This window comes from Juglans microcarpa x Juglans regia, chromosome 1S, assembly GCF_004785595.1.
Source record: "Juglans microcarpa x Juglans regia isolate MS1-56 chromosome 1S, Jm3101_v1.0, whole genome shotgun sequence".
Lineage (NCBI taxonomy): Eukaryota > Viridiplantae > Streptophyta > Magnoliopsida > Fagales > Juglandaceae > Juglans > Juglans microcarpa x Juglans regia.
Genome location: NC_054595.1, coordinates 7,072,296 through 7,144,384, shown reverse-complemented (window position 1 = coordinate 7,144,384; position 72,089 = coordinate 7,072,296). Strand labels below are relative to the sequence as shown.

At 37.2% G+C, this 72,089-nt stretch overlaps 4 protein-coding genes across 6 annotated transcripts; all 4 read left to right on the top strand.

Moving 5' to 3' along the window:
- Positions 1–4,684: 4,684 nt before the first annotated feature.
- LOC121246616 (AAA-ATPase At2g46620-like) lies at positions 4,685–6,779 on the top strand. Of its 2 annotated transcripts, XM_041144807.1 has the most exons (2): positions 4,685–5,626; positions 5,840–6,779. In XM_041144807.1, the coding sequence occupies exons 1-2, from the start codon at positions 4,976–4,978 to the stop codon at positions 6,458–6,460; spliced, it is 1,272 nt and encodes a 423-aa protein (XP_041000741.1). In that variant the 5' UTR covers positions 4,685–4,975; the 3' UTR covers positions 6,461–6,779. The 2 variants fall into 2 exon arrangements, with proteins under 2 accessions (XP_041000741.1, XP_041000740.1); XM_041144806.1 differs by having other exon boundaries at positions 4,685–6,779.
- Positions 6,780–29,494: 22,715 nt separating this feature from the next.
- Positions 29,495–36,411, top strand: LOC121246488 (U-box domain-containing protein 24-like). Of its 2 annotated transcripts, none has more exons than XM_041144666.1 (5): positions 29,495–29,865; positions 30,622–32,015; positions 32,631–32,934; positions 33,406–33,893; positions 34,744–36,411. In XM_041144666.1, the coding sequence occupies exons 2-5, from the start codon at positions 30,783–30,785 to the stop codon at positions 35,737–35,739; spliced, it is 3,021 nt and encodes a 1,006-aa protein (XP_041000600.1). In that variant the 5' UTR covers positions 29,495–29,865; positions 30,622–30,782; the 3' UTR covers positions 35,740–36,411. The 2 variants fall into 2 exon arrangements, with proteins under 2 accessions (XP_041000600.1, XP_041000599.1); XM_041144665.1 differs by having other exon boundaries at positions 30,618–32,015.
- Positions 36,412–41,332: 4,921 nt separating this feature from the next.
- Positions 41,333–43,470, top strand: LOC121247843 (pentatricopeptide repeat-containing protein At5g08510). Its single transcript, XM_041146304.1, has 2 exons — positions 41,333–42,563; positions 42,691–43,470. Exons 1-2 carry the CDS (start codon positions 41,637–41,639, stop codon positions 43,288–43,290), a joined length of 1,527 nt encoding a protein of 508 aa, XP_041002238.1. The 5' UTR covers positions 41,333–41,636; the 3' UTR covers positions 43,291–43,470.
- A 22,082-nt stretch (positions 43,471–65,552) lies between these two features.
- On the top strand, positions 65,553–69,241 carry LOC121247865 (DNA-directed RNA polymerase III subunit RPC10-like). Its single transcript, XM_041146330.1, has 4 exons — positions 65,553–65,714; positions 65,814–65,956; positions 66,088–66,178; positions 69,016–69,241. The coding sequence occupies exons 2-4, from the start codon at positions 65,843–65,845 to the stop codon at positions 69,144–69,146; spliced, it is 336 nt and encodes a 111-aa protein (XP_041002264.1). The 5' UTR covers positions 65,553–65,714; positions 65,814–65,842; the 3' UTR covers positions 69,147–69,241.
- Positions 69,242–72,089: the final 2,848 nt, after the last annotated feature.

Below are 72,089 nucleotides of genomic sequence, written 5' to 3'. Positions count from 1 at the left end.
GAGTGGAGCGTAGCCCGCATGCGCGGGACGAAGTTTCGAATATCATTGGCGCGTGGCCTTCACGCGCCACTGAGGAGCCCTCTCCCGACGCCACACTCGGTTTCTGTGAAACCTCTGACTCCGAGACTTCCAAGTCTGACCGCCGGCTTTCCTCCCAGAGTGAACAGTTTTCTGCACGAGCCACTACCTACCCATTGTGCACTGTTCATCCGTTTTTATTTTCTCTGTTTCTTTCATGTTTCTGTTTCAGTGTTTTGTAGTTGTTTTGTTTTTCTGTTTTGTTGTTGTTTTTTGTTGACCCGAGTGAGGTTTGGGCCTTTGGATCGGACGTAATCCGGGGCAAGAGTCTTTCGAGAGTGGTGGGCGATGCTATAGCCGGTGGTCGTACGGCCGGGCTGTTGTGGTCCGTGCATGAGCTGGGTGCTCGTTCCATCAGAGCTCGAGATGAGGATACTTGCGGTAGGCGTGACGTCTGGGATCTCACCAGTGCTTGTGGTCTTGTAGTTGTTAATGTGTTTATTTGTAGTTGTTTATTAGTTTAGTTTTTAATAAAATAGGAATAGGCTATTAGATTTGATGTCCATAGCAGTGTCTCGTACTCATCTTCCCTAAGAGGATAGAGAGGGTCTTTAAGTTCTATTTTACAGAACGCTTTCTCTATTATGAGAGAGTTTGTTTAGAAGTTAAGAAAATGTCCTTCATAAAGGAATTTGTGTGTGAGGAAGCCCTAGAGCTGATGCGTAGTTTGGCTTATAGACTAGATTTTCCATGTATTGGATTTTTTTTGTATTGATAAGTTGTATTTGTAACTTCAGTTCATTAATAAAATGAGTATGTTTCCATAAAAAAAAAACTAACAAAAATGCTTTTGCATTTTATTTATATTTTCTTTAACTGTAATGAACTTTACAATAAATGATTTATTCACACACTGGCTTGGCTCGTAAAAGTAGCGTAACTATTTTCTGAGTAAGTTTATGTTTGGATTTAGAAAATGTTTTAAATTTTTTTGTTATTTTATAATTTTTTTAAATTTTTGTATAAAATATAATAAAAAATTTAATTTTTTCAAATCTCAATTTAATTTTTTTAAATCTTTAATTAATAATAATATTAAAAAATAATATTTTTTTATCTTTTATCTTTCATCTAAAACTATTTCATTCTATTTCTGAATCTAAACCAATCCAAAACATCTCAACAAAATTCCAAATCGGTAATGGAAAGTAAAAATTTAAAAAAAAAAAAAATGAAAAGGACGAGTTTGATGAGGTCTTTGATTTAGAGATAGATGTTCCAAGTATCATAAACGCATCATATCTTCCAAGTACCCATACCATGACTCGGTTTTGTGGACGCGTAGAGATAGATGTTCGTTCGTATCCGGATTTTGATTTCTCACTATACGTCATTATTGACAAGGTCGAAGATATTATATCTAATCATTTTTTATAGATAATTATTTAAAAAATTAATAAAATCAAATATCAATCTTATAGTATAATAAGAATAAGGGCATGTTTGGCAAATATTAAAATTTTTAAAATTCTCAAAATTTCTCATAACTTTATTCACAAATATCATTTAAATATAAAATAATTTTCAATTTCAAAATTTTGAGTTTTTTTATCTAATCATTACATAATCATTACTCAAACACAAAAATAAATACAACTTGGAGAAAGCTAGGGACCGAAGTTCCCGCTCCAATTTTTTTTTTAAGTTTTTTTACTTAGTCATTAAGAAAATGTTCTCTAATAATATTGTGAATTTTTTTAAAATATTTAAAAGTGTTAAAAAAATTTAAAATGAACTAACGAGAGTCCCCAGCGGTGGGTGTACACACCCATACAACTTTTATAAATTTCAAAACATAAATAATATTAAACCATTTTATTCAAATTATTTTAACTTTATCTATTCACTTTCACAAATTCTAATACAATATTTATTTTAAATATATATTTTCTATCTCATTTCTCAAAACCAAATAAAACACTTTCATTTAGATCATTTCATTATTATACACAAAATTTTAAGATATTACAAAAATACAAAGATACCCTTGCTCTTATTCACTTTTTTTTTTTTTTTAATGAGAAATAAACTTCATTTATTCATGAAAGTGAAGTTACAGCTATGACCTGATACATACAGGAAAAATCCCAGATTACAAGACAACTACTCACGGTTGGAGTTCCACCAGTACACAAATTCCTTTGTGACTGGTATGGTCTTAACTTCTATAACTCTCTACAGACAAATCGTCTGAGAGACCACACTCTGCTCAAAGCAGGAATTTCAAACTCCACCCTCTAGAGAAGGAAAGGACTTTCACTCTATCGACAAAATGTCCAAGAGACTATTTCTTTTTTACATTTACCTAAACAAAAGGAAATAACAATAAATATAAAGATAGATGTGAAAATGATGAATTACAACTGTAGATTCGAATTTTCAGATTGAAGGAAAGTAAAATACAAGAAACAAAGAGATTGTGATAGCTCGTGAGGGAGACGCGCCAAGCTAGGAGTGTGGCAACCAGTCGAGTCTAAAGAAACCGAGGTCCCTGGTTCCAGAAACGCCATATGTGGCGGCAGTAGAAGCTTCGTGGCGGCAATAGAAGCTTCCTGGTGCAGTGGCACGTGGATCTCAGTACTGTTTTGACCCGTGCGTGTGATTCACGCACTGCTCCAATCGAGGAAAGCTTTCGGCGATCCGAAGGATTGACAGCCTAAGAATCCTGCAGTGGGGCACGTGGTGGTCACTGGGTTCCATAAAATAGCAAATCGACATTTCACCATACTTTGGACCGAAAAACAAACAAAAATTGAAAAATAAAGAGCTATACAATCTCTAGTCTAACCAGATGGAAGGAGGGAGGAAGGGGCTGAAGCTTCACACCCCCCCCCCCCTTCTTCAGGTTAGGTTTATGCTGGGGGCGAGTCTCTGGAGAGAAAAGGGAGAGAGAGCTCTAACCAAAAGCCCCTATAAAACTTCTCGACCATCGGTCATGTTTGTTTTCACAACTACTCTCAACTCATCTCATCTTATCTAATCTAATCATTTCAAAATTTTCAAATTCTTACATAAAATAAAATAAACAATTCAACTTTTTCAAATTTTAAAACAAAAATAATATTAAAAAAATATATTTTAATAATATTTTATTTAATTTTTAACTTTAATCTCAATTTATTTCAATTTTTCTTATCTTATCTCATCTATAAAAATAATCCAGGCTAGTATTGGGGGCTCTCATCCATAAAAATAAAAAAATTAAAAAAAATATATACTTTTGATTTTAAGTATTGGAGGCTCTCTCGCTCAATGAAAAAATAAAAAATAAAAAAAAATAAAAAAATAAAAAAAAAAAAAAAAAAAAAAACTATTGAGGCTTTCCAATTGGACCATCTAGCTCTCCTTCACTTATTTCACGAGATGGCCGGTAGGCCTGTGCATAAACACAATAAGCCCGACCCACCTAACAAAACCGATTCGATCAACCCACATTAAATCGGATTAAAATTAGATGCGGGTTAGATGATGTCCAACCCACTTTTAAGCCGACGAAACTGATCAAACCGCAGTCCCCCCTCTCTTCTTTCTATCTAGCACAAACCCTAGCCTCTCTCTCTCTCTCTCTCTCTCTCTCTCTCTCTATCCAACACAAACCCTAGTGCCGTTCTCTCTCTCTCTATGAAGCAAAAAGACGCTACGGACGAAACCCCTCTCTGCAAACTGCAGTTCACCTAATAAGAGATGAGAGTCTCGAAGCAATTCAACCCATCCAAGTCCTGTGCGAACCGCGGTGACCTCCTCTGTTGCGTCTGCTTCTCCTTCTTAACATACATTGCTGATGGTGGCTGTTTCTTGTTCACGTCGATGCTGGCGGCGTTGGTATCGCTACTGCCCTTGGCGATGGAAGGGAAGGAAGCCTTCACCTTTTGGCCCAACAACTCCGCACACACGATGTCTAAGGAAGTGAAGATCATGGAATTCATGATTGACCTTTGTCTGATCTCTTTACTAAATATTTCTTGTTTACAAAAAGTGCTAAAATAGTTTTTCCTCTCTCTCTCTGTTTGTTTCCCAAGAAATTTCCTTTTGGTTTCTCTTTTATTTTTCTCCTGTCAGTAAAGTAAGAAGAAGACGTTGAAATGCTGCAAACTGCATTTTTTATTTTTTGTTTTTTGGAATGTTGATCTGATATTGATAATTTGATATTGTGATCAGATTATACAGATGATATAAATATTTTGTGCATCGATGCAGAAGTGAAGAACGTAGATTTTTTTTTTTTTGCCCTATGTGGTGAATGTCAGATCATACGGGTTCGATCCGATCTCTGTTTATTCAAGTTGAGTCAGGTCGGTTTGAAACCTTGAATGGAAACACTCAAGTCGGGTCGAGCACAAATCTGATTGCTTCGGGCCGGATTGCAGCCCAAAAATTGGCCGATAGAGGGTAGCGAGAAAACAACTTTATAAAAAGTCTATTAACAGCAAAATTATTTAACATAAAAAATTAAATTAAATTTTGAAAAACTCAATACTATCCCGACTGGAAAGTTTCTCGAAATGACGGAGAAATAAAAGGGGTTTCCTACCTGTCAATATAGAAGGGCTCTTTCCTCGGTAGCCATGATGCAGCAAAAAGAAAGAGAATATATCTCTAGAGAATTTCTCTCTCTCTCTCTTTCCCTCTCTCAATCAGAAATATTACCTTTGCCGGCAAGTAGCCGTCTCCCGTTATAATTTTAAGGTAATTTATATATTTATAGAATTGAAAACCACTCCCTAATCCCTAGCTTGTCGTCTTCGTTGCACACAATTTTCAGACTTGCGTTTTCTTTAAAAAACAAACACTCCCCCATCCATCTCTCTCTCCGTCACATATTTTTCTCTCTGATCGATCAACCCAAAACCCAAAAGGAAAATTCGAAACACCCATAAAGAGATTTCTTTTTTTTTTTATGGGTGTTCGAACCCTGATTGTTCTCGGTATCGCACTTGTTTGTTTTCTCGTGTTGATTCGGGTGCTTCTATTCAAAACCGGGCTGATTTATGTCGTGAAGAAATGGTGGAGATGGATCGAAGATTGCTTTCATGTTCACCAGTTCCTCAAAGTCCCCGAATTCAATGAAAGTATGCAAGAGAATCAGCTTTATCGAAGAGTCTCCCTCTACCTTAACTCCTTGTCTAGTCTCGAAGACTCCGATTTCACCAACCTTGTCACCGGCAAGAAGCCTAACGACATCGTTCTCTGCCTTGACCCCAACCAGACCGTCGAGGACAACTTTCTCGACGCCGTATTAACATGGACCAACGCTGACAAGACGCTACGAAACAACTGCAGAAGCTTCCTGCTGAAGGTCCGAAAGGCGGACAAGCGCAGAATCCTCCGGCCGTATCTCCAGCACATCCACTCGGTGGCTGATGAAATTGAGCTGAGAAAACAGCGAGACCTGAAGCTGTACATGAATATCAAGCGCGGCGAGGACGACGACGATCATCACCATCATCATCATCGCACCGGGGGTGGTGACGGAAGGTGGAGATCCGCTCCCTTTACGCACCCTTCGACCTTTGATACAATAGCCATGGAAGACGACCTCAAAAACAAGGTGAAGTCCGATCTCGAATCCTTCGTCAAATCCAAACAGTATTATCACCGTCTTGGCCGCGTTTGGAAGCGAAGCTTTCTCTTATACGGTCCGTCCGGAACTGGGAAATCAAGCTTCGTGGCTGCCATGGCGAATTTCATATCCTACGATGTTTACGTTATCGATCTCTCCAAGGTTTTGAATGATTCGGATCTGAATTTGCTTTTGTTACAGACAACGAGCAAGTCCATCATCGTCATGGAGGACCTCGATCGGTTTCTGACGGAGAAATCGACGGGTGTGAGCTTGTCGGGAGTACTGAACTTCATGGATGGGATATTAAACTCGTGCTGCGCCGAAGAGAGAGTGATGGTTTTCACGATGATGAACAGCAAGGATCGCGTCGACCCATCTCTGCTTAGACCCGGTCGTATCGATGTCCATATCCATTTTCCTCTCTGTGATTTCTTGGTTTTCAAAACTTTGGCGAGCAGCTACTTGGGGCTCAAGGACCACAAGCTCTTCCCTCAGGTGGAGGAGATTTTCCAAACCGGGGCGAGTTTAAGCCCGGCCGAGATCGGCGAGTTGATGATTGCAAACCGGAATTCGCCGAGCCGGGCTATAAAATCGGTTATGACGGCATTGCAAACGGACAGTGAACGGAGGATTGCACAACGGTTGGGGAATACCGACGGACCGAGGAAGTCCGTGGAGGAAGCGGGCGCGTCCTTCCGAAGTGAAGGCGGCCATGCCGTTCGGGAGTTTCGGAAACTTTACGGTTTCTTGAGGATGAAAAGCTGCAAAGTCTCTCATTCTCAGTCGTTCGATGAAGGCTCGGTGCACAAGGAAGGGTAACAATCACATCGGCTTCGAAACGTTTCGGGTAAAAAAATATCGGCGCTTCTTGGACGGGCCTAATTTTTCCATTTGGGTGTATAGGTTGGTTGGAATTCAGATAGCTAGAAATGTGATGGGGATATCATCAATTTTCATTTCAAGGTTGAGATTTTTTTTAAAAAATGCAAAGCAAAGCAAAAGTTTACAAGGAAATGATATTCTTCCTCTTGAATTTTATGATCTCCAGCTCTACTTGTAATGTTTCACGTTTTCAGTAACTATTATTTTCTTGATGCTGATATTTCCTAATGATATATGATATTGTGATGTTTTACAATTCTTCAAGGGGGAGGAGTTTGCTTTGGAATGTTTTAGTTTGTTTGTTAGCTAGCTTTGTGGGCATGTTGATGGCAGCATTAGCTCAATTATTAATGGTGGATACAATTGAACAGATGATTATGCAGCTTTTTTCTTTTCATTTCTTTTTTCTAGCAAGAATATTATAGAATAACGAAAAGTAGCTACAGTGGATCTTTTCTACTTTCGAAATAACTAGGTAGATTATATATGGATAAGTTTTCAAAAACATGATTGGTTGCTTACCATTGCATCATTTAAGTGTTCATATCGATTTTGTGATCAATGAATTTTGTAAATTTCAATTATTGGCAATGATGGGAGACTTGTTGAATATCCACGATGATGGGTAAGATTTGCCAAAATGGAGGCATTCAATAACTGTAAATACCGATTGAGCATCTCCTTCCATTATTGCGAGATCTTGATTATTAGTCATCTTGGAAGTTAACAACGCCCCACTAGCTTCTGCTACTAGAGAATTTGAGGTTTGAAGCTTTTTTGTCCTGATTTTCAGAATATCTCTATTTTGGTTCTGGCAAATCGCTGAAATTATTAAAAAATGATCTCTTATTACAGTATCAAAAGAGAAGCTTTGAAAGTTTGGAGGGGGGGTTTCATTTTTCTTCTCTCCTATATTGTTTGCCTTCCCAGGCTTCCTTGTATTATGCAGCTTTCTTGTACAGATTTGTTGAGTTGTTTTTATTCTTTTTATTTTAATAGTTGCTGTTGTTGTTAAAGAATTGTGGGATGAAAGCATATGACCAATTGAATGAAGCAGTTTCATATGAGCTATGAATGTTGCCACAGTTTATATTTAGCAATCATAAAAGGACTTTGGCTAGTTAGAGGCATCTCTTCTCTTTCTTCATTTCTCAATGTTGCATTCAAGGCTTGTGAACAGACAAAGTAGTGCCTTCTCAATATAAGAGTTTATTACTTGCAAAGTTTTATTTGGGTATTGAAAGTACTTTAAGTATTTTCAGAATAACTCACTATTATTTATTATTTTATTATTATTTTTTTCATATTTTTTATTATTATTTAATATTTTATCATTATTTTTTTATTATTTTTTTAATACTACAAACAAAATACTTAAAAATACTTCACATTACCAAATTTAAAGGCTGAGATCTATTATAATTATGAGAAAAGTCCAATACTTTTATATAAAAAATGATTGGGATATAGATTTACAAATTGATGTGAGCTATGTTGGGTTGTAAAGTAGATATTGATGCTGTGAACAAATCTGTCTTCTTTTCTTTCTTGCCGGATTGATTGCAATTTGCAAGTGACCGAAGTCACTGGCCACAGAAAATCAGAGTCTTTTTATGATTAGGGTAGAGGAGGATTTTAGCACTATTTTTGGAGAGCAGAGGTAATTCCATTTCCACATCAGAAAAAAAAAAAAAAAAAAAAAAAAAAAAAAAAAAAAAGAAGGGACTTTGTTTTCTTGCTCTGATCTTCATCATGATGATAAAGGCAATTTGTCATTGCGCACAGACTCAGCCAAAGTTGTTCAATTCATTGCTCTGTTTGGTGATGTTGATCCATCACCTGTCAATAAAAGCAGTTTCTCTCTGAGGGGCTTACTTTCTGTGGTCAATTCTCCACCCCAATTTTATTATATTCTTTAGACAATATATTCTATAAAAATAAATTTATAAATTTATATTATAAAAATTATAATTTTATAATCTAAACAATGACAATGAATTACGTTAATTTATAAATTTTATTTTGTAAAAATCAAATATTTCTCTTGAGAAGGTGTTATTTTCTAGCCATTCTTAGCTATTCAATAAAAGGAAAATTTATGAATTTATATGATTATAATTTATATTTTTGTGTGATTTGTTTGTAAATCATTGTTGTATAAAAAAAAAAAAAAAAAAAAAAGAGAGAGATTTCTAGAAGGGAAACAATAGACCTATAAGTTTTTTACAATCTTTTAATAATTTATAGGAGGAATATTTTAATAAAATAATTTATAAAATATATTTATTTTAAAATATAATTATATAAAAGATTGCTCCAATATTATTACTATTTTAGATCACGTTATTTGTATAATAATATATAGAATAATGTTAGTATGCCTCTTCATTTTATTTCTCATTTTGACCGCTCATATATTTAATTTTTTTATTTTTTTATTAATGATTAATGAAATAATTATTAGTGCTTCGATATTTTTTTATTTTTTAAATATTTAAGTATGTTTAAAAAATATTTAAAAAATAGTACAATTTATACTAAACAATACATAAAATAAGCAGATAGAGGCCGAGAGTAACACCACTCTAATGGATATGGATGCCCAAAACACACAGCTGGATTTAGTTGTAGATGCATTTGACAGAGCGATCCTGAGTCTATCGAGGAACTTATTGAAAAATATTGACACATGGTCAATGATCATGTGCATTTTTCCACCAATATATATATATATATATATATATATATATATATATATTAGTCTAATCCATCCCTATGTATTAGAATATATATCTCTCGAGTTGGAACAGGTAGATATGAGGAGAGTTTTATAGTATTTATTAAATATATAGTAATATTTAAACAATAACAGATATTATAAATCTATTATATATATATATATATATATATCTTTTAAGATAATTATAAATGTATTTTATATAGTTTCTAAAAAAAGAATTAAAAAAACTGAGGCTCTTCTCCCAATAATATAATTATAACCCACATATTTTAAAAAAAAAAAAAAAAAAAGAAAAACGAATTCAGATGCCTGCTTTGATCATGACATGCCTTTGCTTTCTTCATCAGCAACCAAAGTAAGACATTAATTTCATGAAAAGAGCAATCATGGGGGGTGGCTGTATTCCTTGTCTGCCCAACTGCTTCTCTTATCATCATTAATCGAAAAGCTTAATGCCAAGACTGGATTCTTGAAAGGGACCCAACAGTGGAGACTAGAATGTTCAATCCATTATTTACTTGCTTTTTTAAGTAAATTAATAAGCATCTAATTATACAACACCACGCCATAATTTTATTAATTTCACATTCCATTAAACCATATCAAATTAAATTTTTTAGATAGGAAATTCAAAGAATCCTAAACGACCGAAGACCGGAGCGTAAGCCTAGACGAAACAAGAGTCTAGGAAGAAGAGAATTACCTAAAAGGACGAAGAGGTCACAGGAACTAAGAAATCACCAATCTAGACAAGATACGGATCGAAGAAACCCACCTTTAGGGGGAGATCCATACCATAGCTAGGGGTATGCAGAAGGAAGGCTAACCTCGTCGGGAATGAAGGCTTATGCAAGATGGGCAAGAAATGAGGAGATATACAGCGTGGATAGGCCTACCAAGCAGGCGCGGGTACAAACCTCTCTCCCAATCTCTTTTGATAATGATGACTCTCGAGTAGTGTACCCACACAATGATGCGTTAGTGGTAACAATGCTGATAGCAAATTACACGACGCGAAGGATATTATTAAATCATGGAAATTAGCAGATATCTTGTTTTGGGACGTTTTCACGAGAATGGGGTTAAAAATGGGCTAGTTTTGTGCACCAACCATGTTGAAGGGGTTCACAGAAGATGCAATTCACTCCATAGGGTCCATTACGCTACCTGTGTAGGTGGGAATTGGCCCCCACCTCACCGCCACCTAACCGAGTTCTGAGTGGTTAGGATGCAGTCGGCGTATAATGCCATTATAGGCCAACCAACATTGAACGCCTTAAGAGCGATCAATCCACTTATCATCTGAAGATGAGGTTTTCCACGAAAGTGGGAATTAGCGAGGTACGCGATGAGCAGGTGCTTGTCCGGGAGTGTTACGTGCAGGAATTAAAGGAAAGCAAGACATGAAAGTAGTAGAGTTGCGGGCATGCGACGATGAGACTCTCCCGCCACCACCCCCTAAAGTCTTCATAACGGAGGCGGAAATGAGGGATGAGGAAACGCTGAGACAGAGAGAAGTCGATGAGCCATTGGAACTTATCCCCTTTGATCTGACCCAGCCAGGTAACCATGTGAGGATCGAAACTACAATGGTGAAGGAAGAAAGGGTCCAGCTAATCCAACTCTTCCTTGAGCACAAAGACATCTTTGAATGGAATCATTAGGATATGCCAGGGAAAAGTAAAGAGGTTATAGAGCACCGACTAAACGTTAACCCAGACGTAAGGCCTGTTAAGCAGAAGAAGAGGAATTTCAGCACTAAGAAGTATAAGGAAAAGGTAGAGGAGGTGGATCGATTGTTGGCGGCAAGATTTATCAAGGAAACTCAGTACCCTAACTGGTTGTCGAAAGGTGTTGAGTTTCATGGATGCCTACTCCAGGTATAACCAAATCAAGATGGGTCGTGCTGACCAGGATAACGGCCTTCATAACCAATAAGGGCCTGTACTATTAACTGTCATGCCCTTCGGACTGAAGAACGCAGGAGCAACTTACCAAAGACTGACAAACAAAAGGTTAAAAAATCAGATAGGCCAGAATATGGAAGTATATATGGATGACCTTTTGGTAAAGAGCATGGAGTTTAGGCAGCACATGGAAGATCTGAGAGAAGCTTTCAGTGTGCTACGTCAGTACATTAAACTCAATCCAACCAAATGCGCATTCGGGATGCAATCAGGTAAGATTATGGGCTTCATGATGTTCAAAAGGGGCATCGAGGTGAATCCCTAGAAGCTTAGGGCTATCATCGAGATGAAGTCACCCACGACTCTTAATGAGGTCCAAAAATTGGAAGGGAAAATAACGGCCCTCAACAAATTCATGTCTCATTCAACGGACAAGTGCATGCCATTTTTTCAAGTACTAAAGAAGGCCCAAGAATGGGATGCATGGTGTGAGGAAGCATTCACATAACTAAAAGAATACCTGTCGCTGCTTAGTCAGACCAAGCAGGGGGAACCCTTATCACTGTATCTGGCTACCACCCCAGACGTTGTTTCAGTCGCTCTAGTTAGAGATGAGATTAAGGAGTAAAGACTGGTGTATTATGTCAACAAAGCTTTAAGAGGGCTGAGAGGAGATACCCGAAGATAGAGTTGCCGAAGATAGAGGTGATCACTTTCGCAGTTGTGATGTCGACACAACGATTGCGTCGCGCCCTTATTTCCAAGCCCACCTTAAGAGTCATCACCTCCACACCCTTGCAGAAAGTACTCTAAAGCCCTGACACTTCGGGGCGACTGGTGAAATGGTCCAACGAGCTAAGTGAGTATGAAATTAGTTATATCCTCAAAATTGCTTCAAGGGACAAATCCTGGCCAACTTTGTCGCGAAACTGACGACATTTCTCGATGAGACACTTGAGGCACCTGAAGAGGAACTGTGGCTAGTACAGGTCGACGGTTCATCTTGTTGAATAGAAGGTGGCGTGGGCATCCACATGATAGTGGACGGCGGCATGGAGTCATTTCATGCTGTCCGACTGAAATTCAACGTGATGAACAATAAAGCAGAGTACGAGGTGGTGCTCACAAGGTTGGTCGTAGCTGAAATGTCAGGTGGAATGGCAATCGTAATGAGAGCAGACTCCCAAGTCGTGGTGGGCCAAATCACTGGAGAATATTCGGTGAAGGAGCCAAAGCTAATAAGGTACCTTCGTCATGTCCAGGAGAGATCCCGTCAGTTCCAGTATTTTCAGATCAAATGGATTTCCAGAGGGGACAACTGGAAGGTGGATCGGTTAGCATGAGCAACATCGACTAGGCAGGAGGAAATATTGCCATGGGAAGTAACTCTCAGGATAGTAGACACAACAGCCATAGGAGAGAAAGTTTTTGAGATCGAAGGGAAGTCACCAAGATGGGCAGATAATATCATCAAGTACTTGATAGCTAGGGAGCTACCCACTTCCCTAAAGGAGGCGAGAAAAACCAGGATCAGAGCAGCTTGGTTCACCTTGATAAACAGAACATTGTACAAGCGGGATTTTTCTAGCCCATTACTAAGATGCATATCAAAGGAAGAGGCCGAGTATATGATAAGGGAGATACACGAAGGCGTTTGTGGGAATCATTTAAAAGGAAGGTCATTGGCGGTGAAAGTCATGAGAGCATAATACTATTGGCCCAACGCTGTACAAGACTCAAATGAGTTCGTAAAAAAGTGTCCAGTGCCAGCTACATGCGCCAGTCCCGAGCATGCCCCCTGAAGAACTGAAGTCGATAACTTTCTCATTGCCGTTTGCTCAGCCATATGCCCCCGAGCAAAGGAAAAACCAAATTAATTATTGTCACCGTCGACTACTTCATCCAGTGGGCAGAAGCTGAGGCAATGGCAACGGTGACTGCTTAAAGTGTGACGAAGTTTATATGAAAAGCAATCGTATGTAGATTTGGGATACTGCAAAACATCATCTCCAACAATAGCAAGCAATTTGATTTAGAGCATTATCGTAGGTGGTGTTCAAAACTTGGGATCAAAGACAAGTATTCATCTCCCGGACACCCACAGGCAAACGAACAAGTCAAAGCAACCAACAAGACCATTGTGAGGATATTGAAGAAGAAGGTAGGCGAAAAAAATGGGACATGGGCAGATGAGCTCCCCGAGATCTTATGGGTGTACAGGACAACACCAAGGACGTCAACAGGCAAGACTCATTTAGTCCTGGCATACAGAATTGAAGCCATAATACCAAGGGAAGTGGGGATTCCAAGCCACAAGAGGTAGAGCTTCGACGCCAATGAAAATGGAAGGAAGTTGGAAGAGCATCTGGACTTACTAGAAGAAAGAAGAGTGAGCACTGAGACTAGGGTGGTCGCCTGCAAGAGGAAGACAGAGCAGTACTTCAACAAGAGAGTAAGGCCGAGGTCATTCAAGGTTGGCGACCTATTGTCAACAGAAATTGGAGTGACCACCGCAAAAGAAAGAAAGTTGGGCCCAAGATGGGAGAGGTCATACGTAGTCACAGGCAGTAGTTGCCAGGGAGCCTATCGCCTAAAAGAAGCAGCAGAACATGAACTGCCTCACCCTTGGAACGCTGAACATTTGAGCAAATTTTATGCTTAAGTTATTTATGATGAAAATTTCAGAAAATTTTTATTAAGACATTTTCGATGAAATATTCTTATCGAAGGAACGTCCTTAAGCTCAGTTATTCATGTCATATTCTTTCTTTATATGTTATCTTGCCACTTTATGATCATATTCAGAACACTCTACTCGCCAAGGTTATGCGGTCAAGGGACTCTCCCGCTACACCTTCTCGCCAAGGCTACACTGTTGAGAAACCCTCCTGTTACTCCACCTGCCAGAGTTACGCGGTCGGGCCACTCTCACGCTACACTCCACTTTCCCGCTACACCGTCTAGCCAAGGCTACGCGATCGAGAGACTCTCTCGCTACACCATCTCACCAAGGCTACACGGTTAAGGAACTCTCCCATTAAGCCCCTCACTAGAGTTACGCGGTCGAGCATCTTTTTTGCTACATTCCACTCGCTAAAGGTATATGGTCGAGCAACTCTCCAGCTATACTCCACTCGCCATGGTTATGCGGTCGAGGGACTCACCCACTACAACTTCTTGCCAAGGCTACAAGGTCGAGGAACCCTACCGTTATGCCACACGGCAGAGTTACGCGATCGAGCAACTCTCCCGCTACACTTTCTCGCCAAGGCTACATGGTCCAGGAACCCTTCCGTTACGCCACTCGCCAAAGTTACCTAGTCGAGCCCCTCCTGCTGCACTCCATTCACCAAGGTCACGCGGTCGAGGGACTCTCTCGCTACACCTTCTCGCCAAGGCTATACGGTTGAAGAACCTCCCGTTACACCACTCGTAAGAGTTACGCAGTCGAGCACCTCTCCCACTACACTCTACTCACCAGAGTTAAGCGATCGAACAACTATCCTGCTATACTCCACTCGCCATGATTACGCGGTCGAGAGACTCTCCTGTTACAACTTCTCGCCAAGGCTACATGGTCGAAGAACTCTCCCATTACACCACTCGCCAGAGTTACGCAGTCAAGCAACGCTCCCGCTACACTTTCTCGCCAAGGCTACATGGTTGAGGAACCCTCCTTTTACGCCACTCGCCAGATTTACGTGATCAAGTCACTCTCCCACTACACTTCACTCGCCAAGGTTACGTGGTCGAGGGACTCTCCTGCTTCATCGTCTCACCAAGGCTACACAGTCGAGGAACCCTCCTGTCATGCCACTCGCAAGAGTTACGCAGTCAAGCACCTCTCCTGCTACACTCCACTCACCAGAGTTACGCTGTTGAACAACTCTCCCGCTATACTCCAGTCACCACAGTTACGCAGTCGAGAAACTCTCCTGCTACAACTTCTTGCCAAGGCTACATGATCGAGGAACCCTCTCGTTACACCACTTGCTAGAGTTACGCAGTTGAGCAGCGCTCCTGCTACACTTTCTCGCCAAGGCAACATGGTGGAGGAACCCTTTCGTTATGCCACTCGCCAAAGTTATCCAGTCGAGCAACCTTCCTGCTGCACTCCATTTGCCAAGGTTACGGGGTCGAGGGACTCTCTCACTACACCTTCTGGCCAAGGCTACACGGTCGAGGAACCCTCCCGATACGCCACTCGCAAGAGTTACGTAGTCGAGCACCTCTCCCACTACACTCCACTCACCAGAGTTACGCGGTCGAACAACTCTCCTGCTATACTCCACTCGCCATGGTTACGCGGTCGAGAGACTCTCCTGCTACAACTTCTCGCCAAGGCTACATGGTCGAGGAACCCTCTCATTACACCACTCGCTAGAGTTACGCAGTAGAGCAACGCTCCCGCTACACTTTCACTCCAAGGCTACATGGTCGACGAACCCTCCTTTTACGCCACTAGCCAAAGTTACGTGATCGAGCCACTCTCCCGCTACACTCCACTCGCCAAGATTACGTGGTCGAGGGACTCTCCTGCTTCACTGTCTCGCCAAGGTTACACGGTCGAGGAACCTTCTCGTTACGCCACTCGCTTACGTGGTCAAGCATCTTTCCCGCTACCTTCCACTCGTCAGAGTTATTCGGTTGAGCAACTCTCTTGCTACACTCCACTCGCCACTGTAACGCAGTCAAATGACTCTCCTGCTACACCCTCTTGCCAAGGTTACACGATCGATGAATCCTTCTGTTACGCCACTCACCAGAGTATGCGGTCAAGTAACTCTCTCGCCACACTCCACTCACCACAGTTACGCGGTCGAGGGACTCTCTCGCTACACCTTCTTGCCAAGGCTACATGACCGAGGAACTTTCCCATTACGCCACTCGCCATAGTTACGCGGTCGAGCCACTTTCCTACTACTCTCCACTCGTTAAGGCTATGCGGTCGAGGGACTTTCAGGCTCCACTTTCTTGCCAAAGGCCACACAACTGAATTTTGGTTAAGTTAATTATGTCCTTAGTTTTCCTTAAACTTAATTATACATAACTGAGACCAAAACTAACTACAGTCATACTTCGTTAATCAACAAAAATCCTTCTTTTCACTTAACATAAAAACCACACTTCAAAATATACAACTACCAAGGATCAATTGTCCAAAGTTCAACAAAACAAAAGTACAAGAAGAAAACATCAAGGGCAAAGAGAAAGAGGGAAGGCATCTGGCATGATGCCTCACCTGATAAAGTCAAAGTAATGGTAGGCGGCAGGACTGGCTCTTATCTCCCTCCACTTCAAGTTACGAAGATCTGTCTCAAGATGTGCAAGCAAAAGCTCCAGTAGATGCTTAATCCTGAGCTTGAAGCCAAGGCCAAAACCACAGTCTCGGACTGCGCATGTGGAATTAACCTGGGGAAGGAGGCGACTTATCTGTTCTTGTGAGTGGCTCAGCTCTCCATTCAGCTCGGATATCCTCGATTCTGAAGCAGCCAAGTTCTTCTTACAGGTCTCCAAGCTCTGATTTAAAGCCAAATAATGGCGATCGTGCTCCCTAAGAGCACTCTTAGCCTTGCCCAAATCCTGCTTTGCCTTAGTTTTCTCGCCCTGAGTTATGCTTAGTTGGACAATGGATTCCTGACATTCATCCTCTAAGGCAGTCAGGCATCTAATGTTGTCAGCCTTCGCTTTCTACAATCCCTCCACCTTTTTTTCACTTGACTCAAGCGGGCGACCAAATTATCTAGTTCAATCTCCCTATCAACCGTTTTAGCCTTGTACAGCGCAGTTTCTTCCAACAAGCTCGCCAGTTCAGATTGGAGAGAGGCAAGCAAAAGGTGGATCCAACTCAGGAGAGCTCCCCAACCAGTTATTCTTTCTCCGCTCGGGCAGAGACAGCAACCCCGTGAGCTTTGCCAATGAATGCGCGCATTGAGTCATTTTTCTCCTCGAGCCTTGTACGATCTTCCACCAGTGCAACAACCAATTTGTCAATTCCCTGCAAAATTCAAGACAAAAAGGTAACAGCCTAACAGAAAGTTAAACTAAGGAAAAATGAAGCTCACTGGTGAATGGATACTATGAAGGTGGAGGACAGTGGAACGGAAAGCCTCATTGTGACGTGACTTGGAAGGCTAAGAGGAGTCACCAAGGCTAGAAGAGGAAGCACCATGGCGAGCACTCGAAATTCGGAAGGAGACCCCAGCAGCACCCTCTGGGGTGAACAGCTCCCGAATAGTTTGAGGCGACGTGCCACCAGTCGCCTAAGTTGATGTCCTGGCTGTTTGATCGAATTAAGGCACCACGACTTCCTCCCAGAATGGAGATCCTTTGGGAGAGCCAGTTTGAAGATCACATGTAGGAAAGGTTGGAGAAGGTTCCTCACCAGCCCCTCCAACTGGGAAAAGTACTGAAGGGCGAGGAAAGGATTGACACCCTGCTCCTACTGGCAAAAGATAGGTTTGGGAATATAAAGGGCAACTCAAGAGTATCCCCACCTGAGGCCGTCGAGGTAGCAGGAGATGGCTCGCTAACATCTTCATGATGAAATGAGTCACCAAAGCCGTTCAATGAGGAAGGAAGGCCGCTCATGGGAGGTGCATTAAAGAAGTTTGGGTTCATAACGGAGTCAAAATCATCCCCCTCTAAATGAAGGTCACCTACGGGGTTGACTACCTGCCCAAAAGTCTGGGCAACCTTAGCCTCCGACCTCATGCCTGCCTCAACCTCCAATATGAAATCCAATTCGGCATCTGCCTGGTCCATGATGTCATCTAACAAACTGGTCCTGGGCACTGGAGGGTTGCTCGGGCCCTCTCCACCACTTGTCTTGTGGGGAGGGGGGGCAAAGGAACACCCCTGGAAGAGCTAGACGCGTCTGAGGACTTGGCCCCAAGGCGAGCTTTCTTCTTTTTACCCATGCCTTCGAGAGTGATCCCTTTTTTAAGTTTCCCGTCGGCGATGGGGCGCCCAGAATCTCACGACCAAGTACATTGGCCCGGCTAGGTACCATCAGGAACCTACCGATGTTGGTGGGTGTCAAAAGGGCATCAGACCAAGTGGATTTAATGTTAGCTATCGCCTAAGATTGAACCACCCAAATACGAGCTTCCTCTCGGGAAGACAACAAATTTTTAAGGGCACGCTCATCGGGAATGGGTGACCAAGAAGGTTTGACAAGGACTTCCCGATATGAGGCCTCATCTACCGAAAATTCCCACCCCCTACCCGAAACAAAGAAAAAAAATTTTCGATCAGTCCTTGGCATGGGAATATTTACGCTCTAGCTCAACCAATTTGCTGTGGGACCTAAAGCTACAAAGGTTCCCATCTAAACACCTAAACCCATGAATAGAAAGGAACTCCCGAGCTGTAAGGTCAGGATAGTCATCACCAGTGGGCTCCAAGACCCGCCACCACAAAACACATTAGGCCATTAAAATACGCCAAGCATTCTGCACCAATCGAGTCGACACAAGACTTAAGGCGTCTAAGACGTCACAAATGGGCTGCACGAAGAGCAAACGAAACCCAATTGAAAACATGGCTAAATAGAGGACAACAAAAACTGCAATACCTTTGACATCAACGGCCCCACGTCATTGGCCAGGCAGTGACAGCCCCACTAAATCGGGAATGTTGAAGTGGTCTCTTGCAGTATCTAGTTCTTAACATGAGAGGGTGGAAACCCAACGATGACCTTCAAAGATTGAACGGGGAGCATCTCCTTCAACACTAGGGTTAGCCGCAGCGTCTTTGCCATTAACAAGAGAATTGCGGGGTCGCGAAGAACCACCGCCACGAGAGGGGCTCGAACCTTTGTTTCTTCTAACGGCCATGGGTACGCAGAAAATAGAGGAAAGCAATGCAAGAAGAAGGATGAGAGGGTCTGCAGTGCAGAAGGCACGAAGGGTTTCGAACGCGAAGCAAGAGAAGGAAGTGAAAATAAAACTTGCACAAGAAGATAAGAAGTGAGGGGGAGAAAAAAAAAATCAGGGACTAATAAAAATACCTGCGACGGTTGATAAAGGGGCATGCATATCAACGTGAGTATGAAACGACTCTGACAAACGTAGGAGAAATAACGAGTAGAATCCCAAACGTTACTCCAAGTACGAGTCTCATTGCATTGCACGGGACGAGGACTCGCGGGGTTACTGGGACTGCTTCTGTTGTATTCCTTGTCTCAGAACTGCTTCTCTCATCATCATTAATCCAAAAGCTTAATGCCCAGACTTATTGAAACCCAACAGTGGAGACTAGAATGGTCATTCCATTATTTACTTGGTTTTTTAAGTAAATTAATAAGCATCCAATTATACAACACCACGCCATAATTTTATTAATTTCACAATCAATTAAACCATATCAAATTAATTTTTTTGGAAGGGAAATTCTAAGAATCCTAAACTCTTAAAAAATCTAATACTGATTATTTTTTTGACTTTCTTTTCTCGCCACTCTAAAAGGTTGTCAGAGTTGGCCGTAATCTGGTGGCCAATTACCGGATCGTCGGAGTCCACCATTATTTTTTTTATTATAATTATAATAAAAAAATTGATGTGCCATCGTTTGATTGAAATAGATAAAAGTTTAAGAAAATGATATTTAAATCGAGATTTTCTACCGATAAAATCGATTGATTATTTTTTTTAATAGTTAAATAATTGACTATTATTAAATATATATTTTTTAAAAAAATATTTTAAGTTTTATAAAAAATGGCTGAAAAAAAATAAAAAATAAAAAGTGCATTTGTACTTGTTTGTATAATGAGGGGTACTTGCACATTCTCCGTCCCCTAGCATTTTCCAAAAGTTTATTTTATAATGTATGGTGATTTTATATTTTTTAGTTTAATACATGTGGAAGGATTTTGATCAATGTTTTGAATACTATATCGAATGCCGTGTCAGTCAAGATACTGGAATGAAATATTTTGGTATCGATACCGGTACCGTTTCGTGTACCGTTTTGAAATAGTCGATATATGAATAAATTATATATAAATACATATATATATATAAATTATAAATAGTTTAGTCTGAATTAGAGGTAAAAAAATAAGTTTGTAGTTTGAAAAAATGAAAAAAAAAATTGAAGGCCGAAATATCGATCGGTACAGGCTGAAATACAGGCCGGTACAGGCCGAATTATAGGCCAGTACCATCCGGTACGAAATACATATGATACTTGTACCGGCCACTGGTCGATACGAAAAATTTCGACCATACCGACCAGTACAGTACGAAATTAAAAACACTAGTTTTGATACCACCATAAGGGCTCATGGGGTGCTACCATGGGCCTAGATCATGGTAGCCCGATGAATTACTCCACTCAAGGTTCAAACTCCTCTATCCCGATAAGGCTTATGCCAGTTTATTAAGGACATGAACGCTCGTCCGCTTATCTTAGGACAGTTGGGATATTCACTCATTCAAAGTGAGTAAATAGTCTGAATGTTACGAGACTTGAATTTCAAATAGTGGGTGAAATAGTTAGTCCGAGTGATCCTAAGAAGTCAAAAACTCTATTTCAAGAATCCAGGTACGCTAATGAAAGCTCTCGAATAATTTGGCTCTAAAAAGATTCATATTATTACTGACTTAGATATCGGAGGCGTCCCATCAAAACCTCCAAGCCAGTTTACTCTTTGATTGTAGGAGATCAAAAATGTGTAGTTGTGAAACACATCCTTAACATGTGTCGAAGTATTTTAAGATATTATTGTTGGATATAATTTAAAAAAAAAAAAAGGTTTAAAGAATTTGGCGCACAATAATTAATAAGAAATAAATAAAATTGCGTGGCAATGTGATGCACACCCATGATCAAATAATCAACATTTGTGAAATGTTTCACGAGTGCGTGGGCTGCACGGCACCCCAAAGAAAAAAAAAAACAACGATGGTATGGCTGTTTGCCCTCAAATATTGGAACGTGGAGAACAAAGAACAAGTTGTGACATCGCTGAAAGCCTGAAAAGTAGGATGACATCATTATTCCTCAAAAGAAGAAACCATTCATTGTGATATGCCCAATATGCTGCTAGCTTTTAATATTATATTAATTAAATATTATAAAAAAGTAATACTCAATTAAAAGGATGTAGATTGGTTTACTTAAATTAATATGTATTGTAAAAGAAAAATTTTATTGATAGGTGGTGTGGAGTATATGCATAATACTGTTGATGTGATAGAATTTAATTTATAAATTTAAATTTTGTAAATCAAATTGTATTTTATCAATAAATCATTCTATTAATAAATCTGATTAGATATAGAGATAGTTTTATCTCATTTCATATAATCTCGTATCATCATTATAATTTTCTTCAATTTTTATATAAAATATAATAAATAATTCAACTTTTTTAAATTTTAAAACAATAATAATATTAAAAAATAATATATTCTAACAATAATTTATTCAACTTATCTAAAACTATTTCATCTCATCTTACTATCCAAACGAGCCATAATCTACATCATTTTTTAATGGAAATAGATTTCATTTTATTCAATGAAACCGAAATTATAATTGTGACTTATTAATACAGAAAAAAAAAATCAAGATTACAAGCCAAACTACGCATATGGTCTTAGGCACCTCCGCACACAAATTTCTTTATGACGGGCATTATCTTAACTTCTATAAGTTCTTTCCTAACAAACCTTCTGGTTTGTTTGAGAGAATAACGCTCTGTAAAAACAGAACTAACATGACCTCACTCCAAAAGAAGAGAAATAATATCACCCTCCGTTCTCCCAAATGAGGAGAAGTACTATCACTCCACTTTCTCTCAAAAGAGGAACGAGATTCTGCTACTATGGACACCAAATCCAATAGTTTTTTTTTTTTTTTAAACAAACCAACAAAAAACTTCAAATACATAAAAACTAAAAAAGTAAACTTGAAGATCCGAAGTAGCTAGCCCCAGCCCCTCCACCTAAAAGCTGCATCGTTTTGGCAAGAAGTCCTAGGGCCTCATCACTTTCCTTCTTGCGCCACACCCCCTTTTTTCCTCCTCTTTTTTCTTATTTCTTCTTCTTCCTTCTTTGCCTGTGACCCGTTCCCTTTTTTATTTTTTTTTTCCCACTGTCCGCCGCCCACCTCCTCCATCAAAACCACCTCCGCACGAGCACCTACCAAAGCTTGCCCTCCACTGACCATCGCTAGCTTCCCTCTAGCCCAACCCTTGTTTAAAGGCTTCGTAATGGAAGGGAGGTTATGTGGTGGCTGCGAGGTGGTCGGCAACTGGGTGGCTGGGGGCTCGGTGCTGAGCATGCGGCCCATGATCTATTGTTGTCGGTGCTGGGTGGCTGCGCATGCGACTCACGGTAGTGGAAACAAAGTGCTATGTTATGAGCAAAAACAGGGGCTCACGGTGGTGGAAACGATTGTTTTGGATAGGATACCAGTTGGGGAGGGAGATGCTGGTTCACAGCCTGGTCGACCTATAGTGCAGCGGTGGAGCAAAACACTCGGCGAGCATGCTTCTTGAGCTGCTCTGCGATGCCGCCGTTCGGGCCAACTCCTCTTTCCTCTTTTATTATATCTGAAAAAACACAAAAATAAAAACAAAAACCAAAAACACAAACTTAGAAAGAGACACAAGACCAATATTCTAGATAGGAGGGAAGCCATCCCGCTCTAGCTAGTTTCGGTTTGAGAGGATTTTAGAGAGAAGTTGGAGGTTCTCTCTCTAAAACAATAGTTGCCATAATCTACATCATAGATGTGAGAACAATTAGCTCTTGATTTTCTTGTTTGGCATTGACACATGGAGAGATTCACTTCTCATTCTCTATACCCTTTAATTGGGAAAAGCAGAAATATAAGCATTGGCAAATATATAATCCATATTGTTTAGGACAAGTTGAAAAATTATTTTATTTCCTACAAAAAAATAAATAAATTATTTTATTTCATTTTCAAGTTGTGTAGTAAAGTATATCATTCATAAAATCTATATATTAAAATTTAATTTACAATATTCAAATTTAAAAAAAAAAATTCTTTTAAATTAAATTATATCAAAATCTTAAAATAAGAGTAATTATTAAGACAAGTAGGTTACATTTTGTTATTCTGCCCTGATTTATTGAGAGATTCACTTCTAATTTCTTTATAGCCATTAATTGCGAAAAGTTGTACTATAATTCTTTACATCTTTTAACTTTTTAGTTGTCACCACTAATCTCACCTAACTCATTATCGCGTTCGACTTTGAAGCATGGAAATTAGGTGCTTGTCTGACAAACTATTCATAACTAATGATAGTGACGTTTCGATTGTTCGATTTGTGAAAACATCACATAAAAAAATATTTATAAACTAATTTTAAAATAAATTAAATGCATCGAATATTATATCAATTTATAAATTTATTTTTATAAATTTAATAAGATTTTTCTTCGTTTACTTCTTTCTCTAAGATTGTATAAGACCGTTTGTTTGGATCTAAAACTAATGTTCAATAAATTATTTTATATAAAACAAATATTTTTTTTAAAAAACTTAATTTAAAACTTACAAAAACCATATGTTAAAAAATTAAAAACAAAGAAAACCAACAAATATTATAACTTAAAAATTAAAATATATAAAAGATAAAACATTTAGAAATACAAACTTCAAAAAAAAAAAAAAAAAAAAAAAAGCAGCAAGGGAGGAAGGAGGAAGATTACAAAGATGAAGGGAACACGAGAGATAGAAAATAGAGGAGCTGGAAAAACGAAGTAATATTCGAGACTCGAGAGCTATCGGGCAAGACTAGAGACTTTTGACCATATATTTATTTTGGTCAATTAAGATAATTTCATATATAATATAACAATAAATAAATCATTCACAATTAAATAGATTTAAGATCAAATATTTTATGATCAAGATCTAAATTAATCATATATAACAAAATTAATATTTAAAAAAAATTACATATTAACAAAAAAATGAATAGTTTGAGATATTAAGTTATCAAATATTAACATTAATATTACATTTCACAACAATAAAGATATATAAAACTAAACTCTTGTAGAATTTAAAAATGGAATTCATTTGGATTATGCAAATTGATTGTGGATTATACAAATTGTTTTTAGCTTCTTTAAATGTTTGATTCACTGTAAGGATGGTAATATGTGACACGACTCATGAATCCAACACGAACACAATACGAAATTAGTGGGTTTGCATTTGATGTTAATGGGTTCGGATCAAAACGTGTTGACCCGTTAAGACACAATTTATTAATGGATCAATAATAGGTCAACCCGCTTAACATGAAATCAACTCGTTTTGACCCATTTAGATTTTATTTCAAAATTAAAATTTTATTATTGTTAAGCTATAGTATTGATATTTCTCTATACGCTTATACTTTGATTGTTGTTATTGTAATTTTAGACCTATACTCATATTTGTTATTGTATGATTTGTAATATTGGTTTTATAATATACTAAAATTTGAAAAATATTTATATATATTTTTTAAGATATTGTGGCTATTAATAAATATAAATTTTAATTTTTATGTGAAATTATGGTAATCAAGTAAAATGAGTCATGTGTGTTAGTTCAATCCATTTACATAAAACGGATTTAAATGGATCGTGTTGTATTAATTTATTTTTAATTAATTATTATCAGGTCAAAACGGGTAACACGACACGATTCATTATCTAAATGAGTTGGATTAGTGTTTGATACGTTTAACTTAACGGATCAAATTGGAGTTAATCTATATACTCGAATATTCATAACTTGACATTAGATAAGTACGACCTGAAAACATGATTTCTACTCCTATGTTTGAGGTAGTAGAAAATTAAAATTTAAAGGATAATGCTTCACCCATCAATGTTGGACATGTTACTAGGCTATAATTATATATATAAACACAAAATTTATTGGCGTAAATGAGGTTCCACGTTAAAGAATTTACAAAGCGATGTAGTTAATTTGATAAGTCAATTTGCAATAATGATAATTTAATTAGGATTTTATAGAAAATATATATATATTAGACGTCGTGTAGTGGGAAGAGACGGGTTGGCTGATTTCAACTTGCTCTTTGCACTGGCCACTGGGCTATTCTATCCGGAAATAGAATGAGACAAGAAAATAATCAATTATAGGAAAATGATTTGTATGTAATAATAAAAATATTTGAGTTATGATATTTTATAGAGTTTAAAAAAATAAAGAATTAAATAAAAATATTATAAAGTTATAATATCGTTAGAATATATTTTTTTAATATTATTTTTATTTTAAGATTTGAAAAAAATAAATTATTTTTTATATTTTGTTTGAAATTTTAGAAAAGTTATAATAATTAATTATGATTAAATGAAAAAAAATAAAGATTTGAAATTGAAAAGTATTTGTATTTAAATGATAATTAGAAATAAAAAATTTACATAACCTCATACTATTCAAACAACCTCCGCACACCACATTTTTTTAATTTTTATTATTTTTTCTTTTATCAAATATTTAATATATGAATAATAAATAGAAGAATTAAATTAGTTTAAAAAGAATAAATTTAAAAAAAATATTAAAAAATTAAAAAATTTTAAAAAAATATGGTATGTGGAGATTAGGAAGTTGTGCAATATTGTTCGAAAATAAGAAAAATAAGATGAGATTTGATGAAACGAAACGAAACTATCCCACTTCCAAACAACCCTAAGTGCTCAACGCTGACCAACAGTGCTACTTTAACTTTGGGCTCTCAAATTCCCTTGGACATATCTAAAACACAAAAGGATAAATAAAATAAAATAAAAAAAGGTTCAATACAACACTTTCCAATTTGTATTTTAAATAAATCTAAATGGTTTACAGCACCATGATAAGATAGCCACAAAAGATAAGAGACTTAGTTCAAACTTTTTTTTTTTAAAATAACCCCTTGTAATATGAGTTAATTATAAATGATCATCCTTTTAAAAAAAATCTCACCTATTAATGTTAACGAAAAACCACACGGTAATCTTACAAATAACTACACGTCAATTTAAAATAAAATAAATAAATAAATTCTTATAATAAAAAGTATTTTATTATTAACTGTAAAATTAGTGGCTGGGGTTTCACAAAAAAAAGAAAAAAAAAACATTAGTTTTAAGAAATACCCAAAGAATGTTCAAAAAACAAACAAATAGTTGAAAATTCATGTACTAATAATTTTGTAATTAATCCTTTATTATCTGCAAACAAAAGGATTATTAATTCTTGAATGTTTTTAGCTGTATATGGTTTCATTCGGTTGTCTTTTTAGGGTATTGGCAACTGTAGATGAAAATAACATGGGACTCTATTTTGTTGCCAATTGGATACTCAATTCCCTATTATTGTCTCTGACTCTAGGAATTAATATGAGAGGGATGTTACTCATCATCTCAGATCATACATTTTACATATTTTAAAATTATTTTTTATTATTTTATTCTTATTAAATTAATTGAGTTATTCTACTTATTATCCATACACCACATACTTATTGTAAAAAAAAAAAAAATTAAAATAAGTAAAATGTGTGGTGTATGAGGATGATAAGTAGAATTATTCTTAATGTGATAGAACCGGCCCTCTTCTTCTTGTTTATAAATAGTATCATAAAGTAGTATCCATGTCGTGTCAAATTATGAATATTAAACTATATAAATTAATTAAATATAATTTATTTAATTAAATAAATTAAATCTTAAAATTCTAACACAACTTATATAAATAATACCACATAATTCGCATAACTCAAATTTATTTATATCATATCCAAATCTATTAATTTTATATTTTATTTATATTAAATTTAAAAATTGTACCATATATTACCACCTTGGAGTTGAGTTCCACCAAACTCTTTCACACTTCACCCGTTGAAAATATAAAAATTAATTTATCTTTTTGTACAGAAAGTTCCAGTCATGTCTCAACTTCCCCTCTTCATGCACCTTGGAGTTGGGACCTCCTCGTGTTTTTTTTTTTTCCCTAAAGTCTCTATCTGTCTTTTTTGTGTTTTCTTTTTCTCTTTCTTTATCTTTTTGTCCTTTCCTAAGATATTTTCCCGTACTTTTGGAATTATGTTAATTTAATTTAATTTAATTTTAATTTTAATTTTAATCTAGCTTGGAATAGGTTAAATCATTGGATTTGACTTGGGTCAGTTTTGGCGGGCCAATTTTTCTAACATATTGATATAACTAGTTTATATAAAATAAAAATATACATATCTTAACCTTAATTTCACAAAAAGATACGTTGTATAAAAATAAAATCTTGAGAATTTATTATATACATGTAGAGATAAAATTATAAAAATTTAACTTAATGTTGTTTTAGATTTTTTACGACAATATTTCATGGATATATATATTCATCCATTATTACTTTTGTAATGAAATATTTAGAATTTATTTTTTTTATAAAAACAATCAAATAATATTTTAGAAACTTATATTTCATTCTAGTATGTAAGCTAGTTTATCAAATTTAAAGTAAAATATAGATATTAATTTGGTTTCACATTAAGCATATAATATTACAACTGAGATTTGAAATAAATATTTTTTTGCTCGATAAAGTCTAAGAGATAAAACTTCTCAATTATTTTTTTTAGAGTAATTCTACATACAATTGTAAAATGCGTAAATGCTATGTAATGATTTTGAAAAAAGTGAGATCCACTATTAAAAAAATAATTTTTTTCATGTGGGTCATATGTTTTATTCACTTTTTTTGAAGCGATTACACGACGATTGCACAATTCACGATTGCAAATATCTTCTCTCTTTTTTCTATAGATCATCAAGCTTAACTAATTCTCTTGAATTTATTTCACCATATTAAAAAGCCTAATATTGCATATAATAAAAGACTTTGAGATACAAATTAATAAATTTATTATTCCTCATTAACCTAACTTTAATCTAATTTTGGAAGGACCATTTCATAGAAAATATATAATATATAAAAGGAAATTACAAATTTTGGAAAGACATTTATATGTATATACAAATTTTGAAAATCTTGGGGAGTATATAGGAATTATAAATATTTTGGGGGGTCATTTCTTATATATATAGAATTATGAAAAAAATTTAGGAGGAATTTTGAATTTTTTTGGGTGACCGTGGTTCTGCCACTGAGGATACATATATAATATTTGCATAATAATAATAATAATAATAATAATAAAACTATTTATAAATCCATTTATTAATATGTCAAACACAACTATTGTAGTTAAATTCCCTTGGAAATGGCTTCATAGCATTTTCTCATTAAGAAGCATGCTACACTTAACCAAAAAAGTATTTATTTTCTTATAAACTTTTTAATCATATTATTTATTATTTCCTATTCTCCCATCAAATGAATAGCAAAAAAAGTGAAGCATAATAAATAATTTTTTAATAATTAAATATTATATTAATAGATGATAAAATAATGATAAATAATAATTTTTCTTCTAATTTTTTTTACAATTATAATAGATTCGGTAATAAGTAACATATTTATTTATACACAAACTTATAAATTGCAAGATTAATAGTTATAAAACATGTATAAATAATTTTTAGGCTTTGTTTGCATTCAAAACTCACATCAACTCATTTCATCTCATCATTACAACTTTTTCAAATTTTTACATAAAATATAGTAAATAATTCGACTTTTTCAAATCTCAAAATAACTTTATCAAATTTTCACACAAAATATAATAAATAATTCAAATTTTATTATACTATTCACAAACCATCTCAACTCATCTCAACTCATCTCTGAATCCAAATCACTTATCAAAGTTAACCATGAGATTAGCTATGTACATCACCAACCACTCAAAATGGAAAAAAACGGACTCAATTTCTTATTTAAATTTGAGGGCACAAGTACGAAGTGAAATATACACAATTTTATAATATGATTTGGATGGTGAGATGAAATGAAATAATTTTAGATGAATTGAATAAAATATTATTAGAATATTATTTTTTAATATTATTATTATTTTGAGATTTGAAAAAGTTAAATTGTTTATTATATTTTGTATAAAAATTTGAAAAAATTGTAATGATGAGATGAGATAAGATGAAGTTTTACTATTTATTAAAATAAACTTGTCTATTATCCAAACGGAGCTTTACTATTTATTAAAATAATATCTAAAATATTTACCTAAATTCTAATAAATGTTATAAAATCTAGTTAATGTATCTTTATTTTTTCTAATTTTATATTCTTATGGACAGTGACGCAATTATTTGTTGGTGCATTTATTTATTTGCAGAGGTCCGCTGGCCAGAGATCAGTGACTTCGACCTTGAAATTGTCAGCGAAGGGCTGGGAGAGAACTCAAAAAGTCCTGGAACGCAAACCGGGCGAGGACTTGAGAGATAACAAGATTCTTTTTTATGGAAAGGGAAAGATCCAAAGGAAGAGAAAGGCCTGAAGAAGAGAGAGTTTTGCTACTTCTCTAATAATTTTATTTATTTTTTCTAGTTTTCTTCAGAGGTCCCTCCCTCTGTCTTTCTGTCTTCGTTGTCCCGCTGCTAGTATCTCCAGAGGCACGATCGTTATTTTCCCAGAAATTTCTCGGCTCATTTTCTTGAAAAATCGGGTGAAACAATCTTTGCTTTCGTGAATTTATATGGGATTTAACTCATTCTCAGGTCTGACTCTTTCTCTCTGTTTATCTATCTTCTAGTATCAGAGAAGACTTTGTTGACTATAGAAGTCTTACGTTTGGTTCCTGAAAGTCTTTCCTTTCTGAATTTTACTTTTAGCTTCAAACTGAAACTCGGTTGGTCTTACCATATACTAACACTATCTATCTTTATTTTACGTCATTGCTGCTCTACTGAATGAGTTTGTCGGGCTTAATTGGCACTTGATATTTGGAATGGTTCTGTCAAGTCTCTTTGGTTGCCAAGAACATGTAGGAGATAAGAGTAATTATAATTGGTTCATGGATTTTTCTTTGCTGGTCATATGGGAAAATCAGACAGTTTTGCTCTATTGTGCTTCGTACAAACAATTTGGCTTCTAAGGTTTTCCATTTCGTGGAAATGAAGATAACATGGCCCTCCTCTGGGTATTAGAACTGAAGAATAGAGAAGAAAACAGTAGCATGAATATACTATGTTTTGGGGCTTTCCTAAGAATTATACGTTAAGTGAAAGATTTCATACTTCAAAATAATGTACAATCCAGGACTTAAGTTTTGATTTGTTTATCTCAGCAATCAAATGGAGAGATAACATGTGATCTAAATTGTTGTGCTCTTGCTTCCTACTTTAAATGCGTAGTAACTTAGTGGAGGCCTGGGTGTATCTTTAAATAAGTTACCTATCAAATTTATTGTCAATCTAGCATAGAAAATGATAAGCTAATTACTGATTTGCTAATTCCATTGATATCGAAGGTAGGCTTATAAGAAAATGTCCAAAGGGTGATCTGGGTATTGAAGCTCTTCTTGATCAAAAGTTCCAGTTTGTTTCCCAACAATCTGGGTTTGGCCATCTTTAGTTGGTGTTTTGTTGCATGGGATAAGAGGATTACTCCCTAGTTGGTTTCCGGTTGCAATATAATGGCAGTAAATGTGATCACTAGTGCTTCTTCTGTTCCGGCTTCGGAGGTCCTTTCTCAGGCAGTAGAAGGCATTCTTGAGATTGTAATTGCTGCCAATGACGTCCTTGTTAAGAAGGATAGTTTTAAGGAACTTGCGACTTACTTGGAAAGGGTTGTTCCTATCTTAAAAGAGTTGAATAGGAAAAATGTTAGTGATTCTGAGAGCTTAAACAATGCTGTGGAGATTCTCAACCGAAAAATAAGAGCCGCAAAGCAACTTACTCTGGAGTGCAGCAAGAGAAATAAGGTATATCTGTTAATGAATTGCCGGACAATAGTTAAGCGCTTAGAGGACACTGTGCAAGAGATCAGCCGGGCACTGAGTCTCCTTCCTTTGGCCTCTCTGGATCTTTCATCTGGGATTAATGAAGAGATCGGGGTACTCTGTGATAATATGCAGAGAGCTGAGTTCAAAGCGGCTATAGCAGAAGAAGAGATTTTGGAGAAAATTGAGTCAGGAATACAGGAGAGGAATGTTGATCGTTCTTATGCAAACAAATTATTAGTTCTCATAGCAAATGTTGTTGGCATCTCGACTGATAGGTCAGCATTGAAGAAGGAATTTGAAGAATTCAAGAATGAGATAGAAAATGCTCGGCTGAGGAAGAATGAGGCTGAAGCCATACAAATGGATCAGATAATTGCTTTATTAGAAAGGGCTGATGCTACTTCGTCCCCGGAGGAAAAAGAAATTAAATATTACACCAAGCGGAAAAGTCTGGGTAGTCAACGACTGGAAGCTCTTCAATCATTTTATTGTCCGATCACACGCGATGTTATGATGGACCCTGTGGAAACTTCTTCAGGTCAGACATTTGAGAGATGTGCAATCGAAAAGTGGTTTGCAGATGGGAACAGATTGTGTCCTCTGACCATGACCCCTTTGGACACATCAGTTCTACGGCCAAACAAAACTCTGCGGCAATCAATAGAAGAATGGAAGGATAGAAACACTATGATTACAATTGCTTCCATCAAGCCAAAACTCAAGTCTGAAGAAGAGGAGGAAGTACTTAATAGCCTGGAACAGTTACAGGATCTCTGTGAACAAAGAGACCTGCACAGGGAATGGGTAGTATTGGAGAACTATATACCTGTTCTCATTCAATGTGTTGGTGCCAAAAATCGTGACATCAGGAATCATGCTCTCGTCATCCTCTGCATTCTGGCAAAAGATAGTGATGATGCTAAGGTGTGTCTGATGATATAAACATTATTACTTCGTATCCCTCATCTTTTACTAATATACGATAGTTTGCTTTGTTCTCACTGGGACTAAGTTCTGTACACTGTAGAATTTTTTCATTGAAATTCAGCCGTTTGTTTAGGCCTGTTAGAGAATTGGATTGATGTTGGACATGGGCAAGAGTACATGTGTGCTAATAATATATTATATTAGCATATGGGGTTCTCAGATAACAAAACTATTGCCTCTTATCTCCATATAATCCTGGAATTAATTTTATCATATTAGTTGGTTGAAAGAGTGAAAAATTTAGTCTAGAGGAGTTAAGGATGGAACTAACCGTTTGAATTTATACACGTGCAAATTGGGCCCAACAGTTATTCATCGTAGTAAATATTGGTACATGATAAGTAGCTATCGATAAATTATTGCCGACATTTCTGTTTCTGAATTGGTACCCCTCAAAGTGCCAAATCTAATTCACTCCAATACTCTCTAGATATCCCCTTGTGCTGTATGGTTCCTTTGGTAAAAAACTGCAATATGATTCATTTAATGACAAATGCTGATTATTTTCATAGATTTCAATTTTCTCAACCACAAAAAAAAAAAAATATGCAGGAAAGAATTGCAGGAGTTGATAATGCTATTGAATTTATTGTTCGATCACTTGGGCGTCGTGTTGCTGAGAGAAAGTTAGCAGTGGCATTACTGTTGGAATTATCAAAATGTAATTTGGTAAGAGATTGTATAGGAAAGGTTCAAGGTTGCATATTGCTCTTGGTGACCATGTCAAGCAGCGATGACAGTCAAGCTGCCCGAGATGCCCAGGTGCTGTTGGATAATCTCTCATTCTCCGATCAGAATGTTATACAGATGGCAAAGGCAAATCATTTTAAGCATTTACTGCAGCGTCTCTCCACAGGTTATTATTTTAATGAACTGTCACTCGGTTTGTCATGAATGTTCTTGTGAAAGAACATTTATTTATACCTCTTTTTGTATAATAGGAAATCCCTCATATTGTATTTTGAAGTTTTCACAATATGAATTTATGAATACAACAGTTCTATTCTGGATACTCGAATAAGTCGACTACGAATCACGGGCCCTTTTCATGTTAATCTAAAGTTTTCAGTTATTTAAAGCGCATTCTGTTGTAGTCATTCCCTTCCAGCAGAGTGTCTTGATCAGAAGAGCATAAAAGATAGTTATCCTGGATGAATAGGTAATCAAGCAAAAGAATTATCAAGTGGATCTTTCATCTGGATGGTTTCCATGACATAATGAAAGGAATAGCTGGAAAGTTATTTGGCCTCCTCTTGTTTGTCGAAGGGTTATGCTTATGCATAAAGATATGCAGTTGCGCTGTAACTTGTTTCCTTCTATTATGCAGGACCAGAAGATGTAAAAATGATTATGGCAACAGCTTTGGCAGAAATGGAGTTGACAGACCACAATAAAGAATCTTTGCTCGAAGCAGATGCTCTAGGTCCACTTCTTCACTCTGCCTTGCATGGCAACACTCAGCTGCGAGAAGTAGCTTTTAAAGCTCTTCGGAACCTCTCAAGTTTATCAAAAAATGGTCTGCAGATGATTAGAGAAGGTGTAGTGCACCCATTACTCGATGTTCTCTTCCATCATGGTTCATCACCTAGTCTGCGTGAACATGCAGCTGGCACAATTATGCATCTAGCTGTATCAACCATGTCTCAAGAATCTAGCCAGATTCCAGTTTCATTGTTGGATTCTGATGACGATATTTTCAGACTATTCTCTTTAATCAACTTGACAGGACCTGATATACAACAAAGCATTATGCAAACCTTCCAGGCCTTGTGCCAATCCCCTTCTGCCACAAACATCAAGACTAAATTAACACAGGTATACATATATGTTGCAAATTTGCTTTTATTTTCCAATGAGAAATGGTTTCCTGCCAGAACAACTTGCCAAACAAAAGGTAGATGTGTTCTAGAAAAATCAATAGTGAGATACTGCCGAAGGTTGGCTAGTGTAAGGAAAGCTTGGCAGTGTGGTCCTAAGGTTCAAAAAGGCCTTGAAGGAAATGACCTACCTTAAAGCTTTCCTGTGATGAGAGAAAAGATGGTTCTAGAATGCCTTAAATCAATAAAATGAATCAACATAAATGATGAGACCAAGTATATGAACACCAGATCTGTTTAATATTCTGGGTCAAGTCAATTCCCAATTGTAAGTGCATGCAGTCAACTGTCAGCAATGGCTTTGATGCTTAATAAGGTGATATTACATAAATTGAATCTTTTGCTCATTTTTATTCTCTGCCCCCACCTTCTGTGTGTGCGTGTGCACAACGATATGCACAATTTGTTTTTGTTTGTACAAATGACAATTGCTGTTGAAAACCATTCTTCCCCTGGCTTCCAAAAAGTTCGAACTACTTGCTTTAGGGCATTGTACTTTTTAGGATTACGAAATGAATCTTCCAAAAGAATAGCTAGAAGATATTTTTCCTAGTGATATAAGCACCAATTTTAACCCTTTTGTTGACTTGTCACCGGGGTTTCTTTCTTATTATTGATTTTCCTTTTTCTGACAGCACATAGGCCACATTACTTCCTCTCCCCATATGAAGATGGGGAATGTGGTGCGTCTTCCAGTTGTATATCATATCAAGTGCTAACTTATTCTTGGTGTAATCTTTCTGTGCGATACATTATATTAGCATTAACTGGTTCAATTACATTTACAGTGCTCAGCTGTGCAAGTTTTGGTTCACTTGTGTGAGCTTGATAACCCAAGTGTACGGGCAGATGCTGTAAAGCTATTCAATTTTTTGGCAGAGGGTGAAGATGAAGCCACTATCCTAGAGCATGTCAATCAGAAATGCATTGAGACTTTACTCAGGATCATCAAATCTTCTAAAGATGAAGAAGAGATTGCTTCTGCAATGGGCATTATCTCCAACCTGCCAGAAATCCCCCAGATCACTCAGTGGCTTCTAGATGCCGGGGCACTTCCAGTAATTTTCTATCATATTCACAATTCTAAGCAGAAAAATTCCCATAAAAATAAGTTGATGGAAAATGCTGTTGGAGCGATATGTCGTTTCACAGTCCCAACAAATTTAGAATGGCAAAAGAGTTTAGCTCAAACTGGCATTATACCCTTGTTGGTACAAATGCTAGAGTTGGGAACCACCTTGACCAAGAAACGTGCTGCGATCTGTCTTTATCAATTTTCGGAGAGTTCTCTTCAGCTGAGCAGGTCAATTCCAAAGCGAAGGGGGTTCTGGTGCTTATCTGCTCCTCTAGAAACTGTCTGCCTGGTTCATGGAGGAATCTGTAGCATTGAATCATCATTTTGTCTCATAGAGGCTGATGCTGTGAGACCTCTAGTGAGAATTCTTTCAGAACCAGATCCTGGAGCTTGTGAGGCTTCTTTAAATGCACTATTAACTTTAATTGAAGGTGAGAGGCTGCAGAGTGGCAGTAAGGTGCTTGCAGAAGCAAATGCTATACCACCAATGATAAAATTCCTTGGTTCGCCTTCCTCCAGTTTGCAGGAGAAGGCTCTACATGCTTTAGAAAGGATTTTTCGGCTGGTGGAGTTGAAATTGAAATATGGAGCCTCAGCTCAGATGCCCTTAGTTGACTTAACACAGAGAGGAAGTGGCAGCATAAAGTCTCTGGCAGCAAGAATACTTGCTCACTTAAATGTACTTCATGATCAATCTTCATATTTCTAGAGGATCAAGGAGTTGAAGATCAGACGCAAAACTTGATTTAATGCGTTTTTAATTTTGCAAGAATCATCACAAAGATGCAGGCAGGAAGACGAGCACGGCTAAGCATGGGAACCTTCGCATAGAGGGCAAAGCAAACCTCTTTTCCCTGCTGTTGTTACTAGGCACGCTATACTGCAGCTAAGACAAACCAGATTGACCATATGATCTAAAGTACAGAGTTTGATTCGTCCATAAGGAGTTAGAGCTTGATGCGCCCAAGGTAGTCTAAATCTGATATGTGCTTTTATTTCCCAGAAACCGGGCCTTTGGAGAGGTAGCAAAGCAACAGTGGCTTATGTCAAACAGCGCAGGATGTCTTCTATCTGCATATCAATACTTGCTTGGTTCAGCACATGAAGAAGAAAAGCCAATCTATGCCACCAACAACTGATGATTTGAGTCGAAGTGAGACTATTTTTATTAGAATTGAATTCTTTCTTTGCCGTTAGTGGATTCTTTGATTCTTGTGTACAAGGAAAACAGGTGTAAGATAGTAAAGAATAAGGTCTTATCTTGAATCTGTCTTTCATTTTCTTCTTACCTAAATTAAGACCCTATTTATTTGGACTTTGGGCGTCCAAATCAATAGCGCTTTGAGAATGAAACTCGACCTAAATTGGGTTATGGTTTTTTTGTGTGTGGCAAGCCAATATGCACATTCAGTTCCCCTCTGATTTGAGCCAATACTACATGGCCAACTTAGACGTGTTACTTCTCTCCACCCCTCAATAAAATAGCTTCTTGCATCCATAGCTCAGACAGAGGCTTTCTGATTTGCTTATTTACAGCTTGTGTTATTGACAAGCCAAATGTATTGCATTTTTTTTTGTTTTTTTTGTTAGTTCCAAAACCTTTGGTTGAGAGGTTTGCAATCACAGTAATCAGATAGCAGAGACACATAAATCTGTTTAGATGATATACATGTACCTCAAAGTAGGGGTGCGGAGATACCTCTTCCTGCACCCTGCCCTCGCCTTGGTGGGGATGAGGTTCCTCCTGGGAACCGGCCTAGCACCCAAGGAGCGGGGCCCCCCATTTGGGTGATGGGGGGAAGATTTAGATTTGGACCCCTGGTCCGTCAGCTCCTTTTCCAGCCCAAATGGGCGCTGGGCTAGAACCTCTTTTTGGACCATTTTGGGCACATATTTTAAAACTATATTTTACAATTTACATATAACATAGAATTAAACAAAAGGTTGTTAAAGCATAAAAAATAAAAATAAAGTATTCTAAACTATTACAATAATACAAATTGTCAAAAAATTGAAATGAATAATATTACAATATTACAAACTGTATCTAGAGGCTAGCAAGATGACTTTGAGTCTTGAAATCAGAATTTGGGAGTAGTGGGCAAGTGAGACTGAGATTATAAAACCTGAAACATTAATATGAAAACAAATTAAAATTATAAACAATATAATAATGATATATACATATATAAAAAATTTAACAACATAAAACTACAAGTACAAACCAAGTGAGACTATCAATGATTGCAGATTACGGGATTGGGGATTTGGGATTAGGGTTGGAACTTGAGCAAGTGAGGGTGTGAGACTATAAAACCTGGAAAAAAAAAAAAAAAAAAATCATAAATACAAATATTATATAAATATGTGACAAAAGTAAAAAAAAAAAAAAAATTATAAATCAAGATGAGATTGAGATCACTGGGATTGGGCATGTAACAATGAGACTATAAAAGTTGAAAAAAATATAAGAAAACTAATTAGAATTACAAACAATAAATATTATAAACATACTACGAATAAATAAGATAATCATTATACAAACCAATGGGTAATGGTGGATCGAACTACGAATTCATATTGCAGTTGATGTAGATGTAGGTGCATTTGTAGAAGTTGTCCCTACAACAATTAAATTTGAATATATGTAATAACATAATATATTATAAGTAAAAGCAATATTATAGTAATATCAAATGTAAGAGCGATTATTGGATGCAAGCTGATTACCACTCGTCTCCTCCTCAATCTCCACATAGTCTATCACATCCAAAATATGAATTGGCTTCCCTTTGATCAAATTTTGAGTGTAAATCAATGCCTTCACAGTGATAAGAGACAATAAACTCTAAAATGGATTCAATATGCGTCCTTTGGTGCTAAAGGCTGACTTTGAGGCTACGATAGTAATAGGGATGACCAAAATACTGCGGGTTATGTCTCCAAGGATGAGATACTTGATGACATTGACCTTCCACCAAGACAATATATCAAACCCTATGTAAATGGGTTCATCTCCACTGCCAAGTACCTATCCAACTTCAATTTTGTGTCTGAAGGCCGACGAAACTTGGCAACCTACCCCTCTCACCCCACCCTAATCTTTGCTTTTTCCTCATCCCGACTTGGGAGGAGGCGATGTTGTAGGTGTAGGTGTAGGTGTCGGAATATTACCACATCTGAGTGTGACAAACTCAGCAAAAAATCTCTTACGGGTTTCCCTAACCCTTACCATAATATAATCCGCCCATGCCTTCTCGTTCACCAATGCCAATGCCAATCCATACACCATACCATCAATTTTGTACTAGGGGTCAAGAGCAATAGCCATTATAGTAAAATATTTAACCTACTCAAATCTCCCAATATTTGTCATACTTAACCTGCATGCTTATTGTCATTTCTCGTAACCGTGTTTGGTCACTACCACACATTTAATCTAATTATTCTTTCACCTGACATACTTGTTGAGAAAAGTCATTGGATATAATGAACAAAGAACCGGAAATGGTAGTTGTGACCTCGTAGAAAAGTTTAAAAAATTGTACAAAAACCCCAATAACTACCCAATCATCATCATTAGGCTTGCCCAATTCTCCCTCATCACTAAAATAGTTGACATATTGTACGTCCTCCTCACCTAATAATTTAAAGGCCTTTTTAAGCTCCTGAGCAGTTTCCAATATCAAGAAGATTGAGTCTCATCTTGTAGGAACATCAATACACAACCCTTTCTTGCATTTAATACTCGGAGCCCTTATAACAACCTTGAATTTATCAAGTCGTGCCGATGAGGATCTCACAAACCTCACCGTAGTTCTAACCCTTGGAACCGAATCATGCACATCTTTCAAACCGTTGATCATAATAAGATTCAGAATATGTGCAACACATCTCACATGTAAACAATTACCACCTATCATTGCCTTATTGTCCTCTTTAAACTTATTCTTAAGATATCTCAAAACGGTTTCGTTAGAAGAGGCATTGTCAATCGTTACTATCACAACCCTCTCCAACCCCCACTCATCTATCGTGGCCTCTAAGGTCTTCCCAATGGTCTCACTCTTGTGATTGACAAGTTGACAAAACTAGAGACTTTTTTTGTTTAATTGCCGATCAGAATCTATAAAATGTGCCGTAAAAAACATATAATTAAAATTTTAGACTGATGTCCATGTATCGGTCGTGAAGCAAACTCTTTGACCCCTCAATTGGTTTCTTAATAGTTTTCTATGTACACCGTATAGTTTCATAATATCTTTCGCTATCGTGTGGCGAGGAGGAATGTTAAACCTAGGTTCCAAGCATACTCTAAACCTAGGTTCCAAGTATTTAGAGAATGCTTGGAACCCTTCACCCTCCACAAATCAAAATGGCAGCTCATCTACTACCACCATATTAGTTAGGTATCTCCTACACTCCTCCAGATTATATTTAGCATACCCCTTCAATGTTATCTTCCCACTACTCCCATCCACCAATTTTTTAAATCCAATATTGAAACGCCAAATTTAATTTAAAGGTTTCAATATTGTAAAACAAATTGAACACGTAAATTCGTTTAGGGTTTCAATCCAAAATCCTAATTTATGTTAAGGGTTCCAAAATTGAAACCCCAAACTGTTAGGAGTTTTAATTTTGAAACCCCTAAACTAATTTAGAGTTTCAATCTGAAATCCTAAATTAAATTAGAGATTTCAAAATTGAAGCCCCAAAACATCTAGACATAAATTAGGAATTTGGTTTGAAACCCTAAATTAATTTGCTGCATTTGGTTGCAAGACTCAGCTGAGCTCAGTCTAATTTTAAGCTGAGTTTAACATCTAAACATCTAACTTTCAAATTACTAAACTCATTTCAACTCAAAACCTTCTTACATGTGAGACTCATAACCTTTTTCAACTTCCCATAAAAAGTACTAAACTCATCTTAACATCCAAACACACTTTAAATTCAGTTTAGATAGGCTCCACATAATTCCCTCAACTACTTAACTCGCTACTATTTATAAAGAATTAAGTTCAGTTCAACATCCAAACACAGCGTAGGGGTACAATCTGAAATCCTAAATTAATTTTGGGGTTCAGACTGAACTTCTAGATAGTCATAGTCAAGAAAAAAAGACACAAATCTCCACAGCATACAAATCATAATCTCATCCTCCAAATCCATTCATCAATCACATTCTCCAAATCCAAACATCAAGACGCAATCCGTAGAAGGGATCAGGGATAGTTACAAAATGTACTACGTATGAGAGAGAGTGTGCAACGACAACGGTGCTCTGCGAGAGAGAGGATGTGACGATTGAGAGTATTTCGGTCGAGAGAGAGGACGAGCAAGAGAAAAAATTTAGAGTGGAAGAGGTTTGTGAGAGTGAGAGTTGGGAGGAATTTTAGTCTTATAGTAAAACAACACCGTTTTAGAAATACCCAAAACGGTGGTGTTCTGCTATAAGTTTAAGTTTTGTTTTCTATATATATATATATATATATATATATATAAATGGAGTGGACAAGGCCCAACCCCGTCCCGCCCCTGCAAGTCTGCCCATACGTGGGCAGGGCAAGGTGGTAGGGGCAAGGCCCCACTGTTTGCGCCATTGCCCTCCCCTATCTCAAAGTCCTTCAGATTTCATTACATGTAAGCAATTTGGGATATTCCACGGCAAAACATATTGGATTGGACAATGCTATGGTATCATGGTCTGGAAAAAATTTTCTGGATAATTTTCTGTTTGGATCTTAACAATTGTTTCCAACTTCAATAGCAAGAGCCTCTTTTTTTTTTTTGGTCATATTAGCACTTTCGTCACTTTTAATTCAATCTGCTACATATGGTAAACGCTAAAAGGACAGATAATTAAATTTGAAAATGATAAATAGCCCTTCTTATTGTGTTCATGCCTCATGGATTCAAAATTTTGCAAAATACCATATAATAAATTAAGCTTTACTTTGTATATGGACAAGAAATTCTATTTATAAATTAGCTGAAAATTTAAATTTTATAGATCAAATTTCACTAACATGTGAAGTTTGCAAATTCAATCTTGTCATGTCAAATCGTAATGGGTACTGTTAGGGCTATGAGAGGTGGTCTCAAGATTTTTTATTGACAAGTGCAAAATATATTTTTTTATTTTGTGTTTTTTAAGTATTTTTTTAAATCATTTTTAACATTTAAAAAAAATAAAAAAATCCACAAACTCATTTAAAAATAATTTCTTAACAATTAAATAAAAAAAATAAAGGAATCGATAACTTTTATGGGATACATCAACTCTTTTCCAATCGTAATAAATTGTATAGACCGGCTTCACGTAGGACCATACACCTAACACAAACTGCTATACTACATTCTCTCTCTGTAAGCAGCATACATGATAGTGAGTCAGTGACAAACGGAGAGGACGATATTGGCTCCAGATCTCAACGCTTTTATAGACTTCAACATTTTGTTCAAACGAGAGAGAGAGAGAGAGAGAGAGAGTGGGATGAAACAACATGTCAACTCGTAAATGTCAAATCCCTGATTCTCCAACCCTGGTTGTCGAAAATCCCACCATTCCATTATTGGAACATCACATAGAACAGGGTTGTTATGAACCAACTGAAGCAAATCCACGCCTATACTCTAAGAAATGGCATAGACCACGCCAAAACACTCATCGTTGGGCTCCTTAACATCCCAAACCTTTCCTATGCCCGAAAGCTGTTCGACCTTATTCCAAAGCCAACTGTCTTTCTCTATAACAAGCTCATTCAAACCTATTCGAGTCACGGGCAATACTACCGGTGCGTGTCCCTCTACTCCCAAATGTGCCTTCAAGGCTGTCCGCCAAACCAACACACCTTCACTTTTGTTTTTGCCACTTGTGCTGCCCTCTCGTCCCCCTGCCATGGCCAAATGCTCCACACACATTTTGTCAAGTCGGGTTTCGAGTCTGATGTGTTTGCTCTGACTGCTTTGGTTGACATGTATGCTAAATTAGGCATGTTGGCCTCAGCACGCCAAAAATTTGATGAAATAAAAGTAAGAGATATACCCACTTGGAATTCAATCATTGCAGGCTATGCCAGGGCTGGGGATATGGAGGGTGCATTAGAATTGTTTGGTTCGATGCCTTGTAGAAATGTGATTTCATGGACGGCTATGATATCTGGGTACTCACAAAATGGACAGTATGTGAAGGCCTTGAGGATGTTTTTGATGATGGAGAAGGAGAAAGATATGAGACCAAATGAAGTGACGATAGCAAGTGTTCTTCCGGCTTGTGCAAATCTCGGGGCATTGGAGGTTGGGGAGAGGATTGAAGCTTATGCAAGAAAAAATGGTTTCTTCAAGAATTTGTATGTAAGCAATGCTGTATTGGAGATGTACGTGAGGTGTGGTAAAATTGATATAGCTAGGCGGGTGTTTGATGAGATTGGTGGCCGCAGAAGTTTGTGCTCTTGGAACTCAATGATCGTGGGTTTGGCTGTCCATGGACGATGCAACGAGGCCCTTGAGCTTTATGATCAAATGCTGGTATGTAGTCTCTTTGCTTGTGGCTCTTGCCTTGATGAATGACGAGTATTGGCAATTAATATAGTTGCAAAAATAAGCTTTTTTCAGGTTCTCACTATCACATTTGTGTATTGTGGCCTTATACCAGAGAGAAGGAATTGCACCTGATGATGTTACATTCGTGGGACTTCTCTTAGCATGTACTCATGGAGGCTTGGTCATTAAAGGTCGAGAACTCTTTCAATTGATGGAAACAAACTTTCATATCTCTCCCAAGTTAGAACACTATGGATGCATGGTTGATCTCTTAGGTCGTTCCGGAGATCTGCAAGAAGCTTATGACCTTATAAAAGGTATGCCAATGAAACCAGATTCTGTAGTATGGGGTGCACTTCTGGGGGCTTGCAGTTTCCATGGTAATACTGAACTGGCTGAAATAGCAGCCGAGTCCCTCTTTCAGCTTGAACCCTGGAATCCGGGGAACTATGTAATTCTGTCCAATATTTATGCATCAGCTGGTCAGTGGGCTGGAGTTGCAAAGTTAAGGAAGTTGATGAAGGGTGGCCTGATTACAAAGGCAGCAGGGTACAGTTTCATTGAAGAGGGAGGTCAAATTCATAAGTTCATTGTGGAGGATAGGTCACATCCGAGGTGTGATGAAATATATGTGTTACTGGATGGAGTTTTTGCGGAGATGAGGCTTCAAAGAGATGAAGCAGATTGTGAACCGGAATTTGAAGAACAATGAGATCGATGTATATATTCTTATATGGTAATGAAGCAACCGTGTGCACTATTGTAGTGGATAGTTCAATTGATTAAAACGGGGATATTTTAAGACCCATTTTCCATAGCATTGGATCCAATGGCTGGTGTCCAGTTTCAAAGAGGAGTTGTTTTGACGAGAACAAATACTTTCTTTTCTTTTCTTCTCTCTCTCTCTCTCTCTCTCTCTCTTTTGTTTTTTTTTTTTTTAATACCTGACGATGTGACGTATTTGAAGTGGCTGTCCATTAAAATTCATGTAAACAATGAAATTACATAAAGTATTGCACCACATTAGCATGCTTGATTAGGGATAAAAATATATATATATATATATATTCAAGGAAGAATAGCATTGCTTGAAGGAAAGACCTAGCACAAATACTTCACATGCATTTCTTATTTTAGCATGATGAAATAATCTTCCTCATCATCGAACGACCTCTATTCTAACATAAAGTGGATTCCAGTCACTGAAGTCATGAAGTCCATTTTACAAAGAGTTATGCCATATGATGTTATAGATAGTAGTACATCAACACAGCAACTTGAGGAAGATCAGTCGCCTGCTTGCATATATTTCTTTCTTTCTTCTCAACTTGAACTGAGAAATCTTGAGGAGAGGAGGCAGGCAGCCGTAGATGTTAGATTTTATTTTTTAATTATTTGTTAACTGTTCGGGATTAGTCAGGACGTTGTTCTTGGACACCCGGTGCCAATAATAAAAAAATTATTTGTTAACTGTTTGCCCAAACTACTATTTCCTTTCCAAGCAAGCAGCCTGAGTCCTTCCAAATAAAGCCGTTTGAAAGAAAAAGTGTGAGTAATTTACATGTGGTCCTCCAAACTAATATTAATATGCTAAAGTATTTATTACCCTTCAAATCTTTTGGGTGAATATAGAACTGAGAAAGTACTTTGAGAACCCATATAAACGGGCGGTGGTGAGAATTGAAAGCATTTCGTGGCACATGATAATTGGATGATCTCAATGTATGATGTTTTAGCATGAAGAGTTTAAATCCAAATCCTTCAATATTAATGTTTTAATCAATAAAAAATTATATTTTCGAGTTGGTGTATAGGAAACACCATTAACACTACTAATTTTAGATTTCTTTTACAAATTGAATTATATCATATTAACAATGTGAAAGATCAGTGTTCTATTAAGTTTATGAGCTTTATTGTTATAAGAATTTTTTTGTAAATCAAACATTTTTCTTGGTGTAGAACAACTCTTATTCAATGAGTTTTGCTACTTGCAAACCTAGTCTGTCTGTCTGTCTGTCTGTCTCTACATATATATGTATGTATATATGTATGTACAGTAAATACCTCACTTTACAAACACATAGAAAACACTCGGTTTCCTTAGTAGGTCGTGTCTCCCTAATGCATGTTCCCCTCATCATCACTTGCCTATCGTGTTCTTTGTTGTTTTGCACTTGGTGCCTTTTTAACCATTCTCGTCTCTATGTTTCTCTGCTAGTGTCGATTCTTTTTGGACTGAGCTTAGTTGCTGATATTTTATTTTAAAGGTTACTATCCAAGCATATGAGTACATACATATGTTTCTCTTCATTCATCATGGGTCCACGTCATAACTGTTCATGACTAGCACGCACATTCACAAGCATTTTGAGCCTTTGTCAAGTGGGTGTCCAGCTTCATTCTATATATATATTTTTTTTTTGTGAAGAAATACCCTTATGCCATTCCATTATAAAAGTGAAGAGATACAATGAGGAGCTTCCTCCAATGTTACAATTAAATCCGAAATGGTAAAATCATCTTTTGCAAGTAAGTGAGCTATATGGTTGTCATTTCTCCCAACATGAGTACCTCCCACTTTGCAAAACAATTAAGACATGACCTTGTTTCACTCATAAACATGCTTGAGCTGCTCCAAACCTCCTTGTCTTCTTGTAAGGCCTTTGTTACTTGTAGTGAATCACCCTCAATGATAATCTGATGCAATCCAAGGTCCAATACCAGTTTAACTGCCTGTAGAGCTCCATATGCTTCAGCTAAAAAGAGGTCAGGAAAAACTTGTTTCCTCTGCCTCATTGTGGCAATGATTTGACCAGCACAGTTCCTAATGACAACTCCTATACCAATCACTCCATTGGCCTTATCTACTGCACCATCCCAGTTAATTTTAAACCAAGTCGATGGGGGGCCTTCCACACAGCTTTTGAGGAGCAGACCTGGATGGCTCTGTTGTTGTTTCAAGGATCAATGTCCACCTCAGCCATCAAGTCTAACAGAATTCTAGTCTCTCTGACAATGGAATTAGGATGAGTAAACTCCTTGATAAAAATGAAAGCATTCCTTCTCCACCACAATTTTCTTGCCACCATCACAAACTCTAGCAATTCTTCTACATTTAACGTCATAGCTAAAGACTCAAAAAATAGCAGCATAGGGGCCTGAGGTAGAGCACATTTTTGAAGTCTTTTAAAGCATTGACTCCATACATCCATTGTTGCCTCACAGCTCCACAAGGCATGAAAGACACTCTCTTCTTCCCTGCAACAAATGGGACATAGTGGATCATCCACCACTTTCTTTTTGAATAGGTTGGATTGAGTGGGGAGAGCCTCTGTCAGACTCTCCAAAGGAAGACTTTATCCCCAAGTGTTACATGAAGTTGCCATATTTTGTTCCAAACATCTTTAAACTTTTTACTTGTAGAAGCTTGGCCTTGAGTTGCCACCTCCCTTGATTTCTCCATGTGGTATGCACTTCTTACTAAGAAGAGCCATCTTTGGCTCCATGCCATATAATTCTGTCCACAGTGTTCATAGTGCTAATAGGTGTTTTCAGGATCAAGTTAGCTTCCCCTTCCTCAAAAGTATCTTTTACCAGGTCTGTCTTCCACTGCCTAGTCTCAGGGTCAATCAGTTATGCAACAGTTGCATTACCATCTAGAGTCTTGATTGGGCTTGTGACTTTGCTGGGATTAGACTGGACTAGCCATTTGTCTTTCCAAATAAGAATGTTAGAACCAGTTCTCACCCTCCAGAAAGAATCAGCCTCTACAACATGTTTGGCTACAAGAAGACTTCTCCATACATATGAGGGTTTAGAACCCACTTTAGCTGTCTAAAATGTCGCGTTAGGGAAATACTTGGCCTTTAAAATTCTAGCAGCAAGAGAGTTAGGGTCTTGAATCAATCTCTAGCACTGCTTGGACAACATTGCCTTGTTGAAACATTCAAGATCCCTAAAGCCCAAGCCTCTAGCTGACTTGGCTTGCCTTATTCTTTTCCAGGATATCCAGTGGATCTTGTGCTCCTTCTCTTGTTGCCCCCACCAAAAATTCTGGATGGCTTTGTTTATGGACTGTAGTAAAATGGTAGGCAGCTTAAAGGCACTCATTGTATAGGTTGGTAGGGCTTGGATCATTGCTTTAAGGTAGATTTCTTTCCCTGCTTGAGATAGAGTTTTAACTCTATGATTACTGAGCCTCACTTTGATGTTATCCAAGATACATTTGAAGGATTTGAGCCTATCTCGACCCACCACAGATAGCAATCCTAAGTACTTTTCATAGGGAATGGTTGTCCTCATACCAACAATAGATAGGATGTATTCTTGAGTAGGTCTAGTTGTGTTCTTGCTAAAAATAATTGAGGTCTTCTTGAGGTTAAGTCTTTGGCCTGATGCCATCTCATAGGTTCTTAATAGGCTTATCAACCTACTCCACTCCACTGTTGTTGCCTTACAAAACATGAGGCTATCATCTGCAAAAAAGAGATGAGAGACCCTTAATTGACCTTTTGAAACTGGAATCCCATGTAATAATTTGCCTTCCTCAGCTTTGCATAGCAGATTGCTTAGAGATTTAACATGCAATATGAAGAGGTATGGTGACAATGGGTCACCTTATCTTATGCCTCGAGTAGGGAGAAATTCTGTTTGAGGTTCACCATTTACAAGGAGGGCATATGAAATAGTTTCGAATTTTCAATACACTTCATCACTAATTCCACCCATTGACTGCAAAACCCCAATTTGTAAAGGACAGCTCTTAGAAAAATTCACTCCACTCTGTCATAAGCCTTGCTCATGTCTAACTTTAAAGCCATGTAACCTTCTATTCTTGCCAATTTACATTTCATTGTATGCAAAGCCTCAAAAGCCACAATTATATTATCAGATATTAGCCTATTGGGGACAAAAGCAGATTGAGAGGGTGAGATAATACAAGAAAGCACATTCTTTAATCTATTAGCTATTACTTTATATATGAGTTTATAAAGTACATTACAGAGGGAGATAGACCTGAATTCTGTCACTTTTGTAAGGGCTTTCTTCTTTGGGATGAGTGCAATGAATGTGTTGTTAATGTCTCCCAGGCTGCCATTTGAGTTAAGAACATTCAACATAGCTTCACACACCTGGGGTCCCACGATTGGCCAATGCTTTTGATAAAAGATTGCAGGGAAATCATTTGGTCCGAGTGAGCTTAGGCCATTCATGTGAAAGAGAGCTTCTTCAACCTCCTGTTGTCAATAAGGTTTAGTCAGCATTTCATTCTGTGTGACAGTCACTCGAGCCTCCAAGGATGCAATGCATTCTGTAGGATTGTGTGGATTTGAGGAGGTGAACAATTCTGCAAAGTGATCTTGGAATAAATTTCTAATTTCCTCTCTTGAGCTTATTTCTTGGCCAAGACTATCAACCAGTTTTTTAATGATGTTTGTTCTTCTCCTGTGTGATGCACACTAGTGAAAATATTTCGTGTTTCTATTTCCCTCACTCAACCATCTTTGCTTGACCCTTTGCTTCCACGAGGTATTCTCAGCCTTAAGGATTCTGTCCAACCCTATTTGCCCCTGCTTTATCTCCTCAGTTAATTGGCCTGTATTCCTTTCCTGTAGTTTGGAGAGATGAGCCATTTGGTTACTAATATCTTGCTTAGAATTGCCAAAAATTGTGACAGCTTCTGTTTACAGATTTTAAGGCCCTCAGAAGTGAGTTACATTTTGTTTCCAGCCAACTTGGGTATCTTCCAAGCTTTCTCCACTGTTTTAACACAATCTAGCTAGCCTCAAATCTGAAAGGCTTTAGATGTCTATTTGCATGAGGTTGCTGTTGTTCCATAGTAATCCATATAGGATTGTGGTCTCTGAGTTAAGGGCAGGGAGAGTGAAACTCTTGAGTCAGTGTACAGGTCTGACCAGACAGTATTACAAAAGCCCTATCTAGCCTTTCTTTAGTGAAGGCTCTCCCTTGCCTTCCATTGGACCAGATGAATTTATTTCCAGAGTAACCCACGTCACTGAGTCCACATCAAAAGACCTCCATTTGATTATAACATCTCAAAGGCCCTCCACATTTCTCCCCATAGCTCAATATCTCATTAAAATCACCTATACACAACCATCCTGTTGAGGTTGTAGGTATCAAAGCTTGAGGTAGTTGCCAACTTTCATATCTCTTTGTTGTGTTTGGATTGCCATAGAACCCATTTAGGTGCTAGGGAACACCCTCCTTCATATCCTTTACTAACAGTGAGATATGTCATTGAGTATAGGACAACACTTCTGCCTCCACTCCTTCTTTCCATAGGAATGCAAGACCTCCACTAGAGCCCTTCGAATTAACCATAAAACTGTGCTCAAAGTTCAATCTCCTTTTAACAGATTCCACCTTTAATCTTTTGCACTTTGTTTCCATTAAGAAAACAAAAGTTGGGGTCTTATTTTGCACCATGAGATGCAAATTATTCACTGTCAAAGGGCTTGGGAATCCTTTGACAAAACATCAATCACCTTCTCATTTTTTGTTCTCTTAGTGACCTGTGTTGCAGCTTCAGCAGTTGACTGAGCAACAGTCCTTTTAGTGCCACATAGATAGCTTACATTACTCTCTCCTAGGCTTGCTAACAGACTTTCAAAACTTCTATCCCTTGCTTTCCTCTTCCAACTAGCTTTCTTTTTAATTTTCTCCAGGGCTTGGACTTGGTTTAAGACAAAATAGGCCAAGGATGAAGCTTGGGCCCTCATGTCATGGCTGCCCTCGAGGCCCAAGGTTGACTTTTGGACTTTACCTTTACAGGCTATGACTGGTGCATTACTAGGACAGTCTGAGACAAGCCTCTACTGCTTTAAAGGTCTCCTCAGACTTCTCTAAAAGTGGCTCACTAACACTTTCCTTAAAAAGCCTATGGGTTTCCTCTGCAAGATTCCTAGGAGAAAACATGTTTTCAGTTGCCATCTTAGATCCTGCAATGTCAACATCAGACATGTTTGTTTCCTGACATTCCATCTTTGACTTAGAGTTTTTGTTTGGAGCTTCATCCTTGTCCTCCCCTCCCTTCCTCCATGACTGCCCCTCTTCATGGTGATGACAGACTCCTTCCCTATATTTCTTTCTTGTATTATCACTCTCCTTGACTACTAGTGCTCACATCCACACCCCATATTGCAGCTTGCTACTGCCAAGAGAGCCAACAAAGCATCCTTGCTGAGCATGCTCTTTGGAGAGCTTCTGAGATGTCCACTTCCACCCTTATCCTCAAGAATTTCCCCCATCCAATGTCCCTGTCATTTGTCTGGACTGTTATTACTCTCCCGATGCTTTCACCAATCTGGACTCCCACATCATGTGTCATGCTTGCAAAATGCATGTTATAAGCCTGCACCCAGAACTCTTCCTTATGGAAAGAAACTTCATTGATGGATCTGTTACCTTCAAACACTTGAAGACATAGCAACCATCTATGAAAAGACCATGGTCTGCCACGTATAACATGTTGGAGGTCCTTCTCTTGGTTAAACTCGATGAGATATTTGTTTGTTCCAACTTCTGAGAATTGAATCCAACTCTCACATTTCCAAACTTTGTACATAGTAGTCTTGAAGGCTTCTCAATTAACTGGTCTTTCTGTTATGATCATGGCCAATAAACAAAACTTACCATGATGCATGGCTTTGGCAATGGAGTTGGTTGGCAAGATCACTACCCCTTTTTCCTTCTTAGTGAGACTAAGACCTTCCCACTGTTTTGCTAAATCCTCCTCCATTGTAACCTCTTCAAACCAGCCAAGTTAGTCTAAGGGACTCAACTCTTCCTAGAGAGAAAAAACCTCACCAGCAGGAGAGGACTCCAGAAGGTTTTCACTTCATTGGCTTCATTCTATAATTGATTATGCATGTTTGACATAAATACGCGCTAATGGCAATGATAGGGGCATAGGGCTACTTGGATTCATTTTCTCCATTATCGGTTTCATTTGTCAATTGTGCCAAAAATAGAGAGAAGATTATTAAAGGAAAGTTCAATGTTTGATGAGGAGAGTTTCAAGAAATTGTTTTTAAAGGAAGTTAACCTCTATTTAATTGACATGACAAGACTTGATTTGTTAGAGATTTTAGTTTTAAATTTCTTTATCAAATCAAGTCTTGTCATGTCAATTAAATAAAGGGTGTGTTTTACATATCAAGTTTCAAATATAATTTTTCATTATGTTGATAAGTCCATTTTGATTTTTTTTACTTTTGTGTGTTGGCCAAATTCGATGTTCAAAACAATCGATAAGAGTATCTCTAAATTGTTGGGATCAAGTTTTAGAGAGAGGTAATACAATAGATGAGATTATCTCTAAATTATTATCTCTAAATTGTTGGGATCAAGTTTTAGAGAGAGGTAATACAATAGATGAGATTATCTCTAATTTGTTGGGATTATGTTTTGAAAAATGATAGTATGACTACCAAATATGTCCACCAAATGTATCCACTCATATATTTTTATTTATTTCTATTTTTTTACTTTTATTAATGTTTGAGTAAGTGACTATTAGTGAATTTATATAATTTTTTTTATTTTTTTTCTTAATGGTTAAGGATGTTTAAAAAATTATTAAAATAAAGAAAAAAAAACACATTTGTACAAGTGTGCACATTTGGTGGGCACATTTGTTAGTCACCCTAGCATTGTCCTTATGTTTTAGAGAGTGAGTAAAATCTTATCTATAGTTTGTTATATTCTTAATTGGGTTTGGCATTTGAATAGTGGGTAAGATAATATGTAATTATTTATGGAAAATGATAGTATGACTCTCAAATATGCTCACTAAATGTGCCCACTCATATATGCTAATTTTTTTAAATTTTTTCTTAATAATTAAGAAAATGACTATTAGTGAATTTTTATTTTTTTAATGATTAAGGATATTTAAAAAATGCTTAAAAGAAAAAAAAAACCATATGCATTGGTGTGCATATTTGGGAGACGCATTTAGTATGCACCCTAGCATTATCTATTATTTATTTTTATGTGAAATTTCAAGTTGGTATATTTGAAAAGGTTTTTTTTTTTTTTTTTTTTTTCATGTATTGAAAAAGTTATTAGAAGACTTGAATGAGAGACTGGGCTAGTTTGGATAGTGAAATGAGACGGGATGACTTTTTGTGTGAATGAATCCAATGACTTTTTTACCCTTTTTTTCTCTCTACGTGAGAATTAGGGTTGCCATTGGTTTTGCTTTGGCCGAGGGTTTCTGCATGGTGAATCCAGGGGAGTCGTCGTCTAAGGCGGCAGCTCAACCGTTTGCTGTGGCTGGGAAGGAATATGGAGGCACTCGAGAACCTATAAAGATTGTGGGTGGAGGTATTTTACATAGAGGCTATGTTGATATAGTGGTTGATAGACCACAACCTTTACCAGCATTGAGTATCCCTGTTCGTGAACCTAGATTTGTCGAGGGGGAGATGTTCTTTACATTTTCTCAGGCAGAAATCTCAAAATCGACGGAACCATTTCATTTTGCGATTGTTCTAAAGTTTCAACGTCGTCGGCCATCTCTTGATCTTATTAGAGGATTTATCAAAGATAGATGGGGTTTACAGTCCATGCCAGTGGTTGGGAAATTACGGAATCCACGTAATATCCTGGTTAGATTGATAAATGAGGATGATTTTGTATCTATTACGGCCAGAAGAAATTCGGATGTTGATGGAGTCCCTTATAAAATTTTCCACAGGCCCCAGGATTTAATGAAGATGAAGAATCTTCTATGGTTCCTGTATGGATCACATTACCAAGGCTTCCACCAATTTATTTTCAGTATTCTATGCTAAAAAGTTTTGGGGATGGATTCGGCTAGTTCTTGAAATGTGACAATGCAACGTTGTGCGTTACGAGACCGGAGGCAGCGAGAATATGTGTGGAGATGGATGTCTCGGTGGCACTCAAATCCCATTTCTGGACTGGCCAGCCTAGGATCCAGAGCAGTCATTATCATGAAGTTATTTTTGAGCATGTTCCAGCATATTGCATTTGGTGTCGAAAACAGGGCCATGTGGAAAACCAGTGTAAAGCTAAGGATAAGAATACCAGGAAGGGGAAACAAAAGGTGGTAGCGGAACATGATAGAACGAGGGCTGAGAAAAAGGTTTGGAAAATGGTGGGTGAGAAAAAAATGGAAGAGAATGTTCAGCCTACCGTATTCGAACGCGAGAAAAAAGTAGAGGCAAAGAAAGACAAATCGAACGCGAGAAGGAAGGCTATTTCGGAATGGATTCGAAAAAAAAAATAATGCCGAATATGAACATCAGATTGAGGTTTTGTATGTTGATCCGAATGGTGTGTCACTTTCAAAGAATCAATTTATTCTACATGATAATCCTGTGGATGTTCCATTGGGTCAGTTGATTACAGATAGTAAGAAGGAAAAATATGCTGAAGATGTTCGGGCTGGTGGAGTAGCACTGGCTCCCGATTTGTCTTGGTTTGAGGAAACGAAGATGATGGGTGATAATGCCATTGCAGATGAGCTGTTAGGAGAGTGTGGGTCACCCAGAAGTTCATTAAAACTGATTGATGAAACTCTTGAATGTGAATTATGTCAAAGTGATAACAGGAAGGTTATTGTGGGTAATGGATGTTCGGATCATCTGTTGCTGGCTCATTCATTGACGGATAATGAAAATGAAGAAGAGATCGAAGAATTAGCAGCTAAATGTTATGATTCGAATAGTGAGATTGAAGCCCCGAAAAAGAAATTTCGAGGAGGAAAAATGAAAAAGCCAATTGTTGTTCTTGAATGGACAACACGCTCCAATAAATGTTATTAATTGATGAATATTTTGGTTTGGAACATTAGAGGGATTTGCTTGTCGAAGGTAAGGTTGCGGTGTGTTCTTAATAAACATCGCCCTTAGGTTGTTGCAATGTTAGAACCATTTCTTTCAGTAAATAAGTGTGCTTGTTGGGCTTGGTGGTTATATCTTCCCAATTATTGTAATAATATGGAAGTGGGTGGTAAGGTTTGGTTGTTCTGGGCCGATGGCATTGATTTTCAGATGCATTTGGTGATGGATCAAGCTGTATCTAGGTGGTTTTCTCATGGTAGTTCTCGGGTGTTTGTGTCTTTTATCTATGCCAGTTGCTTTCAAGAACAGAGGCGTCTTCTTTGGAATTATCTGATGAATATGGATGCTGGTGGTTTGCCGTGGTTCCATGGAGTGGACTTTAATATTATTCAATCTGCAGGAGAGAAAATTGGTGGCATTGGTCACTCATCCAGAGGGTGTGTAGATTTTAATAATTGTATTCAAGCTTGTGGTTTGGTTGATATTTCCTATTTCGGTAATTGGTTTTCCTGGTGCAATGGAAGATTAGGGGGTGGGAGAATTTGGGCTAGACTTGATAGACTGCTAGTGAATACAGAGTTCTTAGTGAATTTTCCATATGGCCGTAAGGAGTATCTCCCTCGAACGTCATCTGATCATTGCCCAATGGTTACATCGTTGTTGCAGGAAAGGCGTGTTGGTCCGAAGATTTTTCGCTTTCAAAGAATGTGGTGCCATCATGTTGATTTTCTGGATGTGGTGCTGGAATGCTGGAACCAGGAAATTCAAAGGTGTGCAATGGTGATATTCAGTGGTAAACTAAAGCTGTTGAAACAAGTATTGAAGAAGTGGAATAGGGAGCTCCTGGAACTTGAGACGTCGGTTCAGCAAAATTATTCTTTGGATGTGGAGGCAGAGCTTTTGAGATGTAAGCAAAAGCATATTCAGTATTTGCATAGAGAGGAGATTATGAGGTGTCAAAAATCAAGAATTAAATGGATGAGTGAAGGGGATGAGAACATGGCTTTCTTTCATGCTTCCTTGAGTTGTAAAAAGAAGTTTAAAGCAGTGGAAAAAATGACTCTTGAAGATGGTATCATTCTGGAATCAAGTGAAGTGGTTCTTGAGGGGATGTGGACTTCTTCCAGAAGCTGCTTTCGACGTCAGCTGTGTCCTTTGCGGAAACTGGTTTGAATCTTTTAACCTCTAGTATTTTTTATGCTAATAATCGGTTGCTTTGTAGAGTCCCTCATATGCTTGAAATTAAGGAGGTCTTATGGTCGATTCCGCAAGATAGTAGTCCGGGGCCTGATGGTTTTTCTGCAAGTTTTTTTCACTATGCTTGGGATATTATCAAAGATGACTTATTGAAGTTGGCTATTGAATTTTTTGAGGAAAAGCCGTTAACTACGTTTTTTGGGGCTACCAATATTGTCTTGATTCCGAAAGTGGAAGATCCATGGAATTTCTCGCACTTCAGGCCAATCAGTTTATGTTCTGTTGTTTATAAAATCCTTTCAAAGGTTTTGGTGAATCGGTTGGAGCCTATCATGCAAAAATTAATTTCTGAGGAACAATCGGCATTTCTAAAGGGGCGGAGCATTTTTTATAACATTTCTATTGCCCAAGAAATGATTCATAGTATGAACAAGAAAGTGAAAGGCGGTAACACCATGATTAAAATTGATATGGCAAAGGCGTATGATAGGGTGAATTAGAGGTTTTTGTTGGAAGTGATGAAGCGTTTGGGATTCTCGGATCATTGGAGGAGTTTAATCTTTAATTGTATTTCTTCCCCCAATGTGTTCCATGATGCTTAATGGTTCGATGAAGGGTTTTTTTAAACCCTCTCGTGGCATTAGACAAGGTGACCCTCTTTCGCCATATATTTTCATTTTATCACAAGAGCTTCTTTCTCGGATGATTAATGATGATTTTCAAAAGGAGAGAGTCAAGCCTTTTTATGCTAATGGAGGTACTTTGATTTCTCATTTGTTTTATGCGGATGATGTTTTGATTTTTGCAAATGGAGGTAAAAGATCTTTAGTGCAGATTATGAAGACCTTACATGATTATCAATCTATGTTGGGCCAATTGGTCAGTCAGGATTAAATCCTCTATTTTTTTCTCTTCGAAATTTTCGCTTGCTTTGAAATTAGAGGTATTGAGGGTAACGGGGTTTATGGAGGGTAAATGGCCGTGTAATTATCTTGGTGTTCCATTGCATGTGGGGCGGCTTACTATCAAATTATTTGACCCTTTGTTGTTGAAGATTCAGAAGAAACTAGCTGCTTGGAAGAGCCATATTTTATCTTTTGGAGGTAAAATTACGCTTCTCAAACATGTTTTATCTAGCATGTCAATTCATGTTTTATCTGTTATGAATTTACCTAAGGGTGTGTTCAAAGCTCTCAAGAGTATTTTTTCTAATTTCTTTTGGAGCTTGAATGAGGATAAAAAGAAAAGGAAGTGGGTGTCTTGGAAAAATATCTTACCGGTTGAGGAAGGGGGATTGCGCATTCGGAATCTTGCCGATGTACAAATGTCATTATTCATGAAATTTGCTTGGAAGTTACTAGATGGTAAATCGTGTTGGGCAAAACTTTTCTGGCTAAATATGTGGGTGAGAAGCATCCATTGCTCCTTTCTAATTCTATAGGTTCAAGGTTTTGGAAGGGTATTATGTCAGTGATGCCAACTGTGACCAATAATTCAAGAATCTTGCTTAGAAGTGGTGAATGTAATTTTTAGTTTGACAATTGGTTAGGGGATGCAGCCATTGTGAATTTGGAAGAGGTTAGTGGAGATGAAAATTTATTGGTGGCTGAAATCCTAACTAATACAGGGTGGGATGTCATCAAATTGCGTACGTTGGTGTAGAAAGAAATGGTTGAAAAAATTATTGTTTCATCAATTCAAATTGCTAGGGGTACTAATGTGCATATTTGGCAGCCTAGTTCATATGGAAATTTCACTACTAAATCTGCTTAGCATCTCATTAGGGTTCAAGGACCGGTTTCTTTGTGGAGAAAATGGCTTTGGCATAAATCTATCCCCAAGAAAATGTCTTTTCTTTGTTGGCGTGCTTAAAAAGAGGCGCTACCAGTTGAGGATATCCTCATTAAGCTCGGAATATCTCTAGTCTCTTAGTGTCATTGTTGTGTTTTACCAAAGCAAGAATCTATTGATCATATTCTTTGTAGTGGTGATTTGGCTGTTACGGTGTGGAATTTTTTTGCAGCTATTGCGGGGGTTCATTTGCCTCAAGTCCGAAGATGGCATGTAGTCATGAATGTCTGGTGGCTTCGGGCTTCTTCTTCTTCTCAAGCAGGGTGTTGCTGTGATATTTTGCCTATCACTATCACTTGGGCATTATGAAGAGTGCGTTGTGATGATAGAATGAAAGGGAAAAAAAATGATTGGAGAGGGGTGGTGCAATGGGTTAAGCTAATGTTAATTGATATTTTTTCTGTGCACAGGAAGTTTGATAGATGGCGGCAAAATGATCTTAAAATTTTACAAGATTTAAATTGCCCCATTGCTCAGGTTGTTAATAAAAATATGAGAGCTGTGGCGTGGAAGAAATCGTGTAGAGGTAAGTATAAACTTAATGTCGATGGTAGCTCGCTCGGAAATCCTAGTTTTGGGGGTGGAGGAGGTATGATTAGAGATCATGGAGGTCATTTAATTGCGGGTTTTGCAAATCATTATGGGCCGGTTTCCAACAATGTGGCTGAAGGAAGAGCTTTAATGGATGGGTTGAAATTGGCTCAACAATTGGGTATTCGAGATATAGAGGTGGAGTCAGATTCTGAAGTTATTGTGAGGTGGGTTGAGGACGACAATTGTAACTTATGGTATTTATGGGATTATTTGGATGATATAAAGAGGTTGTTTTCTGAATTAAATTGTTCCATTCATCATATTTATAGAGAAGCTAATATGGTTGCGGATTATCTTGCTAAAGAATGTGCTTATATTCGGTGTAAGTATTTTATAGCTTCTGACATTGGGCAGGGGATTCTTAGAGGCATATTACGGACGAATTATTGGGGACTTCCATATTTATGAATGTAATTTTTATTTTGATCTATGATTTATTTTTTTGAGCTTGGTTTTTTTTTATTCACCACCTATGTTATCGCTCAAGTGATTGTTTTGTAATCACGGTTTTCCTCCGCCGTATGTGAGGGCTCATTAATAAATTTGGGACGGGACTGCTATGTGGGTGGCTATTGGCTCTTCTAAAAAAAAAGATAATATATTTTAGATGAGTTGACTAAAATATTGTTAGAATATTATTTTTTAATATTTTTATTATTTTAGAATTGGAAAAAATTGAATTGTTTATTATATTTTACTTGAGAACTTGAACTCAAAATTCAAAATGAGTTATTTCAACACAACAACTTTTTAAGGAGTACAAAATTCATCTCTAAACAACCCAATTAGATATTGATCAATAGGGATGTAACCGGTCCGGTTCTGTCCGGTTTTGGACAAAATCTATAACCGAACCGGTATGTATCGACTTTGTATTTTCCAAAACCGATTATGCACTGGTTACACTCCTAAACCGGTACTTCTGGTTTTACTGATTTCCGATTAGGTCCGGTCCGATTTTTCAGTTTTTTTAAAATGAAATTTAGATAGTTTATCATTAAAAATTTGTTTATAAGAAAACAAAAAAAAAAAAAGAATTGGTTTAATTCTTGAGTCTTCACAGTTTATTCAAATCCTCAACCAATTGATAAACATTAAATAGGACAGATGTTATTCAAGTAGAAAAATTACAAAACCCTATCAATGTAATTTCACAAACCCAATCACAAAACCCAATTAAAGTAAATTTCGGATTCAAAAAATCCTAATATCACAAATATCGTCTATCATAATTTCAAAGTAATTTCACAATCCCAATCACAAAACCCTAATATCACAAATAGAATAATAAACACAATCTCAAAAAATCCTAAATTTCAGATTCAAAAACCCTAATATCACAAAACAATCACAAAAATCTCAATATCACAAAACTCAATCACAAAAACTATAATATCACAAAACCCAATCACAAAAAGCCTAGTATGTAATTTCAAAAAAAAAAAAAACCTTTGAGGGGGCACTGGGCAGACTCGACAGAGAGACAAAATGAGGCCGAGAGAGTTGAGACTTGAGAGAAGAGAGAGTGAGGGACGAGAGACTCGAGAGTAAGAAGGGGTGAGGCCGCGAGTCAGAGATGCAGACGAGAGAGTGAGCCGTGAGAGGATGAGAGAGAGAATGATGCAGAACGAGATGGGAGGGAGAATAAGACTTTAGGAATTAGGGTTTAGTTATACGGGAAATGACGTCGTTTCCTATTGAGTTAATATTTCAATGTGCTTTTTTTAAAATGGTAATTAAAACTTTTTTTGATGGTATGGAAAATTGATTTAATATACTATACTCTAATATATTAGACTATATAATAGTATTAACTATTAATATTAGACTATTAGTATAGTTATATAATAGTATTAGTTATAATGATTTAGTATAACTATATTAGTATAAGTATAACTATAGTCTATAATAAACTATAAGTCTATTAGTATTAGTTAAATAGTTATAGACTTATATATTAGTATAACTATATAATAAATTAGACTATATAATAGTATTAATATTAGACTATTAGTATATAGTTATATATTAGTATTAATTATAAACTTTTAATGATTTAGTATAACTATATTAGTATAAGTATAACTATGGTCTATATTAAAATATTGGTATTAGTTAAATAGTTGTAGACTTATATATTACTATGGCTATATAATATATTAGACTATATAATAGTATTAATATTAGACTATTAGTATAGTTATATATTAGTATTAGTTATAAACTTATATATTAGTATAGCTATATAAATTATGATCAATTAAATTTTCATTTTTAAGATTAAACTTTTATTTTATAATTATATTATCTTATATATAATTATATTAATAGCATATGATCAAACAAATTACAAATGTTTACATTTAAGATTAACATTTTATGTTAAAATTTATAAATTATAATATGAAACTATTTCATATATGATATACAATTATATATATTATATATAAAAATTCCACATATAATTATACATTATATATAAAACTTATATATAAAAAATATTTTGTATAATATTAATTTTGTATAAAACTTATATATAAAATATTATTATAAATATATATATATTTTTTATCAACCGGTCCGGTTCGGGAAATCGTAAAACTGGAACATGATCGGTTCCGGTCGATTTTTACATTACAAGAACAGGTCCCGGACCCCGGTCCGGTCCGGACCGATTTTCCGGTTTAAATTTACACCTTTATTGATCAATCACAAGTATATGCCAATAGGGAAAGAAAAATTCTACAAGAAAGCTGTTGGGGTATATACGCCAAGCCCAGCTCAAGACTCACAAGCACAATCCATGATAAAGTTTCCATTAGGGGTGTAAGAAAAAACCGAAAACCGATTGAACCGAATCGAGCTAGTGGGTTCGGTTCGGTTTGAAACTGGTTCAGTGTGGTATCGGTTATTAAAAATGAAAACCGGTCCTAAATTAGTACGGTATTGATTTTCATATTTTGAAAACCAGTTTAAACCGAACCTGACCGGTACATATATATTTTTAATTTTTTATATTATTATATATATTATATGCTACATTTCTAATTAATATAACATGAAATTCTAATCTTATTATTCAAATCTAATAATATTATAACATAAAATTAATATACTAGTATAATTAGATACTAATTATATTATTTTAATCTTATTATTCAAGTTTATTAATCTCACTAATAAGTTAGACACTACTTATATTATACGACTATAATTGAACATTAAAGAATTAGTAATTGTTAATAATAAATACTACATTACAATTAAGTTTAGTATTAAAAAAAATATAATATTAAACATATATAGTGTCACACATATAAATGGTAAACCGGAAAATCGGACCGAACTGGACCGAAATCGAAAAAATCGAAAGTTTCAATTTTGGTGATGAATCAGTCCTTAAATTTTCAAAACCAGTATATACCAGTTCGGTTCCAAAATTTCTCCAAAATCAAACCGAACCGGATCGGTTACACTCCTAGTTGCCATCAAGAAGCTGGAGAGTAAAAAGAGTGAGTGATAAGGCCGGCAAAGCAATAAAGGGAAAAAGACATGCCAGACATGAAAAAGAGGATGAAGTGACATAAAGTCCAATTTTCACCAACCACTTACAGAATCTCAATAAAAAAGAGATTTGAGAAAAATGGACTTCGATTGAAAGACAGGGAGAGAGATATTCTTCAACTTGACGACAAGAGACACCATTTCTTTTCTCTAGGCCAACGGGGTCATCAATCCCCATTTGTATAGTGAGGTATGGGAGACCATGTGATACTGTAAAATACTTCTATTATAGTTGATATACTCTTCAAACAACCTGTGGAGGTAGGCCTTGTACCGAACCACGTAAATATGTGTGTCTTCTTCTCTATTTATATTTTTTGCATCATCTCTCTATTTACTATTATGAATGTATGTATAGGCACCAAATTGCCATCATGGGTTTCCAGTATGCGGGGAGATTTTAGGTATTAATAGTTGGCGCTGTCTGTGCGATCGATTTATTCTCTACACGAGAAGTGGGAGGAGGATGATTTTCCAGCTTAAGAAATCATCTTTGAATGAGCAGATAAAATTCCTCTAAGATAAGTGTTTTCAACCTTCCATCTCTTATTTTTATTAATACTGCTGCCGGAAGAACAAAAGAGGCGAGAACCTAGTACTCGGATGTGTACTGTGCACTTAAAGTGCACAGTGCACCCAACTAAGAGGTGAGAACTCAGTACCCAGGTGTGCACGTAGAGCACGTCCCGACAATCCATGGTATGCACAGTGCCATGCACAGTGCATGATGGATGCACGTCTTCGTGCACCCAAGAGGCTCACGACGACCACCTAATGAGGATGCCAGTGGCCACCACGTGGATCGCCAAAGACTTTTGTTCTGATTGTGCATGGCAAGCATAATGCCATGCACAGTGTGTGATGGGTGCACGTTGTCGTGCACCCAGAAGGCTCTTGGTGGCCAGCCGTGAGCCTAGTGAGGATGCCAGTAGCCGCCACCACATCGACCATCGATGATTTTTGTCCTCGTCGAACTGGTCTCCAACCATAGGGGTTGTGCATCGTTTGTGCAATGGGTGCATGTTGTCGTGCACCCAGGAGGCTCACGATGGCCAATGGTGAGCCTAGTGAGGATGCCGATGGCCACCACGTGGACCGCCATCAATTTTTGTCCCCGCCAAGCTGGTCTCTGACCACGGGGGTCGTGCACAGTGCTTATAATGAGTGGCTAGCCGAGAGCCCAGTGAGGGTGCAGGTGGTCACTATTGGAGTCCCCCTTGGTGTTTTAGTCACCGGCAATGTGGTCCTCAATAATAGAAAGTGCTAGTGGGACTTTCCCTACCGAACAAGTGGCAGCAGACAACATTCTAGCCACCATAAGGAGTTGCTCACTAGGGATTGTTCCACAGCCACCCATGGTCGACATCACCTTGCTCGACCAGGGACCGTTCCTCAGCCACCCATGGTGAGCATCAACTTGCTCGGCCAAAGCTTGCCCAGCTAGGGCTTGCTCGACCATTAGTTGCTAGGCTAGAGCTTACTCGGCAATAGACAGTTGCTCAGCAATAACCCTTCAGTGCCCAACTTGCCACTTCTTGTGGCTGACAACCACCTGAGTTACATGACACGTTGCATGGGCCATGCAACTTGCGCTAACTGACCACGAGCTTCTTGCTAGCATGCAGATAGGCCGAGCTCCATTTTCATGGAGGGCAACAGGTAGTATCTGACCACCCTCATGGCGAGCTACATCTCACCACCCTCTTGCTGCTACTTAGCTTAACACGCATGTAAAGCTGCTCAAACTGCGGCAACCAAACACGACAATAACTCTCCTCGCCACAATAGCTTCCTCGCCCGTTGAATATTGCTTGCCCACAATAGGTTGCTTACGATATTAAGGTTGCTCGCTTGGGTATACAACCCATGCAAAGCATGATTGGAATGGCTAAATGACCTTGAATAGACGGCTCAATATCACAGGCACCCCAGATCTTCATCATTGCCAAAGCATGGCTACTCGCAGGCCTCACTTGTGTACCTCAAGCATTCACCACACTAGATGAAATGACTCAGGTTTGCGAATCTCAAACTTGTAATTTGGATTATCTACACTAACCTATTTGATATTTCATATGGTCAAGATCCGTCTCCCATCACAGTTGGGTGGTCGAGATTAGTATCCCACCATAGCTGTACGGTCAAGCCATCTCCAGCAACGGCAATAAAGTCGATTCTCCACACTCGCATTGGCGAACAACGGAGGAAACACCTCTCCTAAGTGTCCAATATTTCCTCGCCCCAACGCGGTCAAGCACATCTCCCGCCAAATTAGCTAAGTTGATGCTCTGCGCTCACATCGGTGAACAATAGAGGGAACACCTCTCCTAAGTGTCCTATCTCTCCTCGCCTCAACGCAATTGAGCACATCTTCGCCAAAGCAGCTAAGTTGAAGCTCTACTCTCGCATCGGTGAACAACAGAGGGAACACCTCTCCTAAGTGTCCCATCTCTCCTCGTATCAACGCGGTCAAGCACATCTCTCTTCAAAGCATCTAAGTCGATGCTTTTCTCTCTCACCTAGTGAACAAAGGAGGGAACACCTCTCCTAAGTATCCCATCTCTTCTTGCCACCCAGCGCGGTTGAGTCCATCTCCCGCCTGATTATCGAAGCCGACATTCTGCGCTCACACCCGGCGAACAAAGGAGGGAACACCTCTCTTAAGTGTCTCATATCTCCTTGCCATATAGCATGGTCGTGCCCATCTCCCGCTTGGTTATCTAAGCCGATACTCTGCACTCACACCTGGTGAACCAAGAAGGGAACACCTCTCCTAAGTGTCACATCTCTCCTCGCTTCAATGAGATTGAATAATATCTCGCCCCTAGAACAGTTGAGTCCATCTCCCTCCTAACTCTCCAAGTTGATCTTAGCGCAGTTGAGTCCTTTTCCCGCCTAGCTTTCCAAGCTGAGCTTCGCGCTCACCACTAGCGCGGTTGAGTCTGTCTCCCACCAAGCTCTCCAAGTCGAGCTTCCTGCTCGCCACTAGGGTGTTCAAGTCCGTCACCTACCTAGCTCTGCGCTCGCACCTAGCTCCGAGATCTTTTTCACTTAACACAAACAAACAGAAAACCAAGGATAAGCTCCCAAACTTTATTTTGCTATAAGTTTCCACAGGATATCTCTTCCATGACTTGTTTTGAAGATTCTCAAGGCCTTATTGTTGAGCAGATAGGCCTTAAGAAATGCCGCTACACCTGGGGTAAAGTTGCCATTAGGAAGCTAGGAGGAAAAAAAGGGAAGGGATAAGGCCGAGCAAAGCAACAAAGGGAGAAAGGCACATCAGACACAAAAATGAGGATGAAGTGAGATAAATTCGAATTTTTGACCAACAACTGACATAGCCTCAATAAATAAGGGATCTGAGATATGAGAAAAAGAGACTTCAGGGCGACTACTACTGAAAGACAAGGAGAGAGATCTTCTTCAATCTCATGACAAGAGACACCATTTTCTTTTCTCTAGGTCAAAGGGGTCACCATTTGTACAGTGAGGTATAAGAGATCATGAGAGACTGTAAAATACTCACATTGTAGTGGATTTGCTCTCCAACCAACCCGTGGACGTAGACCTTGTGTTGAACCACCTAAATCTTTGTGTCTCCTTATTTATTTACATTTTTGTATCTTATTTACTGCTATGGATGTACGTACGGGCACCATACCGATGTCCCAAACCGCCATCATGGGCTTTTGGTCTACGAGGATATTTTAGGCATTAACAGAAGCCTTACAACATGCATCTTAACTTAACCAACATGTGATTTGTAATTTTTACTGTTCTATCTTAATGCTTAAATATGTGTGTGTTTAAATAGAAGAGCAAGAATGACAAATCATATGTTGGTTAAGTGGAGGTGTGTGGTGCAAGGTTGATGCCGAACAAAATATAGATTATTTTGCAGGCTAGTTACAAGAGATTTGCCCAAAACACAGAGTAAACTCTGAATAATATTGATTAATAGTAAAATTTGAAATTATTTTATGAAGGTCACAAGCCAGACTTAAATAGTTACAAAATTTGAAATTATAAAGTTTTTTACAAAAATAGAAAAATCTAAATTATTGTATGAGAAATAAATACATAAATAAACAAGAATTCTATAAAAAATTTGGTCAAAATCAAAATCAGAATCACTTTCAAATTTGTAATCAAATATTTACTAACAAAGCAAGAATAAACATAAATATATGATTTGTGAGAAAATAACTAATATCGTAAATATATATGATTTGAGGGAAAATAATTGATGTTATCATGAAGTGATTGAGGGAAAAATAACTGATATCCCATATCAATTTGAGTTTGCACCAAAGGTTTCCTTGTAGAATTACTCATAGGGAAAATAGGTAAAGAGAAATTATATTTGTAGTTTTAGAGTGTGTAAGTCTCGCGTATTTTCTTTGAAAAAAATATATAAATATGAGATCTATATAAAAAATTAATTTTTTGATAATAGATTTCACTTTTTTTTGAAAGAGCTTGCACAGATCTTGATTTTATTGCTCCTACCATGAATAAGGTATTTAAAAGTGTTCAGGTGTCAAGACTCAAGACTTCTTGGCTTGTTTGGAAAAAGTTTTTATCCCAAAATTATTATCTTATCTCATTCTTAAACATCACTAAAATACAAATACTTTCAAACTAATTATTACAAATTTTTTAAACTTTTAAATAAAAAGTAAAAAACAATTCAACATTTTCAAATCTCCAAATAAAAGTGATATTAAAAATCTATATTATAACAATATTTTAATTTTATTATATTTTTTATTCAATTTTTTTTTCTAATTTCTCAAAACTCCATAAAACTCAAATTATTTCATTACTATTTATAAATTATCTTATTATTATTTACAAAATTCTTATTTCATTTCGCTCTTCAATAAAAAAATTTTGTATTTTTACCCACCCAAGCCCACTCTATTTTTTAGGCTCAAACTCAGAGACCAATAATCCAGCCTACCTGAGAAGGAATGTGGTATAAGGGGAAGAGGAAAAAATTTTTAGGCACTGCGATCTCCACCGCCAGCCACCACCACAATCTTGGTTCGCCGCCCAACTACCACAAGACGTCGCAATCCCAGCGCTGGTAAGCCTCTTTCCGCCTCTTTCTTCTCTGCCCCGTTCTCCTCTCTCTCAACCTTGCATTAGCACAAGGGTTAACATATTTGTAAAACAAAATGCACAGAGAGGGATTGTGTAAGAATCTAATAGCAAATGGAATTCTGTCCAACTTGTGGAAACATGCTGCAGTATGAGTTACCTCATATGGGCCGCCCTTCTCGATTCTTCTGCCCGACATGTCCCTATGTGTGCCACATAGAGACCAAGGTGTGGTCCGTTGAATAAGCTATTTTAGTTGACTGATTGATATGCAAAGATCTCTTGTGCTACTTTTGAGCGTTATGCATATAATCACTATATGACTTTGTGTGCATATATCTGTGGTTTCATAATTGCAGGTTAAGATAAAGAAAAAGCAGCGTCTGGTTAAGAAAGAATTAGAACCCGTCATCACCGAAGATGACATGAAGAATGCGTCTCATACTGACGGTGTGCTTCATGCCAACTTTCTGTTGGGTGGATTAGTTTTTCCTTTTCTTTCAGTCTTTTTAGTTCTGGGTAATGAACTAATTGTCAGCAAATTATGAATTGGGAACATCGGTGAAAAGTGGGCAGAAGTTTCTTTCAATAAGCTAATTACTTATCAATTAAAATTCCATTGAAATGGAGATAGAATGTGATATGAGGGGAAGAGGAAAACTCTAAGGGAGTAACAATTCATGTTTGAATCTATACATAATTATTAGTTCCTTTTTCCGCTTGATGTCTGGTAATGATACCCTGCAAATGGCTATAATTATCTTGTTTTATCTGTTAAAGCATATACCTAATTCAGACTAAAATAATAATAATAATACAGTCAATATTGATTGTACTGGTATGCCAATTTGTCTGATCAAACATCAATAAATTCACAACGGTTCCCTTTTTAGTTGGTGAACTGGTTCTGTTTGCCTCATAGAATTGGAGATAGCTTCTACTTCTTCTTCTTCTTCTTCTTTTTTCAATCATTTGGTTCTGCCTCTTTCTGCTTATAATTCTTGCTGCTGCTGTTAAATTTGTTACTTCTGTGTGGGAGTTATGTCCAGCAATCTGGTGCCGAATTATTGCATATGTGTCACAGGTGTCATAGGCTGAACTGTTAAACTTTTCATTCTGCTACATTCTTTTTTACTTCATTGTTTGTTTTTATTGATTATACTGCTTATTTTTCATGCTTTCTTGAGAAAAGCTTTTTTCCCTTTTTCTGTGGGGAGGGGTTGAGGTCTAGACTTTTATTTTTATTGGCACCGGGTGTTTGGGAACAAAGTCATGACTAATCCCAGCAGGGGTGCACATGCCCTTGGTAAGGATTTTCCCGCAAGTGCACCTCAGGTAATTCAAGAGAAGTCGCCCCCCCCTACCCCCCAAAATCTGATGGCCCTAGAAATTGTTTGTAGCCAAGAGGATTCGAACCTTAGACTTGGAGGGAGCATACCACCAAGACCTAAACCCTTACCACTTGGGCCAACCCATAGGGCTTGACTGAGGCCTTAGATGCTGAACCAACTAGACCACCCATTTTTGTAGGATGCTTCTTATATTTGCATGAAAGGTGAAGACATGCTACATAGACGACTCATAACCCTGTATGCTTCTAGATGTGGGATTGTATAGGATTTATCAGTCAAATGAGTGCCTACCCTTTTGGGTATTGTTGCTACTCACTGAAAATTCATGAAACTTGATGTTGAATAAACGTTCTGTTGTGTGTCTATAGGATTCAATGGCCTGTATGCCTTCTGGCCCTAGCTTTAAACTCGTTTGGATAATGAATTGGGCCAATGTTGATGATCCATAAGTTTATTCAAATCTTGATAAATTTAGTAGTTGGATGTATAGCTTTTGTTGGTAAAGCGGCAAGGTGGTGAACATTAATAACTATAGCAGGTAGTTTTCATGCTTCAAAACATTGATTTTTTTTTTTTTCTACACTCTATTCCACCAAATGAAAGAAATTTTAATTGACCTGTTGGTTTGTGTCTGACGTTGTCATCTCTTTTGTATGTGAGTTGTTTGCTGATGGTTTGGATCCCATTTATTGAGATTGATGAGTGGCAAGAAGATATAGGTTAGATTTACCAATGAGTGTCTGGTGGAGACAATGAGTTGAAGTCTGTTGGGATGGTTTGCCTTGGGGCCGCAAAACCAACCACTCTTTCATCTTCTGTACAGATTGATTTGAAAAATATGTTCTGTGGACTGGAGGATTCCCAGAAAGAACAGAGGCAACAGTTTTGAAATATAGGATTATAGTTGATATGGATATCAGCCCCTGCTCCTTAAGCTCAGGTGGTGAATGAATGGAATGGGATTGTGATGGGAGTTATTGATGGTCAAAGAACTGATAAAAGAAAGGGATACACAATCGACTTAAAGTAGCAGGGGCAAAGGTTTTGTTGCATTGGCCAGTTGTATTAGGTTAAGTTGAGCTTGATAAAGTTAAGACCTTTCCCCACTCATGGGTATTGGAGACGTTCTGTTGTTGTCAAATATCTTTAGAGTTATTGATCTTCACTGACTTCTTAGTTTATCTATAACACCCTAATAGAAGGTTCAAACCATATGGTTTATACTCAAAAAGGACTAGTCAATGACACAATTGGAGCCCCATTGGAACCTTATAAAAAGTAAAAACTTCTCCTTCTCAAGCAATGTGCGATCTCATACATTACCTACACTTATCCTTATCATGGGGTATCACAATCTCCCTCTTTTAAATTCCCGACGTCTTCATCGGGTCCATCCGTCGTAGGTGGTATGGCTCAAGTCTCACATTTCTGGTTAGGATAGGCTCTGATACCATTTGTAACACCCTAATAGAAGGCCTAAACCACATGGCCTATACTCCAAAAAGACTAGTCAATGACACAATCGGAACCCCATTGGAACCTTATAAAGAGCAAGAACTTCTCCTTCTCAAGCAATGTGAGATCTTATACACTACCTATCCTTATCCTTATCATATGGGGTATCACATTACCAGTCTTATTTGGTGCTGAAAGCATGAATCATTATCTTATTTGCTAAGCTTTAAATTTCCTGCTTGATGCTTTTCTAAATGCTGTTTCCTTCTTCTTCTCTCTCTCTTTCTTTTTTTTTTTTTTTTTTTTTTGATAAGTAATCAATGCTGTTTCCTTTCAATGATGTTTTCTTTACATATTTAATATTTTCAAGAGAAAAGGGCTAATACTGCTATTTTGGCTACTTGGTCTTGTTTTTCATCCGCCCTTCTTTTTAACCTGCCTCTTCTTTTTCCCCTAATTAATTTTTTCCTTATTATGCAGCAACATGCCCAAGATGTGGTCATGGAAGGGCTGCTTACGTACAATTTCAGACTAGATCAGCTGATGAGCCAGCAACCACATTTTATACATGCTTGAATGAGACTTGCAGAAACAAATGGAGGGACGATTAGATACTTTCTCATACCTATACTTCATTTGTTCCTTCTACGCTGTATAATGAGATCTTTGCTCATTTGTGGTTAAATTAATTCTCAAGCTCCCTAAATTCATGTCTTTTCCTTTTTCAAAATACAATAGGGTACCGTTTGGATAGTGAATTGTGATGAGATGAAAGTTGAAAGTTAAATAAAATATTGTTAGAATATTATTTTTTAATATTATTATTATTTTGGTATTTGAAAAAGTTAAATTGTTTATTATATTTTGTGTGAGAATTTGAAAAAGTTGTAATGATGAGATGAGATAAGATGAAATACTTTCACCATCCAAACGGGACCTAAATCAATTATTGTTGAGCCTTTCATATATATATATATATATATATATATATATATATATATATATATATAATATAAACTTTTCGAACGGTTAGCCCCCTTTATAGTAGTTTTCAAAACTTCCAAGTTTTTGTGTGGTAAATTCTTTATCCTTTTCTCTACTTTTCTTTATTAAATTCCTCTATAATTTTAAATTTCGTACAATAACATTATGTCTCTTGATATTAGTCTTAAATTAATTTTCAATTTTGCATAATAACATCAATTAATTATAAATAGTCGATATTAGTATTTGAACCACTTTTCTGTTGGCAAAGACAAATGGTGTCCCTTGTGCATGGAAGATAAAAGCAACCAATAAAAAATATGAAAGACATAGGAGAGAATTGGCACTTTTGAAGTTGGGTTTACATCTTGTGCAAAAATCAATAGACGAGCTTCTACTAAAAACTACAAAGTGAACTGAGAGGATCACTTTATTATTCATTACATGCCCATTTATTTGACATAACTAGTAGTTTTCCTTGAATATACAATAGTGATATTTTTAGAACTTTCGAAGTCATTCTTCTGCATCACCATCACCTCCTCCATGAGGATGATCCAATGGAGTCGTTGCAACACCACGAACAATGGGGGCGGCTTTGTCCAGCTTTTCTAAGCTTGTGTGCACTATAGTTAAGATTGGAAACTCTTCCAATACTAGTTCAGTATCAGGAATCAATGAATTTTTCAACATACGAAGGTGGTCGTATAAGCCTAAGACAGAGTGTAGGGGTGCTAGTTCAGTTGTAATAATGATATACATATAATTTTTTTTTTTTAAATTAACCACTTTGCTTACTGAGTGGGGCGGTCGAGATGCAAAAATTTTAACTAGATAGGTAGGGGATAGGTGTGGTACCCTACCCACCCGGTAAAAACCACCTTGCCAAGTTATTAGTGTGAAAAAAGTAATGATATCACAAAAAATAATAATCTACCCATCTGCCTGTTTACCACCCCTCACATCCTATGTGGTAAATCGGGTTTACTAACAAGTGAACTGCCTAACCCCTTCATCTCCTCCACAAAACCCTCCCCTTCATCTCCCCCCTTAGTGTCTTGTGAATAGAAAATTTGATGAAAAAAACCAAGTGAAACTCAAACCAACCTAAAACTAAGATCGAGGAGAGAGAGAGCGCTTGAGGAGAGAAAGGACTTGGTGAGAGAGAGTTTGATAAGAGAGAGAGCTCTTGATGAGAGAGAGAACTCGATGAGAGGGAGAGGGAGAGAGAGAGAGAGAGAGGGGGTGGGGGTGAGAGAGAGCTTGATGAGAGAGAGAGAGCTTGAGGAGAGAGAGAAAGAGAGGTCAAAGAGAGAGAGAGCTTGAGGAGAGAGAGGTCTCGTATACCATCTTGTGTCTTAGTCAAATATCATGTAAAAAAGACCCTTATCTCTTCTTTTCTTTTATCTTCCTATCTCTTAGCCACATCTCTCTTCTCTCATTTTTACCTTCTCTTTTATTCTCCTTATTTATTTTTCTCTCTTTTTGGTCTCTCTCATCTCATAAATATTGTTGTGCACAAATTATGAAGGCATCTCGAAGCAAAAGAGATGTGAGGATCGCGCTAGCGCAAAGGGACAAACCACATTACCAGGACAAGTGGAAGGCAAAGAAGAGAGTCTTTCCTTCAAAAGGAGGAAGATGAGGTAACATTGGCCTGTAGAGTGCAACTAGTCCAAATAGGGCTAGCAGCACTATGTGGAAGGTTAGGCTGACACACCTTAGCATAGGGTGAAAGAAATGATTTGACACCCAGAACTAGTCAAGCAAGAAGAGGCACCAATCATATGAAGTCAATAAAGGATAGTGTAGAGGGCGAGTTATGAGCCTAAGATAAGCAATGATCAAAGAAAAAACTCATACAGATGTAAGGGCTTTTTGGGATAACATGAAAATGCTCAAAAGGCAATAGTGTCGTATGCAGAAATCCATACTCCACTTGAAATGTCACAATTGAAGTGAGTTTACAGAAAAGATTAAGACTCTATAGGTCATCTCCTGTGAACCCAGAGGTATGGTCCAACACCATGTGAGAGACCTTTATTTTGGGAGGGACTATGGATTGGACGCAAGGCAAGCTATAGGAATGTGCATGCCATGTCCTGTCAATTCTCTGTCATCTTGTAGATGGACGGTTGAGACTAAAGGGTTGTTATTCAAACATGCCCAAAGTCAGAACTACATCAAAAGGACACTTGACGGTCCGACTCTGTAAAAGGAACTAGACCAGATACAAAATCTCATTTTTGAGATTGTAAGTATTTAAACTTCTTTGGAGTCAGAGTCTTCAAAGAAAGCAAGTGACTTCAAAGGGAGCAACGGGAGGAGGAACGTAAGCTTCGCCATAGTGTTTTAAATATTGTTAAGATAGGTTAGCTTTTAAGACAGTATTGAGAATGTGAGGTAAATGTTGTGGTTATGTTGTGAGATTTAGTCTTGCATATTCAGTAATTTTCTCCTTTATTTTCATGAAAATAATATATATCTTTATTATGTAAATGGATTATCTTTACACTGTGATTTTGAGATGCTAAGTTTGAATAGTTTAGGTTGATGATGTTGTGGATTTT

Coding starts and splice junctions, on each gene's coding strand:
- LOC121246488 (XM_041144666.1), top strand. CDS start 30,783: ATGGCAGTAAATGTGATCACTAGTGCTTCTTCTGTTCCGGCTTCGGAG. Junction 32,016..32,630: donor AAGATAGTGATGATGCTAAG/GTGTGTCTGATG, acceptor AAAAATATGCAG/GAAAGAATTGCAGGAGTTGA. Junction 33,894..34,743: donor TCAAGACTAAATTAACACAG/GTATACATATAT, acceptor TTACATTTACAG/TGCTCAGCTGTGCAAGTTTT.
- LOC121247865 (XM_041146330.1), top strand. CDS start 65,843: ATGGAATTCTGTCCAACTTGTGGAAACATGCTGCAGTATGAGTTACCT. Junction 65,957..66,087: donor TGTGCCACATAGAGACCAAG/GTGTGGTCCGTT, acceptor TCATAATTGCAG/GTTAAGATAAAGAAAAAGCA. Junction 66,179..69,015: donor GAATGCGTCTCATACTGACG/GTGTGCTTCATG, acceptor CTTATTATGCAG/CAACATGCCCAAGATGTGGT.
- LOC121246616 (XM_041144806.1), top strand. CDS start 4,976: ATGGGTGTTCGAACCCTGATTGTTCTCGGTATCGCACTTGTTTGTTTT.
- LOC121247843 (XM_041146304.1), top strand. CDS start 41,637: ATGAACCAACTGAAGCAAATCCACGCCTATACTCTAAGAAATGGCATA. Junction 42,564..42,690: donor AGCTTTATGATCAAATGCTG/GTATGTAGTCTC, acceptor GCCTTATACCAG/AGAGAAGGAATTGCACCTGA.